Below are 72,089 nucleotides of genomic sequence, written 5' to 3'. Positions count from 1 at the left end.
GATATGAATAGGCAAAACTAACCTATAGTGATAGAAATCAGATGGGTGGTTGCCTGGGGTGAAAGGGAGGGGAAATTGATTGCAAATAGGCATAAAGAAACTGTCTAGGGTAATGGAAATATTCTATATCAATAACTGATTGGAGCAGTGGTTACACAGATATATACATTTGTTAAACCTCCTCAAAGTATGCACTGAAAGTGTGTACATTTTGCTGTATGCAAATACACCTCAGTACCTCAGGAAAGTTAATTAAGAAGACTTTATCTTTTTGTGTGTGTTTTTAAAAATTTTTTCTTTTTGTTTTCTTTTTGGGAAGACTTCATCTTTTTTTTTTTTTTTTTTTTTTTTTTTTTTTTTTTTTTTTTTTTTTTTGAGACAGAGTCTCACTCTTTTGCCAGGCTGGAGTGCAATGGCAATGACCTTAGCTCACTGCAACCTCCGCCTCCTGGGTTCAAGCGATTCTCCTGCCTCAGCCTTCCAAGTAGCTGGGACTACAGGCGCGTGCCACCACGTCCAGCTGATTTTTGTATTTTTAGTAGTGACAGGGTTTCACCATGTTGGCCAGTATGGTCTCGATGTCTTGACCTCATGATCCATCTGCCTCGGCCTCCCAAAGTGCTGGGATTACAGGCATGAGCCGCCACGCCAGGCTGACTTTATCTCTTAATAAAATAATTTATTTAACTTGATGCATAACTTTTAAATATTTAGACTTATCACATGTGGGCCCTACTGTATTTCCACCCTGGGCCCCATCTAATGCCTTGGTTTCTGGCGGGAGTAGGTAAATGACAGATACTGGTGCCATTTACAGAGATGAGGAAAGTCCAGGAGGATTAGGCTTGGTCGTGGTAAGGCTGGTATTCAGCTGGTGCATTCCAGGAGTGCAATACTGATTTAAAACAAACAAACAAACAAAAAATGCTGCTGCTCTGAGCCTTCTTGCCACCAAGCCACCTGGCCTTCACCCTGGGATCCTCAGATCCTCCCACTCTCCAGCAACTAAATGATTAATACCTGGCACATCACTGGCACCATAATGGGTCTTCAGGATGCTGATCCAAATCCAGGGGGACTTGCTAGTGCCTGTAACCCTCAATATTTTAAACGTCACCGCTGATAGAATTGGGGAAGGAAGCATGTGAATCCAAGGTTTATGGATAGAAGTTGAAAGGGGAGGTCTGAGCTGGAGATGGAGCTTGTTGACTCTTGCTGCCTGTGGAATCAAGCCCAAACTCCCTTAGGTTGGCCCTGCAGTTCCCTTAGGTTATCATTCAGCTTCCATGTGGCTCCCTCCAGCTCCCTGCCAGGATGCCTGATCACTGTGTGTTCCGGCACCCACTATTCCCTCTACCTGGAATGCCCTTTCATGTCTTCTCCACTGGCCACCCTCCTCCTTGTCCTTCAGGGCCATCTCACATGTCTCTGCCTCCTGAGGCCTCCCACCCTGTTTTCCACGGCTCCTCCAAACAGAGGAGAGCACCCTGCCTTGTGCATCTCTGTTTAGATCCCTGCTTTCTGCACTAGGCTGTGAACTCCTCCAGGTCAGGGACAGGGGCTGGTGGCTCTCTGGGCCAAGCAAGGCCCTGGCATGGAGCAGTTCCAGTAAATCTTAAAGGACTAGATGGTGAGGCAGCATCCTGACTGGATTTACTACAGCCCAACCCTCACTCCATGAATTCTGTGCATGTGGAAGTCACAAATTTAGACAAACTAAACTTGGTCTTCTTGAAAGAATAGGTTCTTTAACAGCAAAGACCACTCTTTCCACATCACTTCTTGCTCCTTCACAGCCTGAAAAAAAGCACACAAATGAAAAGCAAAGGTGAGCCTGGTCAGGTAGAATGGAATTTCAGCTTGGAGTCTTGTGAGCTGGGTGACCTTGGAGAAGTTGCTTCACTTTTCTGAGCCTCAGATTTTTCAGGTGAGAGAATGAAAATAACAGTACCTACTTCACGAAATAATGTGTATAAAAGTGTGTCAGGGAGAGGGGAGAGGGAGAATGAGGGTTATTGTTTAATAGATACAGAGGTTCAGTTATATTTTGTATGAAAAAATATCCTGGAGATGAATAGTAGTGACAGTTCATAGCAATGTGGATATACTGAATCCCACTGAACTGTACACTTAAAAAGGTTACAATGATACATTTTATGTTGTGTATATTTTACCACAATAAGAATAAATAAATATGCTGAATGAAAGATCTTCCCTCATTGTCCCCTCTCCAAAAAGGGTTCAGCATGATTCCAGGTACACAGCAGATAATCCATACGTCTGAGTTTCCTTCTTCCTCCCTTCTGGATTTCTCTCCACCTGGGTTCCAGGGCCATGGCCAAGAGGCAGGACGGGTGTCAGGAGCGGAAGTGATTAAATGTTGAACGAGGATATGGTGTTTGTGGGGTCAAAGCCAGGACTGCCCTCTGGAAAGGCCAGGCATGAGGAGGCGAGTTGCCTCCCTGCCTGAAAGGAAGAAGGATGTCCGGGGGTCAGGGATGACACTAGTGTTTTTGGCCGTGGGAGAGAAGTAAGATATCTAAATTAAGGAAGAAAGGCAAGCGGGAGTTGCAGGATGTCTATATTGGCCTATGTTGCAAAAATAAATGCATCTAGAAATAAATACATACGTAAATAAATAAGTACAGATTTTTTTAAAGTGCTCAACTCCACCTTCTTGCTCTACTTCACCAAGGACAAGGGTAGCATAATAAGCTGAGAAGGGAAACAAAGAGATTGTAGATTCCGGCTGCTATGGGGAAATTACAAATGAGGTCTGACGCTATCTTTGTTTCTTTTTCATTATGAAAAATACCTTGCCTGACATGGGCACCCTGCCACTATTGGGAAAACTGTGAGAATCCAGTTTGTTCCCAAAACACTGCCATGGGGAGCTGAGGTCACAAGGGAACATTGCTTTTCCCCAAGGCAACTGTGACCAAAAATAAATAAATAAAGGAATAAATGATAAATAAACAATGTCCTGGAAGAAACAGTGAAGTGGGTATCAGGGCACATGGCTTCTGGCCTGGTGTGTTTACATCCTAGCTGGGTGACCTGGGACAAGTCACCTTCCCTCTCTGCACTTCAGCTGTTTCATCTGCAGAATGAGGGGAGCCACCAGATGACCTCTGAGGGTGCTTCCATCTCAGATAATATCTCTAATACTCATGATTCTAGGATATACTCTTTTCAAGCCCTTGAGAGAACAACAATGGGAGTTGGTGAGGAAAGAAAATGCTGAGCTGGATGGTGGAACTGAATGTCTCAGAGTTGGAAGAGAATCTGAGAGATCACCCAGCCCAACCATCCGTCCATCCATCCATTTATCCATCTATCCATTCAGTATTCCTACTTGAGCCTGGCTCTGTGTAGGGAAGTGAGGACCAAAAATGGATCAGACTCATTCCTTACCTTCATGGAGCTCTCTATCTAGGGAACCTGGGGGTGAGGCAGGAAGGTAACTGAGTGATTATGTTACCAAGGACTATGAACTGGGGTCTGAACATGCAGGGTATGGTAGGGGTGCAGTGTGGGTGAAACCTGCTCAGCTTGAGGAGGCCAGGAGAGGCTTCCAGATGAAGAATCTACTCAATAAGTAGAAGCTCTTCAGGCAGAGAAAGGGAGAAACAGCAGAACAGCATTTGCACAAGTTCTGCTGTATGATGAAGTCATTCCAATCCCAGGGCACCAATGTCCTGCCTTACAGCAATTCAGGTAAACACATCCCAGCGTTTTGGAAATGATTAGATCAGAGTTTCTCAGACCTGGGACTATAAGCCCCTCAAGGTTAATAAATAAATATATTGTGAGGAGCCTGAATTGTGTCTATGAAAACTTTTAAATGTTATGTTTCATTTTGATGGTAATCCAAACAAAATCAGCATGTTCTGAATTGTCTGGAAGGCTACCACCTGCCATGGCATTTGGGCACTGACTTTGTGTTTCTGATCACTTTGAAGCCAGATAGTGCTATGTTAATTGTTTTAGCCCAACCAAGGAAAATAGAGGTGAACTTAATGGAAATGATACTTCTATGCCAAGTAAAAGTCAAATGGGGACTTGGTGCACTGTCAAAATGAAGACTTTCCAGGAGTTTGACCAGAGAAGCACGATGGGAGCTGCCTGCAGTCTACAGTGCTCTGAGTGTGCTGTACTAAAAAAGACCTGTGCCATAGCAGTCTGCCCCATACTCAGGTTTTGAATGGCAATTTAACTTCAGTAAAACATCTTCTGGCATACTAAGTTAGAATGTTTGTTTGAATTTTATAGGGTTAGTAATTGTGTTTATTTTCCATTTGTCTTGGATTAGAGTTATAGAACAGCTATTAGCATAAGGAATTTATACTGAGTTTTGTGCTCAGTATAAATTCAAGTGGTATTAAAATAATAAAATTCAACTGGTATTAAAATATACAAGTGGTATTAAAATAATTTAAGTCGGTCAGGCACAGTGGTTCACGCCTATAATCCCAGCATTTTGGGAGGCCAAGATGGGCGGATCACCAGAGGTCAGGAGTTCGAGACTAGCCTGACCAACATGGAGAAACCCCATCTCTACTAAAAATACAAAAATTAGCTGGGTGTGGTGGCGCATGTCTGTAATCCCAGCCACTCGGGAGGCTGAGGCAGAAGAATTGCTTGAACCCAGGAGGCGGAGGTTGCGGTGAGCTGAGATTGTGCCATTGCACTCCAGCCTGGGCAACAAGATTGAAACTCCGTCTCAAAAAAAAAAAAAATTTAAGTCAACTTTGGGGTGAATCTGTAAGAATTTTGAACAGGGGCATCTCCATTACTTGAGTTTGAGAACATTCTGTTAGCTGCTTGATTAGCAATCCTCATTGTTTAGAAGATCTTCCTTAAGTTTAATGGGAGTCCTTCTTGCTGCCACCTTAGGCCAAAATTACCTCCAAAAAGAAGAGCCATAACCTATTATCATATAGCTTAAAAAAAAAAAAAAAAAAAAAAAGTGCACAGGGCCCCTAGGAGGTAATTGCATCTCCCAGGGTTAGGCACAGCTGACGTGTACTTTACCACTTTCCATTGCCGCCCAACATACACCCTCTGCTGCAGCCATGTGGTTGATACTTTAGCAGGGTTCACTGAACAACTTGGGTAAAGTTCTTAATCTCTCCAAGATCCAGTTTACTAATCTGTAAAACAGTCATGCTAATAATACTTTACCTCTCAGGGTTGTTGTGAAGATCGAATGGGTAAATGCTGGGATACAACAATAATAATTCCAGGCCAGGCGAGGTGGTTCCTGCCTGTAATCCCAACACTTTGGGAGACCAGTGCAGGAGGATCACTTGAGCACAGGAGTTAAAGACAAGCCTGGGTAACATAATGAGACCCTGTCTCTACAAAAAAAAATTTTTTTTTTTAATTAGCTAAGCTTTGTGTCACATGTCTGTTGTCCTAGCCACTCAGGAGGCCAAGGAGGGAGAATTGCTTGAACCCAGGAATTCGAGGCTCCAGTGAACTATGATCATACTACTGCACTCCAGCCTGGGCGACAGAGCAAGACCATCCATCTTTAAAAAAAAAAAAAAAAATTAGAATAGTCACCATTAACACTAAATACATTTCCTACTTTCTTTCATTTAATCCTCCCAGTAAGTCTACACAGAGATAGTCTATCCCAATTTTATAGCTCAAGAAACAAGTTTAGAGAGGTGCAGGGAGTTTGTCAGATAACTGAACTGAGATTCAAACCTAACTCTCAAACATGCTAACTGCCTTTGCTGTGACCATTGCACACGCGTTACTCATGCCCTGCCAGCTTCACCTGTGAAAATCTTGCCTGCCTTTTAACACCCTTACCAGAATTAAGCTCTCCTCCTGTGTGTTCATTCATACCTTTTGCTTAGCCTCTTGGATTGCAGGAATTTAATCTAGCTTTGCCTGATACAGGGTCAATTTACCCAGGACACACCCTTTTCAGGGGGCAAGGGATGAAGGCTAATTATCAGAGGTCTGGAAACAATCAAATGAGTCCCCACCCAGTGAAGTCACCCACATCCAGAGCCTCTTCCCTGAAAATCCCCACCACTCCTTTTCCTTGGCCAGATCCCCAGGGGCTCACTTGGGTGTTTGTTAAATTGAATGAATTGAATGGAGCCAAGAGATCTGGCCTCCAACCCCTGTCCTGCAACTACAGTGTCTGATTTGAACAAGTCATTTTGCCTCACTGGGCCCCATGCTCTGGAAAGTGGGGTGGGGGGATGTGTGGATTGGGTGCTTGGTGAAGTCCTACCAATCTTTAACATTCTACGTCTCAAAAGCTGTGGCAAAACATCAGCATGAGACTTGTGGCCAGATTAAGTTTCTTGGAACAGGGTACTTCCTGAGATTATTTTAGTATATGTTCATACATTGTAGCAAGAAGGGGGAAAATGGATATTGAAAACAAAATTTACCATTCAATTGATATTGAAAACAAAATTTATGTTTGTCTTCCAGGGAATCTCATATTCATCAGCAGAGACAAGATTTTTTTTTTCTAAAAAACACCATAATCAACTTTTTTGTATGTGGAAAGTGGGCCTTTCTCCCTCACCCTCCTTTTGGTGTAATTAAATTTTTTTGTGATTCCATTTTATCTCCTTTGTTAGCTTATCAGCTAGAACGTTTTGTTTTGTTATTTTAGTGATTACTTTAGGGTTTAGTATACATCTTTAACTTTCACAGTCTAGGTGAGATTATGCCATTTCACGTAAGAATTGTAAAACAGGATACTTCCATTTCTCTTCTCCAGCCCTTTGTGTTTATGCTGTCACACATTATATTTTTGTTAAATAGTTAATTTTCTGTTATGGAAATGTAAGTAATAAGAATTTTCTTATATTTACCCAGATAGGTAGCATTTCTGGTGATTTTTTTTTTTTTTTTCCTTTTTTGACACATTCTCATTCTGTTGTCCAGGCTAAAGTACAGGCTGGAGTGCAGTGGAGCAGTCACAGCTCACTGCAGCCTTGAACTCCTAGGCTCAAGCAATCCTCCCACCTCAGCCTCCAGAGTATGTAGGACTACAGAGATGTGCCACCATGCCCAGCTAGTTTTTAAAAATTTTTTTTGTAGAGACAGAGTCTTGCTATGTCGCTCAGGCTTGTTTCAAACTCCTGGGCTCAAGTAATCCTCCTGCCTCAGCCTCCAAAAGTGCTGAGATTACAGGTGTGGGCCACAGCACCTGGCTTCTGGTGTTCTTCATTCCTCTGTATAGATTCGTATTTCTGTCTGGTATCATTTTACTTCTTGCAGAAGAACTCCCTTTAGCATTTCTTACAAAGTTTGTCTCCTGGTGATGAATACTTTTAGTTTTTATATGTCTGAAAACAACTGTTTTGATTTCTTCAAATGATATTTCCATAGAAACATCATTTTAAGTATAGAGTTCTAGACTCACAAGTGGTTTTTTGTTGTTGTTGTTGTTCAATATCCTAAAGATGTTGCTGCACTGTCTTCTCACTTGCATTGTTTCCAACAAGAAATCAGTTATCATCATTTGTTCCTTTGTAAGTAACACCTTTCTTCTCTGGCTGCTGTCAAGGTAGTCATTTGCTGCATAACACACTGCATATACAGTGGGGATTCCGTAAAATTATAATGGAGCTGAAAAATTTCTATCACCTTGTGAAAATTTTCTATCACTTTATCCTATCAATTATATGGTGTCATGGCCATCATAATATTGTAGCACAATTACTTTTAAAAAAATGAATTTAGAGTAACCTAAGTGTACAGCACTTAAAAAGCCTATAGTAGTAGACAGTAATGTCCTAGGCCTTCCTATTTACTCACGACTCTTTTACTGACTCACCTAGAGCAACTTTCATTTCTGCAAGCTCCATTCTTGATAAGTGACCTATATAGGTATACCATTTTTAAATCTTTTTCTTGAGACAGGGTCTTGCTATGTTGCCCAGGTGGTCTTGAACTCTTGAGCTCAAGCAATCCTCCTGCCTGAGCTTCCTGAGTAGCTGGGATTATAGGCATGAACCACTGTACCTGGCTCCATTTTTTAATATTTTACATATTTTATGTGGTACTTTTACTATACCTTTTCTATGTTTAGCTATATTTAGATACACAAATACTTACCTTTCTATTACAGTTGGCTACAGTATTCAGTACAGTAACATACTGTGCAGCTCTATGGCCTAGGAGCAATAGAAATAACACGTCGTAGAGATGTGTAGTAGGCTATAGCATCTGGGTTTGTATAAGTATGCTCTATGATATTTATGCAACAAGGAAATCACCTGATAACACATTTCTTAGACTGTATCCCCAGATTTAAGTAACGCATGATTGTATTTTCTCTTTATCACTGATTTTAATAATTTGGCTGTGATGTGACCGGCACAGTTTTCTTCATGTTCCTTGTGCTTGGTGTTTGTTGAACTTTTTGTTCCATGGGTTTATAATTTTAATCACATTTGGAAAAATTTCAGCTGTTATTTCTTCAAATATCTCTTCTGTTGCCCTCTTTCTCTTCTTTGGGGACTCCAATTACATGTATATTAGACTGATTGAAGTTGTCTTTTTTTTATTTTTTTTTGAGACAGAATCTTACCCTGTTGCCCAGTACAGTGGCATGATTTCGGCTCACTGCAACCTCTGCCTCCTGGGTTCAAGTGATTCTCCTGTCTCAGCCTCCCGACAGGCCTGGGATTACAGGCCTGTGCCACCGTGCCCGGCTAATTTTTGTAATTTTGGTAGAGACGGAGTTGTGCCATGTTGGCCAGGCTGGTCTCGAACTCCTGGCCTCAAGCAATCCACCCATTCCGGCCTCCCAAAGTGCTGGGATTACAGATGTGAGCCACTGCACCCAGCACATTAATAATATTCTTAATTCATTTTTATTTCTGTATTTCTTTTTTGTATAGCTTATATTGCTATAATTTTAAATTAACTAATCTTTTCTTCTGCTGGGCTTAATCTGCTATTAATCCCACCAATGTGCCAGCGTAGACATTGAGGTTTTCATTTGTAAAAGTTTGATTTGTATCTCCTTTATGTTTTCCATGTTTCTATTTAACTTTTGAACATATGGAATAAAGTTATAATAACTATTTTCAGGTCCTTCTCTGATAATTCTAACATCTGTGTCAGTTCTGGCTCAATTTCAATTGGCAGATTATTCTCATTTTGAGTTATGGTTTCCTGCCTCTTTGCATGTCTCCTAACCTTTAATTAGATGTCAGACACTGTGATTTCTGCCTTATTGAGTGCTGGATATTTTTAAATTTCTATAAATAATCTTCAGCTTTGTTTTGGGGCACAGTTTGAAACAGTCTGATCCTCTTGGGTGTTGCCTTTATGATTTTTAAGGTGGGTCTGGAGTTGTGCCCATTCTAGGGATAATTATTTGCACTACTGAGCCAATACCTTCCTGATTCTCCATCCAGTGCCCTGTGAAACATATTTTTCCAGTCTGGCTGGTGGGAAGAGACACTATTCCTGGATAGTGCTGAGTATCATCACCTCTAGTCCTTCAGGATGGTTCTTTCCCTGGCCTTGATAGTTTCCTCACACATACACGCTGATCATTAATCAACTGAAAGACTCAAGTAAGATCTTCTGAAGGTCTCTGGAGTTCTGTTTGAGTGAAGTTCTCTCTCCTCTCTGTATGATGCCTTGTGAATTATTGTTGCATGTTACTACTGATGAATAAGTAAGAGTATTTGTTAACACGTATTGAGCAGTTACAATTTCCAAATGAGGAAACTAAGCCAAGAGAAGTTAATTAATTAGTCAAAGGTCGTTACAAGAGAGGGTCTGTCTCTAAGCACCCATATCTTTAATCATTAAACTGTACTGCCTTATCATATATTTAATGTGGCATTATTTCCTTATCTTTAGGATAAACTGCTATTAAATTTATGGTCTGGTTTATAATCAATGGCAGGTTAGAATAGAGAAAACTTCATGATTTAAAAAACTGAGCACAGAGAATAAGAGAATATGAGATCAAATGTGTCACTTAACAATAAGTATCACTAACATTTATCAAGCACTTAAGCACTTATTCAGACCAGATGTTTTTTTGAATGCTCTGCATTGCACCACGTATTTGTTGTTAGTCTGTTCTTGCTGTAAAGGAATGCCTGAGACTGGGTAATTTATAAAGAAAAGTGGTTTATGTAGGGTCTTGGCTCTGCAGGCTGTACAGAAAGCATGGTGTTAGCATCTGCTCTTAGTAAGGGCCTCAGGAAGCCTTCAATCATGGCAGAGGGTGAAGGAGGAGTAAGCATATCACATGGCGACAGCAGGAGCAACAGAGAGAAAGGGGATGTCCTAGACTCTTTTAAATAACTAGATCTCACATGAACTAACTGAGGGAGAATGCACTTATCACCAAGGGGATGGTGCTAAATGATTCATGAGGGATTGGTCCCCATGATCCAGTAACCTCCCACTAGGCCCCACCTCCAATATTGGGAGTCATATTTCAACATGCAATTTGGAGGAGACAAACATCCAAACCACATCACTGCTATAATCCCAGCAGTTTGGGAGGCCGAGGCAGGTGGATCACCTGAGGTCAGGAGTTTGAGACCAACCTGGCCAACATGGAGAAACCCCATCTCTACTAATAATACAAAAATTTGCTGGGCGCAGTGGCTCATACCTGTAATCACAGCACTTTGGGAGGCCAAGGTGGGCGGATCACGAGGTCAAGAGATCAAGACCATCCTGGCCAACATGGTGAAACTCCATCTCTACTAAAAAATACAAAAATTAGCTGGGCGTGGTGGCGTGCACCTGTAATCCCAGCTACTCGGGAGGCTGAGGCAGAATTGCTTGAACCCGGGAGGCAGAGGTTGCAGTGGGCCGAGATCACGCCACTGTTCTCCAGCCGGGTGACAAAGCGAGACTTCGTCTCAAAACAAAAAAAAAAGGAAAAAAAAAATTAGCTGGGCATGGTGGCACATGCCTGTAATCCCAGCTACTCGGGAGGTTGAGGCAGGAGAATCACTTGAACCCAGAAAGTGGAGGTTGCAGTGAGCCAAGATCATACCACTGCACTCCAGCCTGAGCGACAAGAGTGAAAGTCTGTCTCAAAAAAAAAAAAAAAAAAAATACAGCTGTGATAAGTGCTGTGACACAAGAAACAGCAGAAGATTATAGGAATGCAGAGGGAGGCACCTAATCCAACTAGAGTAGTCACCACATGGCAAAGTGCTCCAAAGGAGAAGATTCCTGAACTGAATGTTAAAAGACATGGGAAGTTAGGCATTGGGAGAAGGCTAGGGGCAAAAGAGATCATGGAGCTCAAAGCGCAAAGTAACGAGAGAGTCTGGAGTGGTATAAACTAAGAAAAGAAAAATAATGTGATCACATACATGTGCTCCAGTGTTCAAATACTTTATGGTGCAGCCAGCAATGAATTGGCTGTCAAAGCCGATTGTGTTTATGTCAATAATTTGAAATCTGCCATGGTAGGAATATTTACGCCATGGAAATCAGTAAAGCTACAAATGAGGGTCTTTTTCCCTCAGAGATTTACCAGCACCGCTGGTCCCAGGCTATAAACATCTGAAGATGACTTTTTTTTGTTTTGTTTTGTTTTGAGCCCGAGTCTTGCTCTGTCGCCCAGGCTGGAGTGCAGTGGAGTGATCTCAGCTCACTGCAAGCCCCGCCTCCCGGATTGAGGCAATTCTCCTGCCTCAGCCTCCTGAGTAGCTGGGACTACAGGCGCCCGCCACCATGCCTGGCTAATTTTTTGTACATTTTTTTAATAAAGATGGGATTTCACTGTGTTGCCCAGGCTGGTGAGTAGCTCCTGAGCTCAGTCGATTTGCCTGCCTCTGCCTCCCAAACTGTTGGGATTATGGGCATGAGCCACCACGCCCAGCCCAAGATGACTTTTATATCTTCTCCTGATGTTGTCTTATAGAGGCTAAAATATCTTTATTATAAAATTTCTCTTGCAGATTGTTTCTGGCCTTGAATTATTTTTCCCTGAAATTTCATTCACTCCACAAACCTATCCACATGGTGCCATGTTTGTGGTGGTTGCTGCAGATATGACCCCACCAGGAAGTCATGGCACCTGCTATCATATACTCCCAGGAACCCAGGGCCAGCGTTCTTGTTCTCCATATGAACTTTGTAGGGCATTTCACCACGAACTTTAAAGTAGCCAGATGGCTATCAGGAAAGAAAGTTTCCTTAGCCTGTGGCATTGTTTTTTTTTTTTTTTTTTAATTGAATAATCCATTAACATTGATGGAGTCATAGCTGGCTCCAGGGTGCCTCCCGTCCGGCTCCCACAGGAGGTTACAATAGGAGTTGGCAAACTTTCCAAAGTACTCCATCAAGTCCATGTGTAACTATTCTCCCATTCAAATTTTCTTCTCCCTGCAGTGGTGGGTTCAGACTATCTTCACTATCAACAATTGTTTATCAAGTAGCCACTGAGCTAAGCTAAGATGACTAAGAAGAATGCTTGTCCTTGAGGGAAGCCAGGACCCATTCATAAATAAAAATAAAAACAAAAATAAATAAGAATAGTACTTAGAGCATCATAAAAGTGGGAGGAACTATTTAATGCCTCCATTCTGTGTGCTATATTTTCACTTTCTTGATGGTGTCCTTTAAAGCACGTAAGTTTTTAATTTTGATAATGCCCAGTTTATTTTTTCTTTTGTTTTAACTTTTGGTGTCATATCTATGAAATATATATATATATATAGTTTTATACAATTGCTTTTTCAATCATTTAATAAAGGAGAAGAAATACACTGTCTTTTATAATTACATAATTACCTTCACTGGTACTCTTTGCTTTTTCATTTGAATCTGAATTACCATATAGGGTCAGTTGCTTTCAGTTTGGAGAACTTTCTTTAGCATGTCTCATAAGGCAGGTCTACTAGTGAAAAATTATCTCATCTTTCTTTATTCCACCTTCATTTCTGAAAGATACTTTTGCTGGATATAACTTCCTTATTGACAGATTTTTTTAATTTTGGTACTTTGAATATATCATCCACTGTTTTCTAATGTCTTTTTTTTTTTTTTTTGAGACAGGGTCTCACTCTGTCACCCAGACTGGAGTTCAGTGGTGTGATCACAGCTCACTGCAGGCTCAACATCCCAAGCTCAAGCAATCCTCTCACCTCAGGCTCTGGAATAGCTGGGACAACAGGTTGCACCACCACACTGGGCTAATTTTTTTATATTTCATAGAGACAAAGTCTCACTACGTTTCCCAGGGCAATCTCGAACTCCTGGGCTCAAGTGACCCTCGTGCCAAAGCCTCTGAAAATGCTGGGATTACAGGTGTGAGCCACCATGCCTGGCCAGTTATTTCTTGTAAGGAGTCATCTGCTGATCTTACTGAGGTTCTCTTGTATGTGATAAGTCATTTGCTCTTGCTACTTTCACAATTAATCTTTGTCTTTCAGCGTTTTTGCCACGATATATAAGTGTGCACCTCTTTGTTTTTATCCTACTTGGAATTCATTCCAAGTATATGAATGAATTCCATGAAGATCAATATTTTTCATTCAATTTGGGAAGCTTTCAGCTATTATTTCTTCAAACCTTTTTTTCTGTTCCTTTCTCTCTTCTCCATTTTTGTTTTTGTTATTGTTGTTGGTTGCTTGCTTGTTTGTTTGTTTTTAGATGGAGTCTTGCTTTGTTTCTTTGTTTGTTTTAGGATGGAGTCTTGCTCTGTTACCCAGGCAGGAGTGCAGTGGCACGATCTCATCTCACTGCAACCTCTGCTTCCCGGGTTCAAGCAATTCTCCTGCCTCAGCCTCCTGACTAGCTGGGACTACAGACATGCGCCACCATGCCTGGCTAATTTTTGTGTTTTTAGTAGAGACAGGGTTTCACCATGTTGGCCAGGCTAGCCTTGAACTCCTGACCTCAAATGATCCACCCGCCTCAGCCTCCCAAAGTGCTGGGATTACATGTGTGAGCCACTGCACCTGGCCATCTCTTCTCCTTTTGAAACTACCATCACTTAATGGTGACCCCACATTCTCTGAGGCTGTTCATTTTTTTATTCTTCTTTCTCTCTGTTCTTCAGATTGCATAATCTCTACTGATCTATCTTCAGGTTTGCTGATTCTTTCTCCTGCCAGTTTAGACTGTTATGCCCAGACCGTTTATTCCCCGAAGAAGACCACCAGAGTCCAGAGTCAAAGCTAAGCAGCAAGGATCTTTATTACAGGTTCAAACCTGGAACTCTCCCTCGCTCGCGAAACGAGACGGGCAGGAGAGCTCCCCCACTGAGCTCCGAGCAGTGTTATATAGTCTAAGAAAAGTGGGCATAGAGTTATCATACAAATCAGATATATGATTGGCTAGTGTTTGAACAAGGCGATTTGGCTAACTATGATTGGTTCCCGCCATTTCTGATATTTTGGTTCAACCTTTGAGGTGGGAGAGCAGGTTTATGGCAGCAAGAGTTTATCTTACTTAAACATGTCTTGTGACCTTGCCTCAGAACTTACAAAATCTCTGGTATGTGCAAAACAAAATCTCTGGTACGTGCAGAAAAACAGGTGCTCACAGAACTTACGAAATCTCTGGTATGTGCAAAGATTAGAGAGCAGAACAAAGGTGTAGCGGGGGGCGGGTACACATCTATCTTTGTGTCCTTTCATTTCCCCCTTCTCATAAGTAACTGGATGTCCAATCTTGGATTTCCAGAGTCTTATAATATAGCCTCACTTTCTGGGTGCAGGAGAGGCTGGTGATGGCTACGGAGGACCATTAGTTGGATGGTATCAAACCTTTCTCTGACAAATTGTAAAATTTTATTTACCACACAGGGGCCTATAGTGAATAGAAGCAGTAAAGACATTAGGGGGCCTAAAAGGGGTGCCAGAAGGGAAAACATTGAAGAGCTCCACCAATTGTTAGCGGCTGTAGTGAATTGTTGCTTTTTCATTTCTAAGCTTAGTTTGTGTAGGTGTTGGACTCTTTCCTCAACTAACCCTGACTCATTTATATAGAAACAGCATTCTTCTTTGAGGAACATACAGGTACCTCCTTTCTCAGCCGTGAGTAAGTCTAAGGCTCTGCGGTTTTGAAGGGTGACCTGTGCTAGGGAGGTGAGCTGCCGCTGAAGGGAGGCTAGGGAATAGGCGGAGTCTTCCATAGCAACAGAGAATTGTTGTAACAGCTTGTCGTTTTCTATCATGGAGTGTTGTAGGGCCCCTCCTGCTAACCCCACTGCGACGACAGAGGTGGTTAAGGATATTCCGGCAATTAGTGGTAGAAAAACTGCTCGTCTATGTCGCGCAGTTTTAGTTGGGGCGGTCCCTGCCCAGCCTATGAACTCTGCCGGGGTTAGCAGTGTCAGTCGGGGAACTAGGGTAACAGGGATACACAACTGTCCGTCAGAGATGCTTTTGGACAGAGTCTTTAACAGAGTCATATTACACCAGAAGAACACACCAGGGGGAGCATATATGGGACTATTAGGGTATGTAGCCGATTGGTTACAGAGGCTGTTGCTAAATGCCGAATAACAATAGGGATATTTCTCTTGGTATGGGTCACGGTACAGGGCCACATCGGGTATCATGACTATTGACGAGTTAAAACCTGTATAGTTTGTGGGAGGGGAGGATAGAGGAACAGCCGTTAATGGTGGTCTTCCTAGGGTTGCACACATAAAGCAAGAGGACAGGTCGCCTAAACCGGTGAGGTTGGCGAATGCTAGCCCTTCCTGTAGTAGGGTTAGCCAGGAGAAGGGCTGCAAGTCTTGTGATAGCTTGGTTTCTTGCCTGTGGATTTGTGTATGGATTAAGGGTTGAATCTGGACTAGACTTCTCCACAGATATAAATGGCTACTGGGCCAGGTACTAGTTGATGAGTAATATACTCCCCCATGTTGTGGGGTTGTCCACCGAGAGTCCCATGGGTCTCTAATTATCCAAGTGTAAGTGACGGGAGACTCAGTTTGGTAAAAATACCACCCTTGTCGTTCTCTCCAGTATCGGACAGAGTGTGTCTTACAGTAGCTATATGGGCAACCTGCACTCTGGTGCCACCAATAATTTTTACAATTATATTCAGTTTGATCATATTCAAAACAGATCATGGGTATTGCTGGTTGGGCAATCTGGAACCTAGTGAAATTGAGGTAAACTATAGTATTACACCCTGAGGGGGGGCAGTCTGCACTAGCCAGCAGTTTACCCACCTGGGGGGTTTCCCCAGGATGAGTTTTGTTTTCATAGAGCCAGAACCTCCAGACATAGGGATTAGACGGCGCAGCAGTGAGGAGAGTCAGATGCATAAGGCATAAAAGCATAGGTGAGCTAAACATGGTTACGGCCATGGGGATGACGGCGCAGGGTTAGCTTTAAGGGATTGTTCTTAGCTTTGTCCACAGTCCATGTAACTGGTGCTCCAGACGGCTCGAGAAGGTCGGATGATGGGTCCACCGGTTTGACGTGTGTGTAGTGGATCCACGAAGTGATGCCTTCTACTTTGAGAGTGGTGGGAGTAGTCAGGAGTACTTGCAGTGGTCCTTTCCACCTGGGTTGGAGAGTTTCTTGCTGGTGGCGCTTGACCAGGACCCAGTCTCCTGGCTGGAATGGATGAGGCGTCGGCGGAGGTCCTGCCTCGTACAGTTCTCGTAGTCTGGGCCAAATTTCCTGGTGAATTTTCTGTAAGGCTTGTAAGGAGAACAAGAGCTCAGAGACATTTTCAGTTTCAGGTTTGAGTAAGTCATCTTTTAGACTGGGGACCAGGGGTGGGGGCCTGCCATACATGATTTCATATGGTGTGAGGCCCAGTCTGTAAGGGGTATTTTGGGCCCGGAACAGAGCGTAGGGGAGAAGTACTACCCAATTAGCGCCAGTCTCCATGGTCAATTTAGTTAAGGTCTCCTTTAGAGTCCGATTCATCCTTTCTACCTGTCCTGAGCTTTGGGGCCTATAAGCACAATGTAATTTCCAATTTGCCCCAAGAATGGAAGCCAAATCCTGACTTACCTTAGCAACGAAGGCTGGTCCATTGTCTGACCCTATTTGGACGGGAAAGCCATACCTGGGGAGGATTTCTTCCAAAATTTTCTTTGCTACAACCTGAGCAGTTTCTCTCTTAGTTGGGAACGCTTCTGTCCATCCTGAAAAAGTATCTACAAAGACAAGTAAGTACTGATACCCATATTTTCCAGGCTTTATCTCAGTAAAGTCTATTTCCCAATAGACACCAGGCCTAGTTCCTCTACACCTAATTCCTGCGGCGGTCTGGGTTTGGGGGCAAGCGTTGTTCAGTTGGCAGGCTTTGCAATTTGTTGTGACATCGCTGGCCAGTTCAGCTATGCGCCTGATTCTGAACTTGGCGTGCCTGATTAAGTCTATCATTCGCCGGGCACCCAGGTGGGTTGTCCGGTGGATATGTTCCAACACCTGCCGTCCTAATTTTTCTGGTAGGATGGTTTGGTCATTTACATCAGTCCACCACCCATTTTGAACCTGTTTTAGGGGAAGCGTGTCCATCCATTCGCGATCCTGTTCGGTATAGTCGGGAAAACTTGGCAAATTTCGCGGGCCAGGATCAGGGAGCTGGAGCGCGAGGAGCTGACTGGGAGCTTTTGCTATGCTCCTTGCGGTTTGGTCGGCTAAGAAGTTGCCTCGAGCAATTGGCGTAGTTGGTTTCTGGTGCCCAGGGCAATGTACGATAGCCAATTTCTTTGGTTTCCACAGAGCAGTTAATAGAGCTAGGATCTCTTGCTTGTTTTTTATTTCTTTGCCTTCAGCTGTTAATAGTCCCCTCTCTCTGTAGATGGCCCCATGTATGTGCGCAGTAGCGAAAGCATAGCGGCTATCCGTGTATACTGTCAGTTTTTTCTCTGCCCCTAGGGTGAGGGCCTGTGTGAGTGCTATCAGCTCGGCTCTTTGGGCCGATGTCCCTGGAGGCAAGGGTTCCGCCCAGATTACCTCAGTCTCTGACGTTACAGCCACTCCTGCATACTGCTGGCCTTGGTGGACGTAGCTGCTGCCATCAGTGAACCAGATGAGTTCTGTGTCGGGGAGCGGACGATCTTGCAGGTCCTCCCGCACCCCATGCACCTGAGCCAGTATCTCAGTGCACTCATGGGACGGGGCATCCAAGTCTGGATTTGGCAGCAGTGAAGCAGGGTTTAAAGAGGTTGGGGGCAGAAAAGTCATTCTGAGGGGGTTTAACAGCAGTCCTTGATAGTGGGTGAGCTGGGCGTTACTCATCCATCGGTCCGGCGGCTGCCGGAGGATGCCTTCAATGGCATGCGGGGTTATAACGCGCAACTCTTGCCCCATGATAAGTTTATCAGCATCTCGGACCATTAGGGCGGTCGCCGCGATTATCCGGAGGCAGGGTGGCCAGCCAGCAGCCACTGAATCTAATTTTTTTGACAAATAGGCAACTGGCCTCTGCCAGGGGCCTAGGTACTGTGTTAACACGGCTTTTGCAACACCCTTACTTTCATCCACGTATAAGTGGAAGGGCTTGGAGACATCAGGGAGCCCCAGCGCGGGGGCTGATAATAAGGCAGTTTTGATTTGCTGAAAGGCCAGCTCAGCCTCTTCCGTCCAATTGAAGGGCTGCCGTTCCTTTGTTGCCTGGTATAGGGGCTTGGCTAACTCAGCAAATCCGGGTATCCATAACCTACAGAACCCTGCCAACCCCAGGAATTCTCTCACTTGCCGTGTCGACTGGGGTCTAGGGATGCGTAGGACTGTTTCCTTTCGGGCTTTGGTTAGCCAGCGTTGCCCCCCTTTTAATAGGTACCCCAGATAAGTTACCTCCGACTTGCAGATCTGAGCCTTTGTTGCGAGGCTCGGTAGCCTAGCTCCCCCAGAGTCTTCAAGAGGTCCTCAGTCCCTTGAACACAAGTTTCCGGGGACCTGGCCGCTATTAAGAGATCATCAACATATTGCAAAAGAGTTATTTCAGGGTGTTGCCACCGGTACTCACCTAGATCTTCATGAAGGGCTTCATCAAACAGGGTTGGCGAGTTCTTGAACCCTTGTGGCAGCCTGGTCCATGTTAGCTGACCGTTGATGCCCCTCTCAGGATCCGTCCATTGAAATGCAAAGAGCTCTTGACTTTTGGGAGCCAGAGGAAGGCTGAAGAAAGCATCTTTTAGATCAAGAATGGTATACCACTGTTTCTCGGGATGTAAAGCACTCAGAAGGGTGTATGGATTGGGCACAGTGGGATGTATGTCCATGACCCTTTTATTAACTTCTCTTAAATCCTGTACTGGCCTGTAGTCCGTACTATTGGGTTTACGAACAGGTAACAGTGGAGTATTCCAGGATGAGTGGCAAGCCCGTAGGACTCCCTGGTCTAGGAGTCGGCGGATATGGGGCGTAATTCCTTCTCTTGCCTCCAGGGGCATAGGATATTGCCGAACCCGAACCGGGTCCATCCCTGGCTTAACTTCCACAAATATGGCAGGTCGATGTTTAGCTAGCCCTAAGCCCCCAGTTTCTGCCCACGCTTCAGGGAAACGCTGGAGCCAAGAGTCAATTTCCTGATCGGGGGGCTTTTGCTCTTGATGGAGTCTGTACTCATCTTCTAAGGTGACAGTCAGGATAGATATTGGCCTATTTTGGGAATCAGTTATCTTGGGCCCTTCTGGCTCAAAGTGGATTTGGGCCCCCCTTTTTGTCAGCAAGTCCCTCCCTAGTAGAGGGCAGGGGCTCTCTGGGATGACTAGGAAGGAATGGGAGACTTTTCCCGTTCCTAAGTCTACAGTCCTCTGGGTTGTCCAGGGGTATTTTTTGATGCCTCTGGCCCCATGCACCCAGGATGTTTTCTTAGACATTTTTCCAATTGGTTTGGTTAGGACTGAGCGTTCCGCCCCAGTATCGACCAAGAAGCGAACTGGGGACCCCTCCACTTGCAAAGTTACCCTGGGTTCGGGGAGGGGGTCCGAACCCCATCCCCCCTAGTCAGAGTCCTGGGTAACGAGTGCGGAGGTAGGGTTAGCTGGTCTCCGTTTCTTTGGGCAGTCTTTAATCCAGTGACCACGTTCCTTGCAATAAGCACACTGATCCTTTTCTAATACTTGCCTAGAGCCTTGCTTTTTCTGCTTTCTGCTTTGGCCATTCCCTGCCTGGGGAAAAGCTGCTACTAAGACTTTGGTCATTTCTTTGGTTGCCTTGAACTGTTTTTCTTCTGGAGTATCCCTATTATTATAAACTCGCTGGGCCATCTGAAGGAGGTCCTGAATCTGCTTTCCCTCTAAACCTTCTAATTTCTGGAGTTTTCTTTTAATATCTGGTGTTGCCTGGTTTACAAAGGACATTACTACCGCTGCCTGATTTTCCGGTGCTTCTGGGTCCATAGGGGTAAACTGTCTGAAGGCTTCCATTAATCTCTCTAAATACACAGCAGGGCTTTCTGTCTTACCTTGTAACACAGAATATACTTTAGCCAAATTGGTGGGCTTGCGAGCTGCAGCCCGGAGACCTGCCATTAGAGTCTGGCGATAAATGAGCAGTCGTCCCCTACCTTCTGCCGTGTTGTAGTCCCATCTGGGCCGGGTCAAAGGAAAAGCCGCGTTAATGAGGTCAGGATTTGCAGTTGGCTGGCCGTCATCTCCTGGAACCAGCTTTCTGGCCTCAACTTGGATTCTTTCCCGCTCCTCCGTTGTGAACAGGATTCGGAGGAGCTGTTGACAGTCATCCCAGGTCGGCTGGTGAGTAAACATGACACTGTCTAACAACGAGGTTAGATCTTTGGGATTATCTGAGAACCGAGCATTTTGGGACTTCCAATTGTATAAATCACTGGTGGAAAAAGGCCAATACATGAGACGGGAGAGCCCGGTATCATCGAGCGATCCTATTTCTCTGAGAGGCAGGGCTACAGTGGAGTCAGGGAGTCGGGAAGCTTGGTCCCGCTGTACGCGGCCTTGCGTTCGGCTGGCCGGCCCCCCTGGGTTACTTTCACTCTCGGCTGCTTCCGCTTCTCGGTTTCCCTCTATGGAAGCACCACCCTGGGGGACTGGGTCCTGCGGGATAAGGTGCGGATATGGTGGGGGTAATGTGGGTTCTAACGTTAGGGGGTCCTGGCTGTCCGGCAGCACAGGGGCCGAGGGAGCAGAGGGAGTCCCTTGTCTTGTAGGTCGCGTTACTAGGACCTTGCAAGGCTCAAGGATGAATGGAGTTATCCAGGGCGGTGGGTCTTCCACAAGATTTTGCCACACTAGAATATAAGGAATTTGATCAGGATGTCCTGACTGCCCTGGCAGGAAAATCTTAGTTTTTACCTTAGTAATAATAGAGAGACAGAAAGTTCCTTTGGAGGGCCACCCTACGCCGAAAGAGGGCCACTCCAAATGGCAGAAAGTAACTAGCTTTCCCTTCTTTAGCTCTACGCTTAAGTTACGCCCCCGAGCCTTCACATCCTTAAAATTGGTAACAAGGAGTGAGAGCGGCGTGCTCTGGTTGTTGCCCATCTTTGGACTGCTCCTACAAAGAGAAGGGGGGACGAAAATGAGTGTGAAGCAGAGGGGAGTATCCGACAGGTCCGGTCCTGGAAGGGGAAGAAAAGGTTTTATGTTTCGTTTTTGGGCTTACACTTAACACTTAACAATAACGGACAGACAGTGATAACGATGAGCATTCGCGAGCGCGTGTCGGACTTCCGACCTGAGTCAGACGGGGCAACCAAAGATGGAGGCCCCCAGATGGGCACTGGGGAACGTCTCCCACCAGTCCCGAGTGGCTGTCTTCTAGCGCGTCCGCCAAGACCGTGCCACTTACAGAACAGACCAATACAGATTACAGATTACGGATTTCGCGAAATTTCAGGGAGACAGACAGAGACAAAGACAGAGACAATGACAAAGCCGGCTTACCTACAGATTAAGATCCGTTGACTTGGGGGTCTGGTGGGCTTGGGGGAAATCCCGGACGAGCCCCCATTTGTTATGCCCAGACCGTTTATTCCCCGAAGAAGACCACCAGAGTCCAGAGTCAAAGCTAAGCAGCAAGGATCTTTATTACAGGTTCAAACCTGGAACTCTCCCTCGCTCGCGAAACGAGACGGGCAGGAGAGCTCCCCCACTGAGCTCCGAGCAGCAGTGTTATATAGTTCAAGAAAAGTGGGCATAGAGTTATTATACAACTCTCAGATAAGGCGTGATTGGCTAGTGTTTGAACAAGGCGACGGCTAACTATGATTGGTTCCCCATTTCTGATATTTCGGTTCAACCTTTGAGGCGGAGAGCAGGTTTATGGCAGCAAGAGTTTAAGTCTTAAAACGCCTTGTGACTCAAGTTTCAGAACTTACAAAATTCTGGTAATGCAGAAAAGCAGGCATCACAGAACTTCACGGAATCCTGGTATGTGCAAAGATTAGAGAGCAGAACAAAGGGTTTGGTGGGGGGCGGGTACACATCTATCTTTATGTTCTTCATCACAACTCACACCAGCAGCAAAAGTGCATGTTTTCAAAATCTACAATTGAATGACTTATTTGGTATCTATGTCTTTAGAACAATTAGACAAGATTTACAGAAATAACTTCATAGGACAATGATCGTTATTCCACCTCTTCAATGTTCTGCATCTTCAGACCTGAAACTAATTCAGAAACCATGGGACTCGGTGAAACCCACATACGTCAGGATCACACATACACATTGATTAGCTTGAGAATCTCAACTTTTTCCCTTCTTCCTGCCCATATGCTGACAGATATGAAGAGAGTACCTATTGCTTTCCATCTTCTCCAAATCCTAAATCTGCAGTTTCAAATTCTGAATGTAGGTTTTGGCAATCTTCCATATATGTTAGAGCAGCCTCCATGAAGTTATCTCTCTTCTAGTTTCTTTCTCCATGCTGTAAACAGCCAAGAATACAGAGCCAGATTGATCTCACTTAGAATGTGCACATAGGGGCTGGCCTCTGCCTGGGATTCACAAGGCAGGGTCAGACTTTGGATTGAGGATGTACAGAAAATCAAGGGGAGACATTTTCTACATCATAAGAGGTTAACAGAGACATTGTAAAGCCTCCCCACTTTTTAGAGTTGGACCATTTAAATTTTCCAGATCTTGTCTGATTTTCTGCTGCAGTTTTGTTTGAGGCTCCTGGTATAAACAGAATCACTTGGCAGAATCTGTAATTATAAACCAGCACTTCAGTAGTGGGAGGTCCAGACCCATGAATATCCAGACCTGTGAACTGTGTGACCTGACTAGGGTATTGTTTTTCCTCTTAACCAAGAGTTACTGGATCAGGGACAGGTGATATTACACCAGGATTCATGATACATAGCTGCACCAGGGCAGTGCCATTTCTAGTTCTGGCCCTACGGAATCAGACCAAGTCCCTTTGCCTGGATCATCATGGGGGCATCAGCCCAGGCTCACTGGGTACTCTCTCACCAACACCTGGGACCATATGGGATGTCCTATGCAGACTGGAGTCAGGCTGAAAACAGGGCTTAATTCTCCCATTTTAGAGGGAGAAAAATGAGTCATCCAGGGTTTGTTCCACCCCTCACAGAAGGAATCTGATTGGTTGGTGCCCAGATGGCGGTTGCTTCAGTTTCCAGGTAATTGAAAGAAAAACAAGGACACCTGAAGACTCAAACTCATTAATAAACCAATTGTTTCCATTTCATGTAGTCATTAGAAAAACAGATGAAGCAGTTGTGAACCATCCAGGAACTTTTAGTCTCAAGCACATGGCCAAATGGTTTAATTCAGCATTATGTCAATACAAAGAAGGGAGGTTTACAGTGGACTTTGGCACCATTTATACCACTTCCCTTTGACTGTTTTAAATTCTGATATTACCATCAGTAACATGAAAGGGTTTTCCTGGACAGAAGAGTTATTATTATTCTATTGCTATTACCCTGCTAAAAATAAATACTTAGCTTCTAATAAAATTTACAAAATCCCAAGTGTTTTGGTTAAATTACTTGTTATTTTATGTTATAAAATGGACAGGGAAGTGCCTAAAATGGAGTAAAATTACACAAATGCTGGAAGTCAGTTTTCTTTTGAGCAGGCTTAGAACAGGCAGAATGAAAAACAGAAAAAAAAAAAGAAAAAAGCAGCATTAGAGATCAAAATTCTCCCAATAGCCCACTTCCAGCCCCAGCCTTGCCTAGATCCACTCTCTTCTGAGCTTTGTCCATCCAGGTTTGACCCAACCCTAGAGTCTTCTTTCACAAATTGATTCAAGGTCAGAGTTTTTGGGGGCTGTTCCTGCTGTTCCTGCAGAGCTGTTTTCTGAAACCAAAGAGTAGATAAATGGGAGCAAAATACTGTATGTTTGTGCGCCTTAATTTTTTTTAATGTATTTAAACCACTGCTTCTAGAGGGAACCTACTCAGCAGTCTGTTCTCCATTCGTGTGGATTCAGTAGTTGCTCCACAAGTAACAAGAAAGTAAAGACAAATAAACATCTTTCGGAACTACACTTAACTCTTCCTATACCCCTCCCATCTTTCTATATTGAGTTTTTATTGTATACATTTTTAAAAAATGTTTTAAAAATAGGCTGAGCTTTTCATCTAAATTTTGAGAATTGCGGGACACTTAGTACCCACCTCCCAGGGTATTATAAGGGTTAACTCATATAGTGTGAGTTTCTCAGCACAGTGCTCTGTAGAATACTCCTGTGCACTTGGCACATGCTCTAGAGACATTGCATTAATGCATGTGTACGTGTCGTTTTTCAAATGCAGACTTACTCAGAAATTGCTGCCTTCTTTAGCCTCCCTGAACTTTAATGGACCAGCAGAAAATGTCATGTTTCAGGATGGTGAGTGGTGGTCTTTATTCTAGAAGATAAGTATTTGTTGTGATAAAAGTATTTAGTGTGTCAGCGTCATAAGAAAGGTTAATATAAATTGAGTAAAAATTAAATAAGTGTTGGTTGTAAAGGACTGTGCTGTGGGCACTTTCTCTGGCTTAGTGCTGCTATGATGGGTCTGGGGGAGTAGCATTAACATTAACAGGGGATGTGTTAACAATGGCAATATGTAGACTTTTTCTAAACCTGCAGAATCATATTACTTAGTGTGAATACCTAATATATATGCACATTGAATACCTAGTGATTTATATGCACACTGAAGCTTGAGAGGCAAATGCTAAGGGGTTCTCAGCCCAGGCTTCCAGTAGGATCGCATGGCTAGCTTGAAGAAATACCCTCATTTATGCCCTTTTCACATATTCTGTCCGTTGGTCTGGGTTAAGCATTCGTCTTTTTTAATTAAGTGCCTGCAAATGATTCAAAGGTGAGGCCAGGATCAAGCAAGAGGGCTCCCAGATACATTTAGGAGAGTAGACGTCAGCCTTTTTTTCCCAAGGGAGTTCACAGGTCCTGCTCTGCTTTGGTTTCGTGGGTGCAAGTCAGTGTGGCCCATATTTCCATTGCTGTAGCAGAAATTGCTGGAGTCTGTGGTGAGGAAGGGCAGGAAAAAAGATTGTTCCTGAATATGTCTTGTTACAAAAGACCAGAGCAGGTGCAACTTACTGCATCTCAAGATTCTTCTGTCTGTGGGTGTAGTGGTAGCAGGTGAAGGGGTTGTGCTGTGATTTGTTCAGGTAAGTTCAGTTGAAATAAATCCCATGAAGGAACAGGAAGAAATGTCTAGTTCTCAGGAAAGTGTGTCCCAAGTCAGGTGCTGTGTCCACTTTTCCTTCTGGAATGTCGTGTATTTAGAAGTTACAAATCTTTACTTATGTACTTATGTTGTTCTTACCTAACAAGTTTATCTACTTTTTTATTTTATGATCATCAAGAACCTCTGCAAAATACATCTCTATATACCAGAGTCCTCTCTCCATTTTTTATCCAAGCTTTTTATATGCCATGACTAGTTTTCCTTATAAATATATAAGCTGCAATATTAAAAATGTTCTATTTGTGACAAACATTGCAAGGTATGGATATTTTAAATTCCTATTAGGGATGGGGTCAGGTACTCAGATATCAGTGAAGAATAATATGTACTGTTTAGTTCCATCTGGATACACCATCAGCTCTATGCAGAATAGAATTTAGAAATGTACATTTAAGTAGGATGATGTTAATTTTCCCCCTGATAACTGAAAATTCTGAAACAGAAGAATTAGAAGAGACTTGCTTTCTAAGATGCTAGACTATTAAAGTATACTATTAAGGATTACAGTACATAGGAAATATATGTGGCATGGCCTTTCCAATAAACTAACTTTTTATGATTAGATTCCGATTATGATTTAGATTTTTTGACTGACAATATTACAACAGTGATGTAGTCCCTTGTTTACATCAGCACCTGATACTAACTGTTCCTATTACAGATATGTTTATTTTGTTTACTTCGTTAAAGTGCACCATCACATTTGCTCCAGAAGCTCCCCTTTCTTCTTAGTCTCTCTTTGCTTAAAGTTTGCTTTGGAAAATGAAGGCTTTAAACTTTTTTTTACTGGTCAGATAAATGTAGATAATATCCAGTCTCTACCACTAAAAACCCTCTAAAGGTTTCAATTGATGTTTGACAAAATATTCTTGAGCCAGAAGCATTGGCATTACTGGAGAGCCCTTTGGAAGTGCAGAGACGTAGGCCCCACTACAGATCTCCTGAATCAGAGTCTGCATTTTAACAAGATCTTCAGTTCCCTGTACAAATTAAAACGTCAGGTATTATCGAACTCACCATGACTTCTCTGTATAAGGGATGTTTATTGCTTATCCCCTATGATGTTAATATGGCAGTCAAAAATTTATATGCTTGTGTTGGTGCCCAAATTTTATACTGTATCATCCAGAAAAATCCATTATCTGTACAGATTTCATGGACCTTATGCCGTCCTCTTTCCTCAGAGTTGGAGTGTATAACAGTGTTAAAAGTTACCTTCATATAAGTCAGAACTAGTTTTCTTTATTCATTTCACCTGAATCAAGTCAAATAAAGAGCTCTGCCACTTATTAATGTTTGTTTTTTCTTTTTCTTTTTTTTTTTTCAGGGACTGTTGAAATTCAGGGATGTGGGCATAGAAGTGTCTCCAGAGGAATGGGAATGCCTGGACCCTGCTCAGCAGAATTTGTATAGGGATGTGATGTTTAAGAACTACAGAAACCTGGTTTTTCTGGGTAAGGATAACTTCTCTCCAAAATTTCCAATACACCCTAAGGTTTCTATATATATAGAGAGAGAATTATATATATATATATTTTGTGGATATATATATTGGGAACTTCTGTTTTGGATGAATGAATTCAGTTCCTGTTTTATGGAAAAATTGGGGTATGTTGGTGTTGGTACAAAATAAAATTTTCAAGATTTTCATCTTGACATGAGGCTTTGTTTTCTTGAGCCAATCTTTATCTTTTACTCTAGATTAGTTGTAGTTCTATATATTCTGTGGTATAAAATATTGTTACAAACATCTTAAACTTCAGCTTTCTCTACTTATTTGTTTTATTTTTTTTCACAATGCTTTGAAATTAATCTCCACTTATTTTTGATTCAGTACTACTGAGTAGTGGAATTAAGGACTCACAGATTTAAAATACTTTTTAAATATTCTAAAGGTTCTTTCAGGAAGCAAAATTTTTTGACTTATTTTGTACTAAACACAGTACAAGTTTGGTAATTAAAGAATTCCCAGCAAGAGTTATGTTAGTTTTTTTCTATAAAACAGATCTCACTGTCTCTAAGGCAAATCTGATCACCTGTCTTGAGTAAAGAAAAGAGCCCTGCCATGTGAGGAGACAGGAGACAGCAGCCAAACCCCCAGGTAGGTGGGAATGAATGAGCAGAAAAAGTAATGCCAGAGGCCCAAAGGTAAGGAAGATAGCTAGATCTTTATGTGGTTTTGGAAGCTGCACTCCAATAAAAGTGATTCCTGAGAATTTTGGGTTGTTTTCATATTCACACGGAGAAACATCTTCTGTCCCATGCTTCTGAATCCTGTAAGGATTCTACATTTTCTGCAGTGATCTTTCAAGTTTACAGTGAAAGCCTAAGTTCACTTTATAGCTTGTAAGGGATTGCATAATCTGGCTGCTCTTCCATTGCTTTGGGGGACGCAGAAATATCTGCATATTTTTGAGAAACTCTATGCAAAATTTTTCTCAAGTTCTGTTTTTTCATCCTGTCTAAAATATGTGAGGTGAGTAGTGCAGATAATAGGGATTTTGTTCAGAAATTTTAAGAACACCGGGAATAGATGTCGCATGTCTTCTGCTTTATGATTTTTAATCATATAGAGGTTACAAGTGTGGTTCTACAAAAATTCTTACTCAGTAATTTTATCAGAAAACAAAGCATCTACTTAAATATAATCAAATTGAGGCCAGGCACAGTGGCACAGACATGTAATCACAGCACTTTGGGAGGCTGAGGTGGGCGGATCATGAGGTCAGGAGCTTGAGAACAGCCTGGCCAATATGGTGAAACCCCATCTCTACTAAAAAAAAGATACAAAATCAGCTGGGTGTGGTGGTAGTCCCAGCTACTCAGGAGGCTGAGGCAGAAGAATTACTTGAACCCAGGAGGCGCAGGCTGCAGTGAGCCAAGATTGTGCCACTGCACTCCAGCCTGGGTGACAGAGCAAGACTTTGTCTCAAAGAAAAAACAAAAACAAAACAAAAAACAAATATACTAAAATTGAATGTTATTTTCACTTTTTTTACATAAATGAAATTTTTAATATGCCAAAATGTTAATATATTTTAATGTATTTACCTTCTGGTTTTCTTAAATATACTATGTAATTGGAAAGCTTAGAAGACTGCTGTGTGTATATTAAACTCTCAATTGTTACCTTATTTGTCAGTAACTATCATTTTCTAATTGTCTTATGCTTTTCTCACAATGCTTTGAAATTAATCTCCACTTATTTTTGATTCAGTACTATATATACACATACACATACATATGTTTATATATATGCGTATATAAATAAAAATGTGAAATGTGAATATGTATGTGTATGTATATATACATGGGATGTGGGGGTGTGTACACCCATATACACACACATATGTATGAAGTAAGTTCTTACATAACATTGTCAGTAGGTTCTTGGGAACCGTGACTTGAAGCAAAAGAGTGTACTCTATAAGAAAAGCAATTTTACTGTAGGCTGATTTGTGTAATTTGAGAGTTAAATTTGAAGGACATATGGTAACATTGTTTCACTTAAAGTAAGTTTCCAAGAACCTTTTGTGAATGTTAAGTAAGGACTTACTTTATTTCTATGTATGAGTAATTTGGATTTTTGACAAATAGAAGTTGTGTAACTATATATTTAATGTGTACAATGTAATAATCTGATATGCATATATATATAGAGAGAAATAATACAATTAAGTTAATACATATATCTGTCACCTCACATAGGTACTTTTTTATAGTGAAAACACTTGAACTTAAGAGTACAAATTTAGTCTTGTAGCAAATTTTAGAATAAAATAGTGTTATTAACTATAGACACAATGTTGTACATTATATTATTATTATTATTTTTTTTTTTTGAGAGGGAGTCTCACTCTGTTGCCCAGGCTAGAGTGCAGTGGCATGATCTTGGCTCACTGCAAGCTCTGCCTCCAAGGTTCACACCATTCTCCTGCCTCAGCTTCCTGAGTAGCTGGGACTACAGGTGCCTGCCACCACGCCTGGCTAATCTTTTTTGTAATTTTTAGTAGACACAGGGTTTCACCGTGTTATTCAGGATGGTCTCGATCTCCTGACCTTGTGATCCGCCCGCCTCAGCCTCCCAAAGTGCTGGGATTACAGGCGTGAGCCACTGTGCCTGGCCTGTTGTACATTATATTCTTAAAATTCATTGATCTTATAACTATTTGTGCACTTTGAACAACATCTCCCCATTTTCCCACTCCCAGGCCCTATCAATCATTATTTTACTGTGCTTCTAGAAGTTCCCCTTTTTAGATTCTACCTAATTGAGATGGCTTTCTATGTCCGGCTTATTTCACTTAGCATAATGTCTTCCAGATTCATCAGTGTTATTGTGAATGGCTGGATCCCCTTCTTTTTATGGCCTAGTAATAATCTATTGTGTTTATATCCCATCCTTTCTTTATTATTTATCTGTTAATAGACATTCAGATTATTTTCATACCTTGGCTACTGTAAAGAATGCTGCAATAAACATGGGATTGCAGATATTTCTTTAGTATGGTGATTTTAGTGCCTTTGGTTGTATGCCCCAAGGTGGGATTGCTAGATTATATGGTAGTTCTATTTTTTTTATTTTTTAAAGAATTTCAGCCAGGAACAGTGGCTCAGACCTGTAAATCCAGCACTTTGGTGGGAAATGAGAAGATTGCTTGAGCCCAGTACTTCAAAATGAGCCTGATCAACAAAGTGAGCCCCAGTATCTTAAAAAAAAAAAAAAAAAAGTAAAAATTAGCCCTACATGGTGGCTCATGCCTGTAGTCCCACTTAATTGGGAATCTGAAGTGGAAGGATCACTTGAACCTTAGAGTTCGAAACTGTATGTGAACCTTGATTATGCTACTTCACTCCAGCCTGTCTGACAGAGCAAAATCTTACCACGAAAAAAAAAAAAAGAAAAAGAAGAGTCTTTATGTTGGTTTGCATTATATATCTACCAATTTACATTTCACCAACAGTGAACAGTGTACAGGGTTTTCCTTCTCCACACTCCTGCCAACTCTTATTTGTCCTCTTTTTGATATCAACCATTCTAACAAATGTGAGGTGATATTTCCTCCTAGTTGTGATTTGCATTTGCCTGATGATTGGTAATGTTGAGCAGCTTTTCATGCACCTACTGGTCATTTGTATGTCTTCTTTGGAAAACATTATTCAGTCTTTCACCTGTTATTAAGTTGAGTTATCATTATCATCCTCATTAGTGTTGTTTTTGCCTTCAGTTGCATGAGTTTCTCATACATTTTGGATATTAACCTCTTACCAGGTATATGGCTTGCAAATATTTCTGGCCATTTGTTGGGGTTTTAAAAATACTATTTTGTATGTTTTCTTCTCTGTGCAGATGCTCTTTAGTTTGATGCAGTCAAACTTGTTTATGTCTGGCTTTCTTCCCGTGTTTTTGGTGTTATACCAAAAAGCTTATTGTTAAGACCAATGTTTTTTAATATATTTGAGAAGTTTTAAGGTTTTTTGTCTTATATTTAAATCTTTATTTCACCTAGAGTTAGTTTTGGGGTATGATATAATAAAATTATCTAATTTTGTTGTTTTGCTTGTGAATATTGTTTTCCCGGCACCACGTATGGAAGAGATTATACTTTCTGCACTGTGTATTTTTGGTGTCCTTGTCAAAGATTTGTTGAGCTTGGATGCTTGGATTTATTTCTTGGCTCTCTTCTTAGTTCCATTGGTGTTTGTGTCAGTTTTTGTGCATAAACCATATTCTTTTGATTACTGTGATAATCAAAAAAGTGTAATGCCCTTATCTGTGTTCTTTCTCATGTTTGCTTAGGCTCTTTGGAGCTTTTTGTTGTTACACTTAAATTGTAGAATTATTCACTCTGTAAAAAATGCCACTGGAGGCTGGGCACAGTGACTCATGCCTGTAATTACCGCACTTTGGGAGGCCAAGGTGGGCGGATCATGAGGTCAAGAGATTGAGACCATCCTGGCCAACATGGTGAAACCCCATCTCTACTAAAAATATAAATATTAGCTGGGCGTGGTGTTGTACACCTGTAGTCCCAGCTACTCAGGAGGCTGAGGCAGGAGAATTGCTTGAACTCAGGATGTGGAGGTTGCAGTGAGCCGATATCATGCCACTGCACTCCATCCTGGCAACAGAGCAAGACTCTGTCTCAAAAACAAACAAACAAAAAGTCACTGGAATTTTGATAGGGTTCATATTGATTATAAATTATAGAACATAGATAATGATAGAACTTAGATAATATGGTATTTCAACAATATTAAATCTCCTAGTCTATAAAGTGGAATGTTTATGTCTACTTCAAATCCTGTCATTAATATCTTATAATGTTAAGTGTACAGATATCTTTCATCTGTGCTGTTGAATGTATTCCTGAGAAATATTTTATACTTATAGTATTTTAAGTTAAATTTCTTTGGTTAGTTTATTGTTACTGTGTGAAAATGAAACTTGTATGTTTGTTTTGTATTCTACTTTGCTGAATGCATTTGTTAGTTTAGTATACTCTAAGGATTTTTATATATAAGATCATGTCATCTACAAATAGTAACATTTTTCTTTTTAATTCAGATTTTTAAAATTGCTGTCATACAAACATCCGGTAATATGTTAAGATAGAAACATTGAGAGTGGGCACAATGTAGCCTCACACTGTTGTCTGTATATTTAAAAGAGCTGATACCTCTTTCGATTTTTACAAACTGGTTTTGGTAGGTAAAAACCTTCTCTGATTGGGTCCCCAGGCTGATGGGATGTCCTGTAGGATTGCAGAGTAGAGGGGTTTTAGCCAGATCACAAAGCTGCGGTTGGGTGTGCCTTTGGTGATTTTCTTACCGGGGGTTGGGAAGTCATGGATCCTGTCTGGTCCCTGGGAAGACTGAATTCTCTTGGAAAATAGGATCTATAAGGCAGGCACTAGGATAAGATTTTTCAGTTTAATTCCCAAAACATGTGCCTGATACTAGATGTGTAAATGGATTTGGCTTCCACAACTCTGAATGATTCCCCACAGGTTAATCGTGTAGGTACCTTAGTCTGTAGGGCTGGGGATGGATTGTGGCTGTGAGGATTGAAACTGAGTCACAGAATGGCTTCAGGGACCACAGTTGAGGCCAAGATCTGCAGGCCTGTCTCCAGGGCCATGGCTGGATGTGTGTCTCTCTCTGCAAGTCTCTGAATGGGCAGGGCCACTACTGGACCATGGCTGAAGGGAAGTTGAGACAGATTACAGGGTTGCTTCAAGGTCCTCATTGAGACTATGTTTGTCTGTAAATTTAAGACTAAATATACAGACACCAGCGCAGTGCTATTTCCTGGTCTGTAGTCATGTTCACAGGGTTTTAACTTTGCCATGCGGATGAAGGCCTACTGTCTCAAAATGGCCCTCTATGATACTGGACTCTACCAGGGTTGCATCACCTCAACCAAAGGCAAGCACCATTGCACGTCCTGTTTCTGTGAGTTTACTACTTCAAATATCTTGTATAAATGGAATTATACATTATGTGTCATTTTGTTAGTGTCTTATTTTACAGAAGATGTCTTCAAGATATATTCTTACTGTAACATATGTAAAAATGTATTTTGCCATTTTCATATTTGAGGCTTAAGAATATTTCATTGTACAAGCCACATTTTAATTCATTTATCTATTGAGAGACATGTGAGTTGTTTTCATCTTTCATTTTTGTTGTGAATATTGCTGCAAAGAACATGGATGTGCAGATATCACCTCCAGGTTCTGCTTTGCATATTTTGAATAGATGCCCAGAAGTAGAATGGCTTATGCAGAGACTATTTTATCATGTACCTGTTATAGTGCTCATGAAGTGTTGTTTATATGATCTGCTCATAAATTTTAAGATTGGTTTTTATGAAATTTAATGGCATTCAGAAATTAATTCTGAGAAGTAATTCCATGCCAAGTGTATTAGGTTATATTTTATTTGTACTTTCCATTTTTGTGTCAATTGTAGAACTTTATGCCAATTTTTAAAATTGTTACGTTTTTTAATAAGTAAAATCATAATGCTTCTTACTATACTGTAAAAACTTAATCAGGTGAAAACTAATAGGCCTCATAAGTCAAAGGGTTGTTTTAACATTTCTGTGAAGTGATGAAGTAAACAAAGAATCAACACTGCTGGGTGTGTAGTAGATGCTCCATGATTTGTAGTAAAATATTTCTATTGCAATGAGCTTGTAGTTTCAGCTAAAACACTAAAACACCCAGGGTGAAGAAGTGGGGCTTGACCTTGGACTTTGCCCACGCTGACTGCCTATTCTGTGTTGATAATTGAGGCAACAGGATGAAGATGCAGTCAGTAAGTTGGAAAAAGACTTTGAAGTTAGTATAATGTTATCAATGTAATGAATCCCAGGTATACTCTCTGGGGGGCTATTTCTTGGGCAAAATTTGAAAGTCCGTTGTTCTCCTTCACAGATGAATGCAACTTGACCTTGATTTTCTGGGGCAATGGCTATGCCGAAGGCATTGTCTAAATTGATAATAAAGTGGTATTTGCCCAGTAACACCTGGATGGCCAGGTGTCACTCTTGTTAAAATGCCTGAGGTCTGCCACGTGTGTTTCCTGTTAGAGTGCCTGAGGTCAGCCACGTGTCTTTCCCCTTTGAATGAGGTTGGTCAGGTGTCTATCCCATTAGAATAACTGAGGTTGGGCAGGAGTCTCTCAACTTAGAATGCCTGAGGTCAGCCAACTGTCTCTTCCCATAGAATGCATAAGGTTGGCCAGGTGTCTCTCACCTTACAATGCCTGAATTTGGACAGGTGTCTCTGAAGGGGTGGCCTGCCCCTCCACACCTGTGGGTACTTCTCGTCAGGTGGGATGAGAGACTGAGAAAAGAAATAAGGCACAGAGACAAAGTCTAGAGAAAGAAAAGTGGGCCCAGGGGACTGGCGCTCAGTATACAGAGGACCTGCACCGGCCTCTGATTTCTCTCAGTTTTTATTAATTACTATTTTCACTATCTCAGCAAGAGGAATGTGGTAGGAGAGCAGGGTGATAATAGGGAGAAGGTCAGCAAGAAAACATGTGAGCAAAGGAATCTGTGTCACAAATAAGTTCAAGGGAAGGTACCATGCCTGGATGTGCACATAGGCCAGATTTATGCTTCTCTCCACCCAAATATCTCAGTGGAGTAAACAATAACAAAGGAGCATTGCTGCCAACATGTCTCGCCTCCCGCCACAGGGTGGTTTTTCTCCTATCTCAGAATAGAACAAATGTACAATCGGGTTTTATACCAAGACATTCTGTTCCCAGGGGCAGGCAGGAGACAGAGGCCTTCCTCTTATCTCAGCTGCACAGGCCCTTCATGGGTGTTGGGCTGGGGGATGGTCAGGTCTTTCCCATCCCATGAGGCCATATTTCAGGCTATCACATGGGGAGAAACCTTGGACAATACCCAGCTTTCCAGGGCAGAGGTCCCTGCGGCTTTCCGCAGTGCACTGTGCCCTAGTTTATCGAGAATGGAGAATGGCGATGACTTTTACCAAGCATACTGCCCTGTAAACATATTGTTAACAAGGCAAATCCTGCACAACCCTAGATCTCTTAAATCTTGATTCCATACAACACATGTTTCTGTGAGCTCAAGGTTGGGGCAAAGTTACAGATTAACAGCATCTCTGGGCAAGGCAATTGCTCAGGGTACAGGTCAAAATGAAGTTTCTTATGTCTTCCTTTTCTACATAGACATAGTAACAGTGATCTCTCTCTCTTTTCCCTACATGTTTCCCTCCTTATGATGCCTGAGGTCAACCAGCAGTCTCTCTCCTTATGATACCTGCAGACAACCAGCAGTATCTCCCCCTTACAGTGCCTGAGGTCCCCCAGGCATCTTTTTCCTTACATTGCCTGAGGTCCACCAGGTGTCTCTCCTCTTACAATGCCATGTTCCACAAGATATCTCTCCTTTTAGAATGCCTGATGTCGGCCAGACGTCTTTCCCTTTAGAATTCCTGAGGTCAGCTAGGTGTCTCTCACTTTACAATGCCTGAGGTACACCAAGTGTCTTTCCCCTTACAGTGTCTGAGGTCTACCAGGTGTCTCTCCCCTTACAGTGCCTGAGCTCTGCTAGTTTTATCTCCCCTCAGAATGCCTGATGTTGGCCAGGTGTCTCTCCCCTTAGACTGCCTGAGTTTGGACAGGTGTCTCCCTCACAATGTCCAGATTTCTCTCCCTTTAGAATGCCTGGGGTCAGCCAGGTGTCTCCCAAGTTACAATGCTTGTGGTAGGCCAGATGTCTCTCCCCTTAGAATGCCTGATATCCACCAGGTGTCCCTCCACTTAGAATGCCAGAGGTTGGAAAAGTGTCTCTCCCCTTAGAATGCCTGAAGTTGGAAAGTAGTCTCTCCCTTTAGAATGCCTGAGGCAGACCAGGTGTCGCTCCCATTAAAGTGCCTGAAGTTGGCCAGGAGTCTCTCTTGTTAAAATGCCTGAGATCAGCCAGGAGTCTTTCTTGTTAGAGTGCCTGAGGTCAGCCAGGTGTCTCTCCCCTTGGAATGAATGAGGTCAGCCAGGCGTCTTTCCCATTAGAATGCCTGAGGTCGGCCAGGTGTATCTCAACCTAGAATGAATGAGGTTGGCCAGGTGTCTCTTCCCATAGAATGCTTGAGGTCGACAATGATTCTCTCTTGTTAGAATGCCTGTAGTCTGCCATGAGTCTCTTTTGTTAGAATGCATGAGGCCCGACAGGTGTCTCCCCACTTAGAATGCCTGAAGTGGGCCAAGGGCTCTCCCCTATGAATAAATGAGGTTGGCCAGGAGTCTCTCCCCTTAGAACACCTGAGATTGGCTGGGTGTTTCTCTCTTTAGAATGCCTAAGGTGGGCTTGGTGTCTTTTTCCTTAGAGTAAATGAGGTCAACCGGGTGTGTCTCCCTTTAGCATTCCTAAGGTCGGCCAGGAGTCCCTCCCTTTAGAATGTCTGAGGTCAGCCACGTGTCTCTCCTTTTAGAATGAATGGAGTTGGCCAGGTGTCTCTTTCCATAGAATGAATGAGGTTAGCCAGGTGCCTCTTCTGTTAGAATGCCTCAGGTCAGCCAGGAATCTCTCCCATTAGAATGCCTGAAGTCATCCAGGGATCTCTCCCATTAGAATGCCTGAGGTTGGCCAGGTTTCTCTCCCCTTTGAATGAATCAGGTAAGCCAGGTTTTTCTCCACTTAGAATGCCTGAGGTTGGCCAGGAGTCTCTCCCCTTAGAATGCCTGAGGTCCACCAGAAGTCTCATGCATTTTAATTCAGCCATGTGTCCCTCCCCTTAGAATGAAAGATGCCAGCCAGATATCTCTTCCCTTAGAATACCTGAGGTCGGCCAATTGACTATTTTGTTGGAATGACTGAGGTGGATCAGGTGTGTCTTCCGTTAAAATACCTGAAATTGGCCAGGAGTCTCTCCCGATAGAGTGCCTGACATCAGCCAGGTTTCTCTCGCATTAGAATGAATGAAGTCGGCCAGATGTCTCTCCCCTTAGAATGCCTGAGATTGGCTAGGAGCCTCTTCTGTTAGAATGCCCGAGGTCAAACAAAAGTTTATGGTATTAGAATGCCAGAGGTCAGAAAGGGATCTCTCCCCTTAGAATTCACGAGGTCAAAATAGTTCGGCCAGGTGTCTCTCCTCTTAGAATGAATGAGGTCAGCCAGGTGTCTCTCATGTTAGAGTGCCTGAAGTTGACCCAGTGTCTCTCCCCTTAGAATGAATGAATAAGGTCGCTCAGGTGTCTCTCCCATTAGAATGCCTGAGGTTGGTCAGGTGTCTATCCCATTAGAATGCCTAAGGTCAAAAAAAGAAAAAAACAAAAAACAGAAAACAAAAAAACCAAAATTCACCCTTTAGGATGAATGGGGTCTGCCAGGAGTCTCTCCCCTTAGAAAGCCTGAGGTTGGCCAGGAGTCCCCTGAGAATGCCTGAGTCGACCATAAGTCTGTCCCCTTAAAATGCGTGAGGTTGGCCTGGCATCTCTCCCTTTAGAATCCCTGAGGTCATCCACATGTCTCTCCCGTTAGAATGCCTGAGGTCGGTCAGGTGCGGTGGCTCATGCCTGTAATCCCAGCACTTTGAAAGGCTGAGGTGGGCAGATCACGAGATCAGGAGTTTGAGACTAGCCTGGCCAACATGGTGAATCTCCATATCTACTAAAAAATAAAAATAAAAAAATACTAAAATTAGCCGGGCATGGTGGTGCGTTCCTGTAATCCCCGCCACTTGGGAGGCTGAGGCAGGAAAATCGTTTGAACTCAGGAGGCTGAGACTGCAGTGAGCCAAGATTGTGCCACTGCACTTCAGCCTGGGCAAGAGTGTGAGACTCCATCTCAAAAAAAAAAAAGGCCAGAGGTCAGCTGAGTGTCTCTTTCCTTAGAATAAATGAGTTCAGCCGTGTGTCTCTCCTGTTAGAATACCTGTGATTAACCTGGTGTCTCTCCCATTAAAATCCCTTAGGTCTGCCAGGTGTCTCACCCCTTAGAATGCCTGAGGGCATCCAGGTGTCTCTTCCCCTAGAATGCCTGAGAATGTCTAGGAGTCTATTCCCTTAGAATGCCTGAGGTTGGCCAAAAGTGTCTCATGTTAGAATGCCTGAGGTTGTCCAGGTGTCTTTTTCATTAGAATGGCAAGTCGAGCAGGTGTCACTCCCATTAGAAGGCCTGATGTAATCCAGGTGTCTCTCCTGTTAAAAGAAGTCAGCCAGGTGGCTCTCCCCTTAGAATGCCTGAGGTCAGCCAGGAGTCCCCTTAGAATGTTTGAGGTCAACCAGGAGTCCCCTAAGATAGCCTAAGGTCTGCCAGGAGTCTTGCTTTTTAGAATGCTTGGTTTTGGTTAGATGTCTCTCCCCTTAGAATGCCTGATGTTGGCCAGGTATCTCTCCCATTAGAATGTTTCAGGTTAGCCAGGTGTCTCCCCAGTTAGAATGCCTGAGATAGGCCAGGAGTCTCTCCCCTTAGAAGGCCTAAGGTCAGCCCAGAGTCCCCTTAAAAAGCCTGAAATCGGCCAGGAGTCTTTCCTCTTAAAATGCCTGAGGTTGGCCAGGTGTTTCTCCACTTAGAATGAATGAGGTCAGCCATGTGTCTCTCCCCTTAGAAGGCCTAAGATCAGCCAGGAATCTCTCCTCATAGAATGCCTGAGGTCGGCCAAAAGTCTCTCATCTTAGAAAACCTGAGGTCATCCAGGACTCCCCTTAGAATGCCTGAGCATGGCCAGTAGTCCATTTAGAAAACCTGAGGTCGGTCAGGAGTTTCTGTTCTTAGAATCCTTTAGGTTGGGCAGGTGTCTCTTCCCTTAGAATGAATGTATAAACCAGGTGTCTCCTCCGTTAGAATTAATACGTTCATCCAGATGAATCTCCCATTAGAATGAAAGAGGTCAGCCAGGTGTTTACACCGTGGAATGCCTGAAGCTGTCCAGGAGTCTCTAACCTTAAAATGCTGCAGGTTGGCCAGGAGTCCCCTTAGAATGCCAGAGGCCAGCTATGAGTCTCTCCCCTTAGAATGCCTGAGGTCAGCCAGGTGTCTCTCACCTAAGAAAGAATGACATTGGTCAGGTGTCACTCTTCTTCAAATGAATAATTTGTTCGAGGTGTCTCTCCGTTTAGAATGCCTGAAGTTGGTCGAAAGTCTCTCCCCTTTGAAAGGCCGAGGTCTATGAGTCTCCTTATAATCCTGAGATTGGCCAGGGGTCTTTTTTCTTAGAAAGACTGAGGTCGGCCAGGAGTCTCCTTTTAAAATGTTTGAGGTCATCCAGGTGACTCCTCTTGGAATGCCTGAGGTCATCCAGGTGTGTCTCCCCTTATAATGTCTGTGGTCAGCCAAGTGTCTCTCCCCTTAGAATGAATGAGGTTGGCCATATGTCTTACCCCTTAGAATGCCTAAGGTCGGCCAGGGGTCTCTCCCATTAGAATGCCCTAAGTTGGCCAGTAGTCTGTCTCCTTAGAAAGGCTCAGGTCGGCCAGGAGTCACCTTAGAATGGCTGAGGTTGACCAGGAGTCTCCCTTAGAATGTCTGAGGTCAGCCAGGTGTCTTTCCCATTGGAATTCCTAAGGTCGTCGAGATCACTCGAATTAGGATGCATAAGGTCGGGCAGGTCACTCTCCCCTTAGAATAAATTAGGTCGGCCAGGTGTGTCTCCTGTCAGAATGCCTGAGGTCAGCCAGGTGTCTCTCTCCTTAGAATGCCTGGGGACAACAAGGAGTCTCTGCCCTTAGAATGCCTAAGGTTGGCCATTTTTATCTCCATTAGAAAGCCTGAGGTTGACCAGTAGTCTTTAGATTGCTTGAGGTTGGCAAGGAGTCTCTCCCCTTAAAATGATGTCGGCCAGTTGTCTCTCTTGTTAGAACTCCTGAGGTCATTCAGGTGTCTCTCACATTAGAATGCCTGAGGTCATCCAGTGTCCCTCCCATTAGAATGCCTTAGGTCAATCAGCTGTTTCTCTGGCTAGAATAAATGTGATCATTTAGGTGTCTTTTCCATTAGAATGAGTGAGTTTGACCAGGTGTGTCTCCCCATACAATGCCCGAGGTTGGCCAGAAATCTCTCCCCTTAAAATCCCTGAGGTTGACCAAGATTCTCTCCCCTTAGGATGCCTGAGGTTGGCAAGGAGTCTCTCCCCCTTAGAATGCCTGAAGTCAGCCAGGAGTCTCTCACCTTAGAATGCCTGAGGTCAGCAAGGTTCTCTCCCTTTAGAATGCCTGAGGTCATCCAGATATCTCTCCCATTAGAATGCCTGAGGTCGGCCCGGTGTCTCTCTCGTTAGCAAGCCTGAGGTCGACCAAGTGTCTCTTCTTTTGAAATGAATGAGGTCAGCTAGGTGTCTCTCCCCTTAGAATGCCTGAGGTCAGCCAGGAGTCTGTTTCCTTTGCATGCCTGATGTTGGCCAGGAGTCACTCCCCTTAGAAAGCCTGAGGCCAGCCAGGTGCCTCTCTCCTTACAATGCCTGGCTTCAGCCAGGTGTAGTGTCTCTCCCCTTACAATGTCTGAATTCAGCCAGGTGTTTCTCCACTTACAATGTCCGAGTTTGACCAACAGTCCTTTCCCCTTACAATGCCTGAGGTTCACCAGGTGTATCTCGTATTACATAACCTGAGGTCTCTCCCATTACAATAATTGGGGTCCGCCATGTGTCTCTCCCCTTACCATGCCCTAGCCCAGCCTAGGTGTCTCCCATTAGAATGCCTGAGGTCGGCCAGGTGTCTCTCTCCTTTGAATGCCTGAGGTTCACCAGGTGTCCCTCCCTGTAGAATGCCTGAGATTGGCCAGGTTTCTCTCGCCTTACTTTGCCTGACTTCAGCCAGGTGTCTCCTCGCTTATGATGCCTGAATTTGAGCAGCAGTCTCTCTCCTTGCAATGCCTGAGGTCGACCAGCAGTCTCCACCCTTACAATGTCTGAGGTCTTTCAGGTGTCTCTCCCCTTACATTGCCTGAGGATGGCCAGGTGACTCTCCACTTTCGATGTCTGAGTTACACCACGTGTCTCTCCCCTTACAATGTCTGAGGTCCACCAGGTTTCTCCCCTTAGAATGCCTCAGCTTGGCCAGGTGTCTCTCCCCTTAGAGTGCCTCAGCTTGGCCAGGTGTCTCTTCTCTTACAATGAGTGAGGACTGCCAGGTGTCTCTCCCCTTACAATGCCTGAGGTCAGCCAGGTGTCTGTCTCCTTAGAATACCTCAGGTAGGCCAGGTGTCTGTCCCCTTACAATACCTGAGGTCAGCCTGATGTCTCTTTTCTTAGAATACCTGAGGTTCGCCAGCTATCTCTCCCCTCATAGTGCCTGAGTTCAGTCAGGTGTCTCACCCCTTATAATGCCCGAGTTTAACAAGCAGTCTCTCCTCTTACAATGTCCGAAATCGACCAGCAGTCACCACTCTTAAAATGTCTGAGGTCCTTCAAGTGTCTCTCCCCTTACATTACCTGAGGGTGGCCAAGTGTCTCTCCCTTTACAATGCCTGGGGTCTGCAGTGCGTCCCTTTTCTTAAAATGCCTGAGATCTACCAGATGTCTCTGCCCTTAGAATGCCTGAGTTCAGCCAGGTGTCTCACCCCTTAGAATGCCTGAGGTCATTCAGATGTGTCTCCCTCTAGAATATCTGAGGTCAGCTAGGTATCTCTCCCCTTAGAATGCCTGAGGTCAGCCGATTGTCAGTCTCCTTACAATGACTTAGGTCTGCCAGTTGTTTCTCCTTTTACAATGCCTGAAGTTGGCTAGATGTGTCTGCTCTTATAATAACTGAGATCTGCCAGGTGTCTCTCCCCTTATAATGCCTGAGGTCCGCCAGGTGTCTCTGCTGTTACAATACCAGAGGTCTGCCAGATGTCTCTCTCCTTATAATACCTGAGGTCCACTAGGTGTCTCTGCTCTTATAATACCTGAGATTCCAAAGATGTCTCTTTCCTTACAATGCCTGAATTCTGCCACCGACCTCTTCCCTAAGAATGCCTAAGATCGGACAAGGGTCTGTCCCCTAGAATGCCTGAACTCAGCCAGGTGTCTCTCCCGATAGAATGACTGAGGACAGCCAGATGGCTCTCCCCTTACAATGCCTGAGGTCAGCCAGGCTTCTCTCACCTTTGAATGCCTGAGGTCAGCCAGGTGTCTCTCCCCATACCATCCCTGAGGCCCACTGAGTGTCTCTTCCCTTGCAATGCTGGATGTCGGGCATGTGTCTCTCCCCTTAGAATGCCTGAGGTTGACCAGAAGTCTCTCACCTTACAATGCCTGAAGTTGAACAGAAGCCTCTACTCTTGCAATGCTGAGGTCAGCCAGATGTCTCTCTCCTTAGAATGCCTGAGTGAGATCAGGTGTCTCTCACTTTACAATGACTGGGGTCCACCAGTTATCTCTTTGCTTAGAATACCTGAGGTCAGCGAGTTGTCTCTCCCTTTAGAATGCCTGTGGTTTGCCAGATGTCTTTCCCTTTAGAATTGCTTAAATCTGCCAGGTGTTTCTCTCCTTAAAACGCCTGAGGTCGGCGAGGTATCTCTCCCCTTACAATTCCTGAGGTCAACCAGAAGTCTCTACACTTACAATGCTGAGATCTGCCAGGTGTCTGCCCCCTAAAAACGCCTGAGTTCTGCCATGTGTCTCTCCCCTTAGAATGCTTGAGATCCAGCAGGTGTCTCTCCCCTTAGAATGTCTGAGGTCTGACAGATGTCTCTCCCCTCAAAATGCCTGAGGTCTGCCAGGTATCTCTCCCCTTAAAAAAAACCCGAGATTGGACAGGTGTTTCTCCCTTTAGAATGCATGAGGTTGGCATGTGTCTCTCACCTTACAATGCCCAAGTTAAGCCAGGTTTCTTCCACCTTACAGGGCCTTAGGTCGACCAGTAGTCTCTCCCCCACAGTGCCTGAAGTCGACCAGCAGTATCTACTTTTACAGTGCCTGAGGTCCACGAGGTGTCTCTCCACTTATAATGCCTAAGGTCCACCAGGTGTCTCTCCTTATAAAATACCTGCGCTCGGCCTGGAGTCTCTCCCCTTAGAAAGCCTGATATCGGCTGGGAGTCCCCTTTGAATGCCTGAAGTAGACAAGAAGTCCAGTTAGAAAGCCTTAGGTCATCCAGGAGACTCTCCCTTTACAATGTCTGAGGTCCACCAGGTGTCTCTACCCTTAGAATGCCTGAAGTCAGCCAGGTGTCTCTCCTTTTAGAATGAATAAGGTCATTCAGATGTCTCTCCCCTTAGACTGCATGAGGTCATCCAGGTGTCTGTCTTGTTAGAATGCCTGAGGCTGGCCATGTGTCTCTCCCCTTAGAATGCCTGGGGTCAGTCAGGTCTGTGTCCCTTTAGAATGTCTCAGGTTGGCCAGGTGTCTCTTCAATTAGAAAGCCTGAGCTCAGCCAGGAGTCTCTCCCCTTAAGAATGCCTGAGATCAACCAAGAGTCTCTCCTTTAGAATGAATGACATCAGCCAGGTTTCTCTCCTCTCAGAATGCCTCTGGTCCGGCTGGTGTATCTCTGGTTACAATGAATGAGGTTGGCCAGGTGTCTCTCCTGTTAGAATGCTGAGGTTGGTCACTTGTCTCCCCCTTTCGAATGCCTGAGGTCAGATAAAAGACTCTACACTTATAATGCGTGAGGTTGACCAAGAGTCGCTCTCTTCATAATACCTGAGGTCGGCCAGGTGTCTCTCCCTCTAGAATGCCTGAGGTCGGGCAGGAGACTCACCCATTAGAATGCCTGAGATGGGATAGATATCTCTTCTCAGAATGCATGAGGTCGACAAGTATTCTCTCTCGTTAGAATAAATGAGGTCAGCCAGGTGTCTCTCCAGTGAAAACGCTTGAGGGCCACCAGGTGTCTTTCCCCTCAGAATACCTGAGGTTGGCCCAGTGTCTCTCCACTCAGAATGACAAAGGTGGGTGGGGAGACTCTCCCCTCAGACTGCCTGAGGTGGGGCAGGAGTTTCTTCCCTTAGAATGCCTGAGGTCAGCCAGGTGTCTCTCCTGTTAGAATGCTTGAGGTAAGCCAGGTATCTCTTCCATCAAGATGCATGAGGTTGGCCAGGTGTCTCTCTTTAGAATGCCTCAACTCGGCCATTAGAATGAATGAGTTTGGTCACGCATGTCTCCCGTTAGAATGCCTGAGGACAGTCAGGTGTCTTTCCCCTCAGAATACCTGACGTTGTCCAGTAGTCTCTCCCGTTAGAAACAATGAGTTCAGTCAAGTGTCTCTACCCTTAGAATGCTTGAGGTCGGCCAGATGTCTCTCCCGTTTGAATGCCTGAGGTCAGCCAGGAGTCTCTCCCCTTAGAATGCCTGAGGATGGCCAGAAGACTCTCCCCATAGAATGCCTGATATTGGCCAGGAGTCTCTCCCATTAAAGTGCCCGAGTTCATCCAGGTGTCTCTTTCCTTACAATGCCTGAGGCTGGTCAGGTGTCTCTCCCCTTAGAATGCCTGAATAAGGCCAGGAGACTCTCCTCATATAATGCCTGAAGTCGACCAGGAGTCTCTCCCATTGGAATGCCCGAGACAGCTCAGCCAGAGCTGTCTCTCCTGTTAGAATAAATAAGGTCAAGGCCAGGCGCGGTGACTGATGCCTGTAATCCCAGCACTTTGTGAGGCTAAGGTAGGTGGATCACGAGGTCCGGAGATTGAGACCATGCTGGCTAACATGGTCTAAAGACTTTAGTCTAAAGTCTTTAACCCTGTCTCTACTAAAAATACAAAAAATTATTTGGGAGTGGTGGCATACACCTGTAGTCCAAGTAGCTGAGGTAGGCCCTTGGGAGAGACTCCTGAGAATTACTTGAACCTGGGAAACAGAGGTGGCAGTGAGCTGAGATCACTGAACTCCAGCCTGGGCGACAGAGCAGGAATCTGTCTCAAAAAAAAAAAAAAAAAAAAAAAAAAAATGCTTGGGGTTGCTCAGATGTCTCTGTCATTAGACTGACTAGGGTCTGCCAGGAGTCTCACCCATCAGAATGTCTAGGCTTGCCCAGGTGTCTCTACAGTTAGACTGCCTGGGATCAGCCAGGAGTCTCTCCCATTAGAATGCATAAGGTCAGCTGGGAGCCTCTCTCATTAGAATGACTGGGGTCACCCAGGTGTCTCTATCATTACACTGCCTCATGTTCACCAAAAGTCTTTCCCATTAGAATGCCTGGGGTTGCCCACATGTCTCTATCATTAGAATGCCTGTGGTCTGCCAGGAGTCTCTCTCGTTGGACTGTTTGGCATTGCCCAGGTGGCTCTATAATTACACTGCCTGTGGTCTGCTGGTAGTCTCTTCCATTAGAATGTTTGGTGTCATCCAGGTGTCTCTGTCATAAAATTCCCTGGGTTTGGCCAGGAGTTTCTCCCATTACAATGCCTGGGGTCGCCCAGGTGTCTTTATAATTAGAATACCTGGGGTTGCCCAGGTATTCTCTTTTATTTGACTGCCTGGAATCGGCCAGGAGTCTCTGCCATTAGAATGCTTGGGGTTGGCCAGGAGTCTCTCCCATTAGAATGCCTGGGGTCGCCCAGATGTATATACCATTAGGTTGCCTGGGGTCAGCCAGGAGTCTCTCCCATTAGAATGCCTGCGGTCGCCCAGATGTATATACCGTTAGGTTGTCTGGGGTCGACCAGGAATCTCTCCCATTAGAATGCATGTAATCCTCCAGATGTCTCTATCATTATACTGCCTGGGGTCAGCAAGGAGTCTCTCCCATTAGAATGCCTGGGTTTGTCCAGACGTCTCTTTTATTAGAGTGCCTGGGGTCAGCTAGGAATCTCTCACTTTAGAATGCCTGCGGTCGCCTAGGTGTCTCGACCATTAGACTGCCCAGTGTCAGCCAGAAGTCTCTGCCTTTAGAATGGCTGTGTGTGCCCAGTTGTCTTTATCATTAGAATGCCTGGGCCCAGCCAGGAGTCTCTCACTTTAGAATGCCTGTGGTCGCCCAGGTATCTCTATTCTCAGATGCCTGGGGTTGCCCAGGTATGTCTTTCATTAGAATGTCAGGGGTTGGCCAGTAATCCCTCACATTAGAATGCCAGGGGTTGCCCAGGTGTATCTATCATTGCACTGTTTGTGGTTGACCAGGAGTGTCTCCCACTGGAATGCCTGGGGTCTCCCAATGTCTCTATCATTAGACTGCCTGTGGTCCAGCAGGAGTCTCTCCCATTAGAATACCTGGGGTTGCCCAGGTATTCTCTTTTATTTGACTGCCTGGAATCAGGCATTCCCATTAGAATGCCTGATGTCACCCAGGTTTATTATTAGACTGTCTGAGATTGGCCAGTAGTCTCTCCCATTAGAATGCCAAGGGTGACTCAGATATAATATCTCTATTATTACACTGCCTGTGATTGGCCAGGAGTCTCTTCCATTAAAATTCTTGCTGTCTCACAGGTGTCTCTATCATTAGAATGCCTGGGGTCATCCTGGTGTCTCTCCCATTAGAATGCCTATGGTCGCCCTCGTGTCTCTATCATTAGAATGACTGGGATCAGCCAGGAGTCTTTCCCATTAGAATGTCTGGGCTCAGCCAGGTGTCTCTATCATTAGAGTGCCTGGGTTCAGCCAGGATTCTCTCCCATTAAAATGTCTGGAGTTGCCCAGGTGCCTCTATCATTACACTGTTTGGAGTCAGCCCAGAGTCTCTCCCATTAGAATACCTGTGGATGCCCAGGTATCTTTATCATTAGACTGCCTGGGGTCGGTCAGGAGTCTGTCCCATTAGAATGTCTGTGGTTGCCCAGGTGTCTCTATCATTTTAATGCCTGGGTTTGGCCAGGAGTCTCTCCCTTGTAATGGCTAGTGTCACTGGGTCTCTATCATTAGATGGCCTGGGGTCAGCCAGGAGTCTCTATCGTTAGAATGCCTATGGTCGTCCAGGTATTTCTATTATTACACTGCCTTGGGTTGGCCAGGAGTCTCTCCCATTAGAATGTTTGCTGTCACCCAGGTGTCTTTGTTATTGGAATGCCTGGGGGCATGTAGGATTCCCACCCATTAGAATGCCTGGGGTGGCCCAGGTGTCTTTATCATTACACTGCCTGGGGCTGGCCAGGGGTCTTTCTCATTAGAATGCCTGCAGTTGCCCCGGTGTCTGGATCATTATTAGACTGCCTGGGGTCAGCCAGAAGTCTCTCCTATTAGAATGCCTGGGGTCTCCCAGTTGTCTCTATCATTAGACTGCCTGCGGTAGCACAGGTGTCTCTATCGTTGGAATGCCTGGGTCGGCCAGGAGTCACTCCTGTTGGAATTCCTGGGGTTGTTCATATGCCTGTATCATTACACTGCTTGGGGTCAGTGTAATGAGGTTGGCCAGGAGCCTCTCCCATTAGAATACCTGGGGTTGCCCAGGTGTCTCTATCAGTAGAATGCCTGGGTTTGGCACGGTATCTCTTCCATTAGAATGCCTGGGGTCGTCCAGGAGTTTCTCCCATTAGAATGCCTGAACTCACCCAGCTGTTTCTATCATTACAGTGCCTGGGATCAGTCAGATTTCTTTCCCTTTAGAATGCCTGTGGTTGCCCTGGTGTCCCAATTATTGCACTTTCTGGGGTCATCCAAGAGTCTCTCCCATTAGAATGCCTGCAGTCACTCAGGTGTCTCTGTCATTAGAATGCCTGGGATTGGCCAGAATCCCCCCACCCCCCCCCCCCCCCCTTATAATGCTTGGTTTCGCCCAGGCATCTCTGTAATTACACTGCCTGTGTTTGGTCAGGAATCTCTCCTATTAAAATGCCTGGGGTTGTCCTGGTGTCTGTCATTAGACTGCCTGGGATCAGCCAGGAGTCTCTCTCAGTAGAATGCCTGCAATTGCCCAGGTGTCTGTGTCATTAAAATGCCTTGGATAGGAAAGGAGTCTCTCCCATTAGAATGCCTGTGGCTGCCCAAGTATCTCTATCAGTACACTGCCTGGGGTCGGCCAGGAGTCTCTCCCATTAGAATGTCTTGGGTCACCCATGTGTCTCTATCAGTACACTGCCTGGGTTCCACCAGGAGTCTCATTTATTAGAACTCCCAGGGTCGTCTAGATGTCTCTACCATTAGACTCCCTGGGGTTGGTCAGAAATCTCTCCCATTAGAATGCCTGGCATCGCCCAGATATCTTTATTATTAGACTGCCCAGGTTCCACCTGGAGTCTCTCCCATTAGAATGTGTGGGGTTGCCCAGCTGTCTTAATCAGTAGAATGTCTGGGGTCATCCAGGAGCCTCTCCTGTTAGAATGTCTGCAGTCGCCCAGGTGTTTCTATCTTTAGAATCCCTGGAGTCAGCCAGGAGTGTTTGTCATTAGAATGCCTAGGTTCACCCAAGTTTCTCTCCCATTAGCATGCCTGGGGTCGCCCAGGAGTCCCTACCATTAGAATGCCTGTGATCGCCCAAGTGTCTTTATTAGAATACCTGGGGTCAGACAGAAGTCTCTCCCATTAGAATGCCTGGGGTTGCTGAGGTGTCTCTATCATTAGAATGCCTAGGGTCGGCCAGGAGTCTGCCCAATTAGAATGCCTATGGTCGCCCAGGTGTCTCTATCATTAGACTGCCTGGGGTCGGCCTTGAGTCTTTCCCATTAGAATGCATGGGGTCACTGTGTGCCTCTATCTTTAGACTGTCTGGGGTCGGCCAGGAGTTTCTTCCATTAAAATGCCTGGGGTCAGCTGGGATTTTCTCCTATTAGAATGCCTGGGGTCGCCCAGGTGTCTCTATCATTAGACTGCCTAGGTTCTGTCAGGAGTCTCTCTTATTAAAATACCTGGGGTCACCCAGGTGTCTCTATCATTAGAATGCCTCGGGTCTGCTGGGACTCTCTCCCATCAGAATGCCTGGGGTTGCCCAGCTGTCTTTATCATTAGTCTGCCTGGGGTTGGCCAGGAGTCTCTTTCATTAGAATGCCTGTTGTTGTCGAGGTGTCTCTATCTTTAGACGGCCTGACTTTGCCCAAGTGTCTATCATTAGAATGCCTGGGGTTGCCCCAGTGTCTCTATTATTAAAATGCACGGGGTTGACCAAGAGTCTCTCCCATTAGAATGTCTGTGGTCTCCGAGGTGTCTCTATCATTAGACTGCCTGAAGACAAACAGGAGTTTCTTCATTAGAATGCCTGTGTTCGCCCAGGTATCTATCATTAGACTGCCTTGGGTCAGCCTGGAGTCTCTCCCATTAGAATCCTTGGGGTCTCCTTGGTGTCTCTATTATTAGACTGCCTGGGGTCGGCCAGAAGTCTCTCTGATTAGAATGCCTGGAGTCAGCCAGGTGTAACTATCATTATAATACCTGGTGTCAGCTGAAAGTTTCTCCCATTAGAATGCCTAGGATCACTCAGGTTTCTCTATCATTAGTATGCCTAGGGTCGGCTGGGAGTCTCTCCAGTTAGAATGCCTGGGGTCACTCAGGTGTCTCTCTCATTAGACTGCCTGGGTTCGGCTGGGAGACTGTGTTATTAGAGTGCCTGGGGTCCCCTAGGTGTCTTCATTATTAGACTGGCTGGAATCAGCTGGGACTGTCTCCCATTAGAATGCCTGGAGTCGCTCAGGTGTCTCTATCATTAGGATGCATGGGGTCTGCTGGGAGTCTCTACAATTAGAGTGCCTGGGGTTGCCCAGATCTCTCTATAATTAGGCTACCTGGGGATGACCAAGAATCTCTCCCATTAGACTACCTGGGATCACTCAGGTGTCTCCACCCTTAGGCTGCCTGAGGTCTGCCAGGAGTCTCTCCTATTAGAATGCCTGTGGTCCACCAGGTGTCTCTCAAATTAGAATGCCTGAGGTCACCTAGGTGTCCCTATAATTAGATGGCATTGGGTCGGACAGGGGTCTCTCCCATTAGAATGCCTGAAGTCGCCCAGTATTCTCTATCATTAGACTGCCTGGGATTGGTCTGGAGGCTCTCCCATTAGAATGCCTGTGGTTAGCTCAGAGTCTCTTCCATTAGAATGCCTGGGGTCGCCCAGGTGTCTCTATCATTAGAATGCCTGTGGTCACCCAGGAGTTTCTTCCATTAGAATGCCTTGGGTTGCCTTGTTCTCTATATCATCAGAATGGCTGGGGTCGCCCAGGTGTCTCTCTCATTAGACTGTCTGGGGTCAGCAAAGAGTATCTCCCTTTAGAATGCCTGGAATCACCCAAAGGTCTCCATATTAGACAGCCTGGGGTTGACCTGGAGTCTCTCCCATGAAAATGCCAGCAGTCACCCAGGTGTCTCTATCATTAGACTGCGTGGGGTCAGCCATCACTCAGGTGTCTCTGGGATGTTTAGGGTCAGCCAAGAGTCTCATCTATTAGAATGCCTGGTAATGCCCACGTGTCTCTATAATTAAACTACCTGGGGTCAGCCAGGAATCTGTCCCATAAGAATGCCTGGGGATGCCCAGATGTCTCTATATTTAGACTATCTGTGTCTGCCGGGAGTCTCTCCTATCAGAATGCTTGGGATCCACCTGGTGTGTCTCAAATTAGAATACCTGGATTTGATCAGATGTCTCTATCCTTAAACTGCCTGTCGTCGACCTTGTGTATCTTCCATTTGAATGCCTGGGTTTAGCCGGGAGTACCTTTAATTAGAATGCCTGGGTTTGCAGTATTTTTCCTATCATTAGATGGCCTGTGGTTGGCCAGGAGTCTCTTCCATTAGAATGCCTGCTGTTGCCCAGGTGTCTCTATCATTAGAATGCCTAGGGTAGTAGAGGAGTTTCTTTCACTAGAATGTTGGGGTCTCCAGGATGTCACTATCTTTACACTGCCTGTGGTTGCCCAGGAGTCTCTGTCATTAGAATGCCTGGTGTTGCCCAGATGTCTCTATCATTGTGCTGCCCGGGGTTGGCAAGGAGTCTCTCCCATTAGAATGCCTGCAGTCGCCCAGGTGTCTCTATCATTAGAATGCCTGGGGTTGGCCAGGAGTCTCTTCCATTATCGCGCCTGAAGTCACCAGGTGTCTCTATCATTAGACTGCCTGGAGTTGACCATGAGTCTCTCCCATTAGAATGCCCGGGGTCGCCCCGGTGTCTCTCTTATTACACTGCCTTGGGTCAGCCAGGAGTCTCTTCCATGATACTACCTGTAGTCGCCCAGTTGTCTCTATCATTAGACTGCCTAGGGTCGACCAGGAGTCTCTCCCATAAGAATGCCTGAGGTCGCCCAGGTGTCTCAATCATTACACTCCTGGGGTCAGCCAGGAGTCTCTCCTATTAGAATGCCGGCTGTTGTTCTTGTGTCTTTATCATTAGAATGCCTTGGGTCATCCAGGAATCCTTCACATTAGAATACCAGGGGTCACCCAGGTGTCTCTATCATTAGATTGGGGTCTGCCAGTAGTATCTCAGTATCTCGAATAAAGGAATCTGTGTTTTTATTCACTAGATTGAAAACTTTTTTTTTTTTTTTTGTAGAAGCCTATACTGAAAAACGAATATCCCCCAATAAAAATTAGAAACAAGTTATATGTGAATATACTTTGTGATGTGTGAACTAATCTCACAGAGTTAAACCTGCGTTTTGATTCACCAGGTTGGAAATACTCTTTTTATATCATTTACAGAATCCAAAGAAGCCTATAGTGAAAAACCGAATATCCCGCGATAAAACTAGAAACAAGCTATCTGTGATAATCCTTGGTGATGTGTGGATGGATCTCAGTGTTAAACCTCTGTTTTGATTCAACAGATTGGAAGCACTCTTTTTGCAGTATCTACAAAGAGACAACTATGAGCCCATTGAAGCCTATAGTGAAAAACCAAATATCCTGTGATAAGTACCAGAAAAAATCTATCTGTGAAAATTCGCTGTGATGTGTGGATTCGTCTCATCGAGTGGAACCTGTGTTTTTATTGACTAGGTTGGAAACAGTTTTTGTAGAATCTATGAAGGGACATTTCTAAGCTCATTGAAGCCTATAGTGCAAAAACAGAGTGTCCCGTAACAAAAACTAGAAACAAGCTATTGTTTGTTTGTTTGAAATTGGTTGAAATTTCGTATTTCAAATATTGTTTGAAATTGATTTGTTAAGTATGGATTCATCTCACAGACAGGATGTTCTATTTTAATTCACGAGGTTGGAAACACTCTTTCTGTGGAATCGACAAAGGGACATTTCTGAGCCTTTGAGGCCCATAAGAGAAAATCAAATACTTACGATAAAAACTAGAAAAAAAGTCTGCGAAAATGCTTTGTGATGTAGTAGATTCATCTCACAAAATGAAATCTGTGTTTTGATTCACGAGGTTGGAAACACTGTTTTTGCAGAATCTATGAAAGGATATTTCTGAACCCATTGCAGCCTATAGTGAATAATAGAATATCCCACAATAAAAAGTAGAAACAAGCTATATGTGAAAATGCTTTGTGATGTGTGGATTCATCTGACAGGGTTAAACCTGTGGTTTGAGTCACCAAGTTGGAAACCCTCTGTTTGTACAATCTACAAAGGAACATTTCAGTGCCCATTGAAGCCTATATTAAGAAACAGAATATCCCATGATAAAAAATAAAGAACAAGCTATCTGTGAAAATGCTTAGTGATGTGTGTATTCCTCTCACAAAATGGAACCTGTGTTTTGATTTAACAGAATAAGAACTCTTTTTGTAGATTCTAAGGGATATTTCTGAGCTCATTGAAACCTATAGTGTAAAACCGAATATTCCGTGATAAAAACTAGAAACAAGCTATCTGTGAAAATGCTTTGTCATTTGTGGATTCATCTGACAGGGAAAAATCCTGATTCATCAGGTTGGTAACACCTTTTTTGTGGAATCTATAAGGAAACATTTCTGAGCACCTGGAAGCCTGTAGTGAAAAACCTAATATCCCACAATAAAAACTAGAAACAAGCTATCTGTAGAAATGCTGTCTGATATGCAGATTAATCTCACAGAGTGGAACCTGTGTTTTGATTCACCAGGTTGGAAATACTCTTTTTGTGGAATCTTTGAAGGGATATTTCTGAGCCCATTGAGATCCATAAGATAAAATCAAGTATCTCATGATAAAACTTAGACACAAGCTGAGAAAATGCTTTGTGATGTGTGGATTTATCTCACAGAAATGAATCTATGTTTTGATTCATCAGGTTGGAAACAATCTACTTATAGAACCTATGAAAGGACATTTCTGTGCCCATTGAGGCCCATAAGATACAATCAGCTATCCCTTGGTGAAAACTAGAAACAAGCTATCTGTGAAACTGCTTCATGATGTGTGACTTAATTTTGCAGAATGGGACCAGCGTTCTGATTTATCAGTTTGGTAACACTCTTTTTGGCGCATCTAAGAAGGAAAATTTCTGAACCCTTTGAGGCCCGTAAGATAAAATCTAAAATTCCGTGATCAAAACTAGAAACAAGCCATCTGTGAAAACACTTTGTAATGTGATGGGTTAATCTCACAGAGGGGAACCAGTGTTTTAATCAACAGACTGGAAACACTCTTTTTGTGGACTCTATGAAGGGATGTTTACGAGTCCATTGAAGCCTATAGTAAGAATCCAAATTTCCTGCCATAAAAACAACAAGCAAGCCAGCTATGAAAATGCTTTGTAATGTGTAGATTCATCTAACAGAGTTAAACTTGTATTTTGATTCACCAGGTAGAAAATGCTCTTTTTGCAGAATCTATGAAGGGACATTTCTGAGCCCAATGTGGCCTATAAGATAAAATGAAATATCAGACAATAAAAACTACAAACAAGCCATCTTGAAAATGCTTTGGGATATGTGCATTCATCTCACTGAATGGAATCTGTCTTTTGATTCACCATGTTGGAAATACTTTTTTTTAATAGAATCTATGAAGGGGCATTTCTGAGCCCTATAGTGAAAAAATGAATATCCTGCAATAAAAGCTAGACACAAGCTCTTTGTGAAAATTCTTTATGATGTGTGGATTCATCTCACAGAGTTAAACCTGTCTTTTGATTAACCAGGTAGGAAAAACACTTTTTGTAGAGTCTACACAGGGATTTTTTTTTAATCTTATTTAATTCTATCATGAAAAACCATGTATCCTGCAATAAAAACTAGAAACAAGCTATCTATGAAAATATTTTGTGATTTCTGTATTCATGTCACAGAATGCAACCTGTATTCTTATTCACCAGGTTGGAAAAACTCTTGATGTAGAATCTACGAAGAAATATTTCTGAGCCCTTTGAGTCCTATAGTGAAAACCTAATGTCCGGCGATAAAAACCAGAAACAAGATATCTGTGAAAATGCTTGGTGTCGTTTGCATTCATCTCACAGAATGGAACCTGCATTTTGATTCACCAGGTTGGGAATACTCTTGTATAATCTATGAAGAAACATTTCTGAGCCCATTGGAGCCTATACTAAAAAACCGAATATCCTGTGATAAAAACTAGAGAAAAACCATCTGCAAAAATGGTTTGTGATGTGTGAATTCATGTCACAGAATGAAAGCTGTGTTTTGATTCCCCAGTTTGGAAACCCTCTTTTTTGTAGAATCTGCAAAGGGATATTTCTGAGCCCTTTAAAGCCAATAGTGAAAAACTGAATATCCTGCAATAAAAACTAGAAACAGCCTACCTCTAAAACTACTTTGTCATGCATGGATTCATCTCACAGAGTTAAACCTATGTTTTGATTCACCAGGTTAAAAAGACTATGAAGAATCCACAAAGGGACATTTCTAAGCCCATTGGTTGCCTATTGTGAAAAACAAAGCCCACGAAAAAACATTGAAACAACCTATCTGTGAATATGCTTTGTGATGTTTGGATTTATTTCACAGAATGGAACCTGTGTTTTGATTCAACAGGATGGAAGTACTCTTTTTGTAGATTCTACGAAAGGGTATTTCTGAGCCCTTTGAAACCTATAGTGAAAACCAAAATATCCTGCAATAAAAACTAGAAACAAGCTATCTGTGAAAATGCTCTTTGATGTGTGGATTCATCTCAGAGAGGTGAACTTGTGTTTTGATTCACCAGGTTGGAAAAACTCTTTATGTGAAATCTATGAAGGGGCATTTCTGAGCCCATTGAAGCTTGTAGTAAAAAACCAAATATTCTGCTTTAAAACCTAGATACCCACTAACTGAAAATGCTTGGTGATGTGTGGATTCATCTCACAGAATGAAACCTGTGCTTTGATTCACCAGGTTGGAAACTTTTTTTTTTCCTTCAGAATCTATAAAGAGACATTTGGGAGCACATTGAAACCTACAATGTAAAACCGAATATCCTGTGATAGAAATTAGAAACAAGCAATCTGTGAAAATGGTTTGTGAAGTGTGGATTCTTATCACAGAATGAAACTTCTTTTTTTTTTCCAGATTCCGTCACAGATAGGAGTGCAGTGGCACGATCTCAGGTCGCTGTAACCTCCGCCTCATGGATTCAAGCAATTCTATGCCACAGCTTCCCGAGTAGCTGGGATTACAACCACCCACAACCACGCCCAGCTAATTTTTGTATTTTTAGTAGAGACAGGGTTTCACCATCTTGGCCAGGCTGGTCTTGAACTCCTGACCTCGTGATCCACCCGCCTCGGCCTCCCAAAGTGCTGGGATTATGGGCATGAGCCATTGCACCCAGCCGAAACTTTTGTTTTTATTCACAAGGTTGAAAACACTCTTTTGTAGAATGTAAGAAGTAACATTTCTGAGCCCATCGAGGCCTATTTGATAACATCAAATATGCTGTGATAAAAACTAGAAAAAATCTATCAGTGAAAATGCTTTGTGATGTGTGGGTTCATCTCACAGACTGGAAGCTCTGTTTTGATTCACCATGTTAAAAGCACTTTTTATGGAGTCGACAGAGGAACATTTCTGAGCCCACTGAAGCCCATTAGATAAAATCAAATACTGGTGATAAAAACTAAAAAAAAAAAGAAAAAACTATTGACGACAATGCTTTGTGATGTAGCGGATTCATCTCACAGAATGGAACCTATGTTTCAATTTACCAGGTTGGAAATATTCTTTTTATAGAATCTACAAAGGGACATTTCTGAGTCCGTTAAAGTGTGTAGTGAAAAACAGAATATGCTGCAATAAAAACTAGAAACAAGATACACGTGAAAATGCTTTGTGATGTATGGATTCATCTCACAGAGTTAAACCTGTGTTTTGATTCACAGATTGGAAATACTCTTTTTGTGGAATCTAGGAAGGGACATTTCAGAGCCCTTTGAAGCCTTTAATGAGAAACCAAATATCCCGTGATAAAAATTAGAAACAAGCTATTCGTGAAAATGCTATGTGATGTGTGGATTACTCTCACAGAATGGAACCAGTGTTTTGATTCAACAGGATGGAAACACTATTTTTGTAGAATCTAGTAACAGATATTTCTGAGTGCATCGAAGGCTATAGTGTAAAATCGAGTATCTTGTGATAACGACCAGAAACAAGCCATTTGCAAAAATTCTTTTTAATATGTGGATTCATCTCATAGAATTAAACCTATGGTTTGACTTACCAGATTGGAAACAGTTTTTTTTTTGTTTTGTTTTGTTTTGTTTTGTTTTAAAGAATTTATGAAGGGACATTTCTGAGCTCATTGAAGCCTATAGTGAATAACCGATCCCACGATAACAAAATTGAAACAAGCTATCTGAGAAAATGCTTTGTGATGTAGGGATTCATTTCACAGAATGGAACCTGTGTTTTAATTCAATGGGATGGAAACACTCTGTTAGTAGAATCTACGAAGAGATATTTCTGAGCCTATGTAAGCATATAGTGCAAAACCAAATATTTTGCGATAAAAATAGAAACAAGCTATCTGTGAAAATGCTCTGTGATGTGTCGGTTGATCTCACAGAGTTAAACCTGTGTTTTGATTCACCACGTTGGAAATACTCTTTTTGTATAATCTACGAATTGACATTTATAGGCCCATTGAAGCCTATAGTGAAAAAGCAAATATTCTGTGATAAAAACTAGAAACAAGCTATCTTCGAAAATGGTTTAAGAAGTGGGGATTATTCTCACAGAATGAAACCTGTATTTTTATTCACGAGGTTGGAAACACTCTTTTTGTAGAATCGACAAAGGGATATTTCTGAGCCCATTAAGGCCCATTACATAAAATTGAATATCCCGTGATAAAAACTAGAGACAAGGTATTGGTGAAAATGCTTTGTGATGTGTGTATTTATCTCACAGTCTAGAAGCCCTTTTTTGATTCACCAGGTTGTAACACTCTTTTTGTAGAATAGACAAAAAGACATTTCTGAACCTAAGACCTATAGATAAAATCAAATATCTGTGATAAAAAGTAGAAAAAAACTATCTGTGAAAATGCTTGGTGATGTAGTGGATTCATTTCTCAGAATGGAACCTGTGCTTTTATTCACCATGTTGGAAACTCTTTTTTTATTTTTTTTCTTTTTTTTTGCAGAATCTATGAAGAGACATTTGGGAGCACATTGAAGCCTACAGTGTAAACCGAATATCCTGTGAATATATGAGAAAATGCTTTGCAATGTGTGGATTTATATCAGAGTTAAATTTTTCATTTTATTCAACAGGTTGGTAACACTCATTTTCTGGAATCTATGAAGGAACATTTCTGAGCTCACTGAGGCCAACAGTGCAAAACCAAATATAGTGTGCTAAAAACTAGAAGCCAGCTACTTGTGAAAATGCTTTGTGATGTGTGGATTTATCTCAGAGAGTTACACTTTTATTTGGTTCAACAGATTGGAACCACACTTTTTGTAGAACTTACTAAGGGGCATTTCTGAGCTCATTAAGGCCTAAAGTGAAAAATAGAATGTCCCAAGATAAAACTAGAAATAAGGCCAAGTGTGGTGGCTCATGCTGGCAATCCTGCACTTTGGGAGGCTGAGGTGGGTGGATCACGAGGTCAGGAAATCTAAACCATCCTGGCTAACATGGTAAAACCCCTTCTCTACTAAAAAAAAAAAAAAAAAAAAAAAAAAATTAGCTGGGCATGGTGGTGGGTGCTTGTAGTCCCAGCTACTCGGGAGGCTGAGATAGGAGAATGGCATGAACCCAGGAGGCCAAGATCGTGCCACTGCACTCCAGCCTGGGTGAAAGAGCGAGACACTCTCAAAAAAAAACAAAAAACAAAAAATAAAAAACAAAAAAACTAGAAAGAAGCTGTCTGTGAAACTACATCACAAGTCATAAGGTTTGGATTCATCTCAAATAGTTAAACCTTTGTTTAGATTCAACAGGTTGGGTACAGTCTTTTTGTAGGATCTACATAGAAATATTTCTTAGCCCATTGAGAACTGTAGAGAGAAACAGAATATCCTGCAATAAAAACTCAGAACAAGCTATGTGAAAATGCTTGGACATGTGTGGATTCTTCTCACACAATTAAACCTTCCTTTTGATTCAACAGGATGGAAACACTCTTTTTGTGGACTCTATGAAGGGTATTTCTGAGCTTACTGAGGCCTGTAGTGAAAAATCAAATATCCCGTGATAAAAACTAGAAAAAAGTTATGTGTGAAAATGCTTTGCAACTTCTGGATTCATCTCACAGAGTTAAACTGTTGGTTTAATTCAAACAATTGGAAATGCTGTTTGGTAGAATCTACGGTGCAACATTTCTGAACCCATTGAGGCCTATAGTGAAAAACAATATCCTGCCTTAAAAACTGGAAACAATCTATCTGTATAAATTTTTTGCAATGTGTGGATTCATCTAACAGAATTAAATCTTTGTTTTGATTTAACAAGTTGGAAACCCTTTTTGTACAATGTATGAAGGGACATTTCTGAGCCCCTTGAGGCCAACAGTAAAACAAACAAAGAAAACAAATATCTTCCATAAAACTAAAAACAAGCTGTGAAAATGCTTTGTGATATGGGGATTTATTTCACTGAATGAAACCTGTGTTTTGATTCACCAGGGTGGAAACACCATTTTTGTGGAATATACGAGAGGAAATTTCAAAGCACATTGAGGCCGGTAGTGAAAAACCGAATATCCTGTAATATATACTGGAAACATGTTATGTTTAAAAATGCTTTGCGATTTCTGGATTCATCTCATAAAGCTAAACCTTTGTTTTGATTCAAACAGTTGGAAACACTTTTGTAAGATCTATGAAGGGACATTTCTGAACCTACTGAGGCCTATAATGAAAAACCGAATATTTCACCTTAAAAAGTGGAAACAAGCTATCTGTAAAATTGCTTTGCAATGTAGAGGTTAATCTCACAAAGATACAGCTTCCTTTTGATTCAACAGGTTGGAAGCAATCTTTTTGTAAAATCTACAAGGGGACATTTCTGAGCCCATTGAGCCCTCCATTGAAAAACCAAACATACTGTGAAAAAACTAGAAACAAGCTACCTATCAAAATGATTTTCAATGTGTGGATTTATCTCAGAGAGTTATACCATTGTTTTGATTCAACTGGTTGGAAACATCCTTTTCATAGAATCTGAAAAGGGACATTTCTGAGCATTTTGAGGTCTAATGTGAATAACAATATCCTGCGATAAAAACTAGAAGCATCCTATCTTTGAAAATGCTTTACAAGGTGTGGATTCATCTCACAGAGTTAAATCTTTCTTTTGATTCAGCTGGTTGGGTATACTTTTTATGTGGAATCTACAAAAGTGTATTTCTTAGCCCATTGAGTACCATAGTGAAAAACTGAATATCCCAAGATAAAAACTGGAAACAAGTTTGTGTGAAAATGCTTTGCAATATTTGGATTTATCTCACAGAATTAAACCTTTGTTTGATTTAATAGTTTGGAAACACTGTTTTTGTAGAATCTACAAAGGGACATTTCCTAGCCCAGTGAGGCCAATAGAAACAAACTGCATATCCAACAATAAATACTAGAAACAAGCTACCTGTGAAAATACTTTCCAATGTAAGGATTCATCTCACTGAGTTAAATCTTACTTTTGATTGAAAAGGTTGGAAACACTTTTTTTTTTTTTTTTTAGTAGAACCTATGACAGAATATTTTTTATTTCATTGAGGCCTATAGTGAAACACTGAATATCCTGCAGTAAAAACTAGAAACAAGCTATATGTGACAATGCTTTGTGATGTGTGAATTCATCTTACAGAGTTAAACCTGTGTTTTGATTCACCAGATTGGAAATACTCTTTTTGTAGAAGCTAAGAAGTTATATTTCTGAGAAAATTGAGGCCAATAATGAAAAATCAAATATCCTGCTATAAAAACAAAAATAAGTTATCTGTGAAATACTTTGCAATTTGTGGATTTGTCTAAAAGAGGTAAAGCTTTCTTTTGACTCACCAGGTTGGAAACACTCTTTTTGTGGAGTATATGAAGGGACATTTCTGAGCCCATTGAGGCCTATAGTGAAAAACTGAATATCCCACTTTAAAAACTAGAAACAGGCCAGGTGCAGTGGCTCAAGCCTGTAATCCCAGCACTTTGGGAGGCCGAGGCGGGTGGATCACGAGATCAGGAGATCGAGACCATCCTGGCTAATATGGTGAAACCCCGTCTCTACTAAAAATACAAAAAACTAGCCGGGCGTGGTGGCAGGCGCCTGTAGTCCAAGCTACTCGGAGGCTGAGGCGGGAGAATGGCGTGAACCCGGGAGGTGGAGTTTGCAGTGAGCCGAGATCGTGCCACTGCACTCCAGCCTGGGCAACACAACAAGACTCCGTCTCAAAAAAAAAAAAAATGAAACTAGAAACAACCTATCTGTGAAAATACTTTGTAATGTGTGGGTTCATCACAGCAAATGGAACCTGTGTTCCATTTGAAAAAACCTGGTGAATCAAAACACAGGTTCAAAGCACTCTTTTTGTAGAATCTACAAAGGAACATTTCTGAGCCCATTGATGCTTTGTGATGTGTTGATTCATCTCAGAGACTGAAACCTTCGTTTTGTTTCAACAAGTTGGGAAAACTCTTTTTGTAGAACCTGCAAATGGCCGTTTTTGAGCCCATTGAGCCCTATATTGAAAAATCGAATATTCCATGATAAAAACTACAAACAAGGTATCTGAGAAAATGCTTTGTATATGTGAATTCATTACAACGAATGGAACCTATATTTTGATTCACCAGGCTGGAAACACTTCTGTTGTAGATTCTTTGAAGACACATTTCTGAGCAAATTGAAGCCTATAGTAAAAAAAAAAAAAAAAACTCAAATCCCACAATAAAAACTAGACACAAACTATTTTTTAAATCCTTTGTGATATGGAAATTCATGTCACAGAGTTCAATGGTTAATGTGATTCAAAATGTTAAAAACACTTTTTTGCAGAATCTATGTAGGGGTGTATCTAAGCCCATGGAAGACTACAGTAAAAACAGAATTTCCCACAATAAAATATAGAATCAAGCTATCTGTGGAAATGCTTTGTGATTCATGTGTTTTTCCTCACTTTCTTTTGATTCAACAAGTCGAAAACAACCTTGCAGAATCTACAAAGAAACATTTCTGAGTCTATTGAGGCCTATAGTGAACAGCTGAATATTTTGTGATTAAAAACTAGAAACAAGCTATCTGTGAAAATGCTTTGCAATGGCTGGATTCTATTAACCTAGTTAAACAATGCCTTGCAGTGTGTGGATTCATCTCACATAGTTAAAACTTTGTTTTGATTCAACAAGTTGGAAACACTCTTTTCATAGAATCTACAAAGGGACATTTTCTAGCCCACTGAGCACAATGGAAGAAAAAAAAAAATCCCATGATAAAAACTAGAAACAAGCTATCTGTGAAAATACTTTGCGATGTGGGGATTCATCTCACTGAGTTAAACCTTTCTTTTCATTCAACACATTGGAAACACTTTTTTGTAGAATCTATGAAGGGACATTTCTTATTTCATTGAGGCCTATAGTGAAAAACTGAATATCCTGCGATAAAAACTAGAAACAACCTATCTATAAAAATGCTTCTTGATGTGTGGAGTAGTCTCAAAGAGTTAAAGCTCTGTTTTGTTTCAGCAGGCAGAAATACTCTTTTTGTGCGATCTACAAAGAGAGATTCCTGAGCCCATTGAGACCTATAATGAAGAAACAAGTATCCCGTGATAAAATCCAGAAACACGCTCTCTGAGAAAATGCTTTGTGATGTGTGGATTCATCTCATAGAGTTAAACCTTTATTTTGATTCCCCATGTAGTAAACACTCTTTTTGTAGAATCTACAAAGGGATATTTCTAAGCCCATCTAGGCATATAGTGTAAAACCAAATATTTTGTGATAAAAAACTAGAAACAAGCTATCTGTGAAAATACTTTGTGATGTGTGGATTTCCCTCACAGAATGGAATGTGTTTTGGTTTACCAGGTTCGAAAGATTCTTTTTTGTATGATCTATGAAGGGACATTTCTGAGCCACTTGAAGCAAAATGTAAAACCACATATCCAATGATAAAATCTAGAAACAAACTATCTGTGAAAATTCTCTGTGTTGTGTGGATTTACCTGACAGAGATGAACCTGTATTTTGATTTCCAGGGTCTAAAAAGTTTTTTAAAAAAAATCTTTCATAGTACACTTCCAAGCACATTAAAACCTATAGTGAAAAACCGAATATAACTTGATAATATCTAGAAACAATCTGTCTGTTAAAATGCATGGTGATGTGCATATTCATCTCAGAGAATGGAACCTTTGTTTTCATTCAACAGGTTGGAAATACGCTTTCTTTAGAAATTAAGAAGGGACATTTCTGAGCCCATTGAGGCCTATATTAAATAACGGACTGTCCTGAGACAAAAACTAGAAACAAGCTCTCTGGGAAAATGCTTTGTGATTTGTGTATTCATTTCACAGAGTTAAAGCTTTTTTTGATTCAACAGGTTGGAAGTACTCTTTTTGTAGAATGTATGAAGGGACATTTCTTAGCTCATGTAGACCTATAGGGGAAAACAGAATATGCTGCGATAAAAACTATAAACAAGCTATCTCTGAAAATGCTTTATGACTTGTGGGTTAATCTCCCAGAGTTAAACCCTTGATTTGATTCAACAGATTGGGTACACTTTTTTTTTGTAGAATCTAGGTAGAAATATTTCTGACCCCATTGAGGCCTATTGTGAAAACCGAATATCCTGCAATAAAACTAGAAACAAGCTCTCTGTGAAAATGCTTTGTGATGTGTAGATTTATCTCACAGAGTTAAAACTTTGTTTTTATTCAACAGATTGGAAACACTCTTTGTAGAGTCTACGAAGGGACATTTCTGAGCCCATTGAGCCCTGTAGTAAAAAATTGAATATTCTGTGTTAAAACCTTTTAAAATGTATCTGTAAAAATCCTTTGTAATGTGTGGATTCCTCAAACTGAATGGAACCTGAGTTTTGATTCACCTGTTTGGAAATGCTGGTTTTGTAAAATTTACAGAGGGACATTTCTGAGGCCACTGAGGGCTATTGTATAAAAACAGTAGTCCATGATAAAACCTAAAACAAAGCTATCTGTTACAATTCTTTGTGTTGTCTGGATTCATCTCATAGAATTAAACGTTTGTTTTGATTCACCACGTTGGAAAAACTCTTTTGAGAATCTTTGAAAAGACATTTCTGAGCTCTTTGAGGCCAATAGTGAAAAAACAAATGTTTCATGTTAAATGTTAGAAACGAGCTATCTGTGAAAACACTTTGCAATGTGTGGATTCATGTCACAAAGTTAAACCTTTCTTTTGATTCAACAGGTTGGAAATAGGATTTTGGTAGAATTTCTGAAGGGACATTTCTGAGTCCATTGAGGCCCACAGTAAAAAACCGAATGTCCCGCGATAAAAACTATAAAGAAGCTATTTGGGGAAAATACTTTATGATGTGTTTATTTATCTCACCCAGTAGAACCTCTGCATTGATCCATGAGGCTGGAAACACACTTTTTATAGAATGAAGGAACAGACACTTCTGAGCCCATTTAGCCCTGTAGTGAAAAACTGAATTATCACGCAATAAATACTAGAAACAAGCTATGTGTGAAAATGCTTTGCAACACTCTTTTGGTAGAATGTATGAAGGGACACTTGAGAGCCCATTAGGGCCTTTGGTGAAAAACTTAGTATTTCCAGGTAAAAACTAAAAAGAACCTGTCTGTGAAACTGCTGTGTGATGTGTGGATTCAACCAAAAAAGTTAAATCCTTCTTCAGATTAAGCAGGTTGGAAGCACTGTTTTTATAGAATCTGCAAAGAAAGACTTTGGAGCCCGTGGAGACCGATTGTACAAAACCAAACTCTCCCGATATAAATTAAAAGTTAAACATGTCTTTTGATTCAGCAGGTTCAAAGCATTCTTCTTCTGGAATCTGCAAAGGAGTACTTAGGAGCCCATGGAGGCCTATGATGACAAACAGAATACCCTCAGATATCCCAATGTAAAAACTAGGAAGAAGCTTTCTGTAAAACTGTTCTGTGATGTGTGGATTCGTCTCACACAGTTAAACCTTTCTTTTGATTCAGCTTGGACACACTTATTTTGTAGAATCTGCAAAGGAACATTTGGGTGCACATTGAAACCTATGGTGAGATACCAAATATCCCCTGATAAAAACTAGACAGATGCTCCCTGTGAAACTGCTTTTTTTTTGATATGTGGATTCACCTCACAGAGTTCAACGTTTCTTTTGAGTCATCACGTTGGGAGCATTCTTTTTGTATAATCTTTGAAGGGACATTTGACAGCATATTGAGGCCTATGGTGAAAAACCTAATATCCCCAGATCAGAACTAGAAACTCTGTGAAACTGCTATGTGGTGTGTGAATTCATCCCATAGAGTTAAACCTTTCTTTCTATTCAGCATGTTGGAAGCACTTTTTTTGTAGAATCTGAAATGGATATTTTGGAACCCATTTAAGACTATTGTGAATAACCAAATATCCCCAGATTAAAAACTAGAAAGAAGATCTCTATGAAACTGCTTTGTGATGATTGGATTCAACTCACAGATTTAAACCTTTCATTTTATTCATCAGGTTGGAGGCACTCTTTTTGTAGTATCTGTGAAGGGATATTTGAAAGCCCCTTGAGAAATATAGTGAAAACCTGAATATTACCAGATATAAACTTCATAGAATCTCCCTGTGAAACTGCTTTGTGATTTGTGGATTCATCTCACAGAGTTAAACCTTTCTTTTGAATCAGCAGTTTGGAAGCACTCTGTTTGTAGAATCTGTGAAGGAACACTTGGGAGCCCTTTGAGGCCTATGGTGAAAAACAATATCCCCAGATAAAAACTGGAAAGAAGTGCTCTGTGAAGCCGTTTTGTGATTGTGATTTGTTCATTCATCTCACAGAGTTAAACTGTTCTTTTGATTCAGCAGGTTGGAAACACTTTTTTTTGTAGAAACTACATATGGTTATTTGGGAGCCCCTTGAGGCCAATTCAGCAGGTTAAGAGCACTGTTTTTGTAAGAGCTGCGAATAAACATTTGGGAGCACATTGAGGACTATGGTGAAAAACAGAATATGTCCAGATAAGCACTAGAAAGAAGCTTCCTGTGAATCTACTTTGTAATGTGTGTATTCATCTCACAGAGTTAAACCTTTCTGTTGACTCAGCAGATTGGAAGCCCTCTTTTTGTAGAATCTGCAGAGGGACCTTTGAAAGCCCATTGAGGCCTATGGTAAAAAATAGAATATTCCCAGATAAACACTAGAAAGAAGCTCTCTGTGAAACTACTTTGTGGTATGTGGATTCGTATCACAGAGCTAAATTTTTTTTGATTCAGCAGGTTGGAAGCATTCTTTTTGTATAAACTGTGAATGGACATTTGGGAGCCCACTGAGGGCTACCATGAAAAATTGAATATCCGCACATAAAAACTAGAAAGAAGCACTCTGTGAAACTGCTTTGTGATGTCTAGATTCTATCTCAGAGTTAATCCTTTCTTTTGCTTAAGCATGTTGGGAGCACCGTTTTTGTAGAATCTGCAAAAAAAAAAAAAAAAAACATTTGGGAGCCCATTGTGGTTTATGGTGGAAAACAGAATATTCCCAGATAAAAACTAAAAAGAAGTTCTCTGTGAAACTGCTTTGACATGTTAGTTTTCCTCTCACAGAGCTAAATATTCCTGTTGATTTGGGCAGGTTGAAAGCACTTTTTTGTAGAATCTGTGAAGGGTCATTTGGGAGCCCATTGAAGCTTATGATGAAAAACCAAATATCCCAAGATAAAAAATAGAAAGAAGCTCTTTCTCAAGCTGCTTTGTTATGTTTCCATTCATCTTCCAGACTTAAGCCTTTCTTTTGATTGAGCAGATTGGAAATGCTGTTTTTGTAGAATCTGTGTGGGGACATTACATAGCCCATTGAGGTCTAGGGTGAAAGACCGAATATCCCCACATAAAAACTAGAAAGTAACTGTCTGTGAAACTGTTATTTGATGTGTGGATTCATCTCACAAATATAACCTTTCTTTTGAATCAGGAGGTTGGAGGCACTCTTTTTGTAGAATCAGTGAAGGGGCATTTGAAAGCCCATAGAGACCTATGGTGAAAACCAAATATCCCCAGATAAAAACTGGAAAGAAGATCTCTGTGAAACTGTTTTGTAATGTTTGGATTCATCTCACAGAGTTGAACCTTTCTCTTGATTCAGCAGGTTGGAAGCACTTTTTTGTAGAATGTGAGAAAAGACATTTCAGAGCCCATGGAAACCTATGGTGGAAAGCCAAATATCCCCAGATAAAAACTAGAAACGAACATTCTGTGAAACTGTTTTCTGGTGTGTGGGTTCATCACACAATGTTAAACCTTTCTTTTGATTTAGCAGGTTGGAAGCACTCTTTTTGTACAATCTATGAAGAATCATTTGGGAACTTACTGAGGCCTATGGTGAAAAACGGAATATCCCCAAATAAAAACTAGAAAGAAGCTCTCTGTGAAACTGCTTTCTGATGTGTGGATTTACCACATAGATTTAAACTTTTAATTGATTCAGCAGATTGAAAGCACTCTTTTTTTACAATCTGCAAAATGATGTTTTGGAGCCCTTTGAGGCATATGGAGAAAAACTAAATATTTTCAGATAAAAATTGCAAAGAAGCTCTCTGTGAAACTGCTTTGTGATGTGTGAATTTATCTCACAAAGATAAACTTTTCTTTTGATTCAGCAGGTGAGAAGTACTTTTTTTGTAGAATCTGTGTATTTTCATTTGGGAACCCAATGTGGCTTATGGTAAAAAAATGGAGTATCCCCAGATGAAAACGAGAAGAAGGCTCTTAGTGAAACTCCTTTGTGTTGATATGGATTCATCTTACATAGTTAAATCTTTCCTTAGACTCAGCAAGTTGGAAGCACTCTTTTTGTAGAATCTGTGAAGGGACATTTTGGAGCCAACTGAGGCCTAGTGTGAAAACTGAACATCCCCAGATAAAAACTAGAAAGAAACTCTCTGTGAAACTTCTGTGATGTGTGGATTGAACTCAAGCAGTTAAACCTTTCTTTCAAATCAGTAGTTTGCAAGCACTCTTTTTGTAGAATTTTGAAGTGATATTTGGGAGCCCATTGAGGCCTATGGTGAAAAACAGAACATCCTGAGATAAAAACTAGAATGAAGCTGTCTGTGAAACTGCTTTGTGATGTGTGGATTCATCTCACACGGTTAAACCCTTCTTTTGATTCGGTGGGTTGGAAACACTTTTTTTGTAAAAACTGTGTATGGTTATTTGGGAGCCCCTTGAGACCTATGGTGAAAAACTGAATATCCCTAGATTAAAAAAAAAAAAAAGAAAAATCTCTCTATAAAACTGCTTTGTGATGGGTGGATTCATCTGACAGAGTTAAACTTTTTTTTTTGATTCAGCAGTTTGGAAGCCCTCATTTTGTAGAATCTGCGAAGGAATATTTGGGATCCCATTGAAGCCTATGTTGAAAAACAGAATATCCCCAGATAAAAATGGCAAAAAAAAAAAAGCTGTCTGTGAAACTGCTGTCTGATATGTCAATTCATCTTACAAAGATAAACTTTTCTGTTGATTCAACTGGTGGGAAGTACTTTTTTAATAGAATCTGCGTATTTCCATTTGGGAGTCCAATGTGACCTATTGTGAAAAACCATATATCCGTAGATAAAAATGAGAAGGCTCTTGGTGAAACTGCTTTGCATTGATGTGGATTCATCTTATAGAATTAAACCTTTCCTTTGACTCAGCAAATTGGAAACACTTCTTTTGTAGACTGCAAAAGGACATTTTGGAGCCAATTGAAGCTTATACTGAAATGGAACATCCCCAGATAAGATCTAGAAAGAAACTCTATGTGATACTGCTTTGTGACGTGTGGACAACCTCACAAAGTTAAAACTTTGCTTTGATTCAGCAGTTTGTAAGCACTCTTTTTGTAGAATCTGCAAAGGGACATTCGGGAGCCCATTGAGGCGTATGGTGAAAAACTGAATATCCCAGATACAAACTAGAAAGAAGTGGTCTGTGAAACTGCTTTGTGATGTGTGGATTCACCTCACAGAGTTAAACCTTTCTTTTGAATCAGCAGTTTAAAAGCACTCTTTTTGTAGAATTTCGAAGTGATTCCATTGAGAGCCCATTGAGGCCTATAGTGAAAAACAGAATATCCCCTTGTAAAAACCAGAACAAAGCTCTCTGTGAAACTGCTTTGTGATGTGTGAATTCATCCCTAGAGTTAAACCCTGCTTTTGATTTAGCAGGTTGGAAACACCTTTTTTGTAGAAAGTGTGTGTAGTTATTTGGGAACCCCTTGAGGCCTATGGTGAAAAACCAAATATTCCTAGAGAAAATAAAAAAAGAAGCTATCTGCAAAACTCCTTTGTGATGTGTGGATTCATCTGAGAGTTAAACCTTTCTTTTGATTGAGGAAGTTGGAAGCACTGTTTTTGTAGAAGCTGTGAAGAAAAATTTGGAAGCCCATTGATGCTTATGGTAAAAAACCAAATAGATACAGTTCAAAACTAGAAAGAAGATCTCTGTGAATCTGCTTTGTAATGTGTGGATTCATCTCACAGAGATAAACCTTTCTTTTGATTCAGCAGGTTGAAAACACTTTTTTTTTTAAGAATCTGTGAAGGGACATTTGGGAGACCATTGAGACTGATGGTGAAAAACCATATACTGCCCATAAATACTAGGAAGAAATTCTCTGTGAAACTGCTTTGCAATACGTGGATTTATCTCACAGGGTTAAATGTTTCTTTTGATTCAGCCCTTTGGATGCACTCTTTTTTGGTAGAATTTGCAAAGAGACATTTGGCAGCATACTGATACCTATGGTGAAAAACTGAATTTCTTCAGATAAAAACTAGAATGAAAGTGTCCGTGAAACTGCTTTGTGATGTGTGGATTTATCTCACAGAGTTAAATCTTTCTTTTATTCAGGAGATTGGAAACACTTTTTGTATAATCTGTGAAAGATCATTTTAGAGTCCATTTTGGCTTATGGTGAAAAACAGAATATCCCCAGATAAAAACTAAAAAGAAGTTCTCTCTGAAACTGCTCTGTGATGTATGTATTCCTATCACAGTGTTAAATATTTCATTTGATTCATTAGGTTGAAAGAACTGTTTTTGTAGAATCTGCAAAGGGACCTTTAAAAGTCTATTGAGGCCTCTGTTGAAAAACTAAATATCCCCAGATAAATTCTAGAAGAAACTTTCTGTGAAACAGCTTTGTCTTGTGTAGATTCCTACCACAGAGTTAAATTTTTTCTTTTGATTCGTTGGAAGTCCTTTTTTGTAGAATCTGTGAAGGGACATTTGGGAGCTCAATGAGGCCTGTGGTGAAAAATGAAATATCCCCAGATAAAAACTAGAAAGAACCACTCTGTGAAACTGCCTTCTGATGTGTGGATTCAAATCACAGAGTTAAAGCTTTCTCTTGATTCTGCAATTTGGAAGCACTCTTATAGAATCTACAAGGGGACATTTGGGAGCTTATTGAGGCCTATGGTCAAAAACAGAATATCCCCATATAAAAACTACAAAGAAGCTCTCTGTAAAAATGTTTTGTGGTGTGTCAGTTCATCTCACAAAGTCAAACCTTTCTTTTGATTCAGCAACTTGGAAGAACTCTTTTTGTAGAATATGTGAAGGGACATTTGGGTACCCATGAAAGTCTACGGTGAAAAACCGAATATCTTCAGGTAAATATTGGAAAGAAGCTCTCTGTGAAATTGGTTTGTTGTGCATGAATTCATCTCATGGAGTTAAATGTTTCTTTTGATTCAACCGGTTGGGAGACTTTTTGTGGAATCTGCAAAGGGACATTTGGGAGCCAATTGAGTCCTATAATGGAAAACAGAATATCCCCAGATATAAACTAGAAAGAATCACTTTGTGAAACTGCTTCATGTTGTGTGGATTTATCTCACAAAGATAACCGTTTCTTTTGATTCAGCATCTTGGAAGCTCTCTTTTTCTAGAATCTGCAAAGGGACATTTGGAAGGCCATGGAGGGCTATGGTAAAAAATCAAATATTACAGATAAAAACTAGAAAGAAGCTCCCTATGAAATTGTTTTCTGATGTGTGGATTCATCTCAGAGTTAAGCCTATCTATTGATTCAGCAGAGAGGAATCATTCTTTTGTCAGAATCTGAGAAGGGATATTTGGGAGCCCATTGAGGCCAATGGTGAAAAATTGTATATCCCTATAAATACTTTAAAGAAGCATTCTGTGAAACTGCTTTGTGACATGTGGATTCATCTCACAGAGAAAATAATTTCTTTTGATTCAGCGGGTTGAAAGCACTTTTTTTGTAGGATCTGTGAATCAACATCTGGGAATTCATTGAGGCCTATGGTGAAAAACTGAATATCCCAAGAAAAAAACTAGACAGCAGCTGTCTGTGAAACTGCTTTGTGGTGTATTAATTCACCCCACAGAGTTGAACCTTTTGATTTGGCAAGTTGAAAGCACATTTTTGTAGAATCTGCGAAGGAATATTTAGTGGCCCAAGGAGGCCTGTGGTGAAAAACTGAATATTCCCAGATAAAAATTAGAAAGAAGCTCTCTGTGAAACTGCTTCATGGTGTGTGAATTCATCTCACAGATTTATATCTTTCTTTTGATTCTACAGGTTTGGAGCACTTTTTTTGTAGAATCTGCGAGGAGACATTTGGGAGCTCATTGAGGCCTATGTGAAAAAGCAAATATTTTCAGATAAAAACTAGAAAGAAACTCGCTATGAAACTGATTTTTGATGGGTGGATTCATCTCACAGAGTTAAACCTTTTTTTTTGATACACCAGGTTAGAAGCATTCATTTTGTAGAGTCTGCAAGCAGACGTTTGGGAGCCCATATTGGCTTACGGTAAAAAAAAAAAAAAAAATTTCCAGATAAAAACTAGAAAGAATCTTCCTGTGAAACTGCTTTGTGTTATGTTTATTCATCACACAATAAACCTGTTTTTGATTCAGCAGGTTGGAAGCACTCTTTTTGTAGAATCTGTGAAGGGACATTTGGGCGCTTATTGAGGCCTATGGTGAAAAACTGAATATCTTCATATAAAAACTGGTTTCATCACACAAATTTAAACCTTGCTTTTGATTCAGCGGATTGAAAGTGCTCTCTTTTTTATAACCTGCAAAAAGACATTTGGGAGCCCATTGAGGCTTATGGTGAAAAACCGAATATCTCCAGTTAAAAATTAGAAAGACGCTCTTTTTGAAACTGCTTTCTGACGTGTCAATTGATCTCACAGATATAAACCTTAATTTGATTCAGCAGGTTGAAAGCACTCTTTTTGTGGGTTCTGTGAGGGGACTTTTAAGATCACTTTAAGTTCAATTGTGAAAAACCAAATATCTCCAGACAAAAACTAAAAAGCAGCTCTCTGTGAAACTGCTTTGTGGTTGGATTCATCTCACAGAGTTAAACATTTCTTTTGTTTCAGACGGTTGGAAGACTTTTTGTGGAATCTGTGAAGGGACATTTGGGAGCCAGTTAAGGTCTATGGTGAAAAACCGAATACTCCAGATACAAACTAGAAAGAATCTCTCTCAGAAACTGCTTTGTGAAGTGTAGATTTATATCACAGAGGTAAACCTTTCTTTTTGATTCAACAGGTGGGAAGCACTCTTTTGTAGAATCTGTGAAGAAACATTAGGGAGATTATGAAGTCCTTTGATGGAAAACCAAATATCCCCAGATG

General features: G+C 42.1%; 1 protein-coding gene across 2 annotated transcripts; it reads left to right on the top strand.

Annotated features, from left to right (window-relative positions):
• Positions 1 to 24,580: 24,580 nt before the first annotated feature.
• LOC103881346 (putative zinc finger protein 56) lies at positions 24,581 to 57,634 on the top strand. 2 transcript variants are annotated; one of them, XM_017954697.3, is made up of 4 exons: positions 24,581 to 24,752; positions 26,948 to 27,074; positions 51,713 to 51,884; positions 57,411 to 57,634. In XM_017954697.3, the coding sequence occupies exons 1-3, from the start codon at positions 24,720 to 24,722 to the stop codon at positions 51,835 to 51,837; spliced, it is 285 nt and encodes a 94-aa protein (XP_017810186.1). In that variant the 5' UTR covers positions 24,581 to 24,719; the 3' UTR covers positions 51,838 to 51,884; positions 57,411 to 57,634. The 2 variants fall into 2 exon arrangements, 1 of the variants encoding a protein (XP_017810186.1); XR_001899013.3 differs by lacking the exon at positions 51,713 to 51,884.
• Positions 57,635 to 72,089: the final 14,455 nt, after the last annotated feature.

The sequence above is a fragment of the Papio anubis genome, unplaced genomic scaffold (genome assembly GCF_008728515.1).
Source record: "Papio anubis isolate 15944 unplaced genomic scaffold, Panubis1.0 scaffold97, whole genome shotgun sequence".
NCBI classification, from domain to species: Eukaryota; Metazoa; Chordata; class Mammalia; order Primates; family Cercopithecidae; genus Papio; species Papio anubis.
Note: the sequence above shows the minus strand (reverse complement) of the source record. Positions and strands in the feature narration are given on the sequence as shown.

Coding starts and splice junctions, on each gene's coding strand:
- LOC103881346 (XM_017954697.3), top strand. CDS start 24,720: ATGGACCAGCAGAAAATGTCATGTTTCAGGATG. Junction 24,753..26,947: donor AAATGTCATGTTTCAGGATG/GTGAGTGGTGGT, acceptor TTTTTTTTTCAG/GGACTGTTGAAATTCAGGGA. Junction 27,075..51,712: donor CAGAAACCTGGTTTTTCTGG/GTAAGGATAACT, acceptor TTGATTCAACAG/ATTGGAAGCACTCTTTTTGC.